This window comes from Hevea brasiliensis, unplaced genomic scaffold (assembly GCF_030052815.1).
Source record: "Hevea brasiliensis isolate MT/VB/25A 57/8 unplaced genomic scaffold, ASM3005281v1 Scaf384, whole genome shotgun sequence".
Taxonomy (NCBI): domain Eukaryota; kingdom Viridiplantae; phylum Streptophyta; class Magnoliopsida; order Malpighiales; family Euphorbiaceae; genus Hevea; species Hevea brasiliensis.
Genome location: NW_026614900.1, coordinates 29,498 through 90,514, shown reverse-complemented (window position 1 = coordinate 90,514; position 61,017 = coordinate 29,498). Strand labels below are relative to the sequence as shown.

General features: G+C 36.3%; 6 protein-coding genes and 1 pseudogene across 7 annotated transcripts; all 7 read left to right on the top strand.

The window, feature by feature from the left end:
- The first annotated feature begins 3,671 nt into the window (after nucleotides 1-3,671).
- Nucleotides 3,672-4,577, top strand: LOC110659042 (uncharacterized). Its single transcript, XM_021816863.2, has one exon. The coding sequence runs from the start codon at nucleotides 3,672-3,674 to the stop codon at nucleotides 4,575-4,577; it is 906 nt and encodes a 301-aa protein (XP_021672555.2).
- Nucleotides 4,578-5,634: 1,057 nt separating this feature from the next.
- LOC110659041 (uncharacterized) lies at nucleotides 5,635-6,453 on the top strand. Its single transcript, XM_058142229.1, has one exon. It carries the CDS (start codon nucleotides 5,635-5,637, stop codon nucleotides 6,451-6,453), a length of 819 nt encoding a protein of 272 aa, XP_057998212.1.
- Nucleotides 6,454-8,466: 2,013 nt separating this feature from the next.
- Nucleotides 8,467-9,575, top strand: LOC110659063 (uncharacterized). Its single transcript, XM_021816895.2, has one exon. The coding sequence runs from the start codon at nucleotides 8,478-8,480 to the stop codon at nucleotides 9,408-9,410; it is 933 nt and encodes a 310-aa protein (XP_021672587.2). The 5' UTR covers nucleotides 8,467-8,477; the 3' UTR covers nucleotides 9,411-9,575.
- A 1,295-nt stretch (nucleotides 9,576-10,870) lies between these two features.
- LOC110659061 (uncharacterized) lies at nucleotides 10,871-14,455 on the top strand. Of its 2 annotated transcripts, XM_058142231.1 has the most exons (7): nucleotides 10,872-11,039; nucleotides 11,211-11,343; nucleotides 12,661-12,764; nucleotides 12,843-13,014; nucleotides 13,146-13,286; nucleotides 13,356-13,444; nucleotides 13,542-14,455. In XM_058142231.1, exons 1-7 carry the CDS (start codon nucleotides 10,948-10,950, stop codon nucleotides 14,149-14,151), a joined length of 1,341 nt encoding a protein of 446 aa, XP_057998214.1. In that variant the 5' UTR covers nucleotides 10,872-10,947; the 3' UTR covers nucleotides 14,152-14,455. The 2 variants fall into 2 exon arrangements, with proteins under 2 accessions (XP_057998213.1, XP_057998214.1); XM_058142230.1 differs by having other exon boundaries at nucleotides 10,871-11,039; nucleotides 13,146-13,444; nucleotides 13,542-14,277.
- A 2,349-nt stretch (nucleotides 14,456-16,804) lies between these two features.
- On the top strand, nucleotides 16,805-20,479 carry LOC110659064 (uncharacterized; annotated as a pseudogene).
- A 2,061-nt stretch (nucleotides 20,480-22,540) lies between these two features.
- Nucleotides 22,541-24,657, top strand: LOC110659043 (GDSL esterase/lipase At5g55050-like). The gene is made up of 5 exons (XM_021816864.2): nucleotides 22,541-22,796; nucleotides 22,946-23,091; nucleotides 23,717-23,947; nucleotides 24,070-24,319; nucleotides 24,446-24,657. The coding sequence occupies exons 1-5, from the start codon at nucleotides 22,541-22,543 to the stop codon at nucleotides 24,655-24,657; spliced, it is 1,095 nt and encodes a 364-aa protein (XP_021672556.2).
- Nucleotides 24,658-26,823: 2,166 nt separating this feature from the next.
- Nucleotides 26,824-28,723, top strand: LOC110659062 (GDSL esterase/lipase At5g55050-like). Its single transcript, XM_021816894.2, has 5 exons — nucleotides 26,824-27,076; nucleotides 27,273-27,421; nucleotides 27,684-27,908; nucleotides 28,029-28,290; nucleotides 28,485-28,723. Exons 1-5 carry the CDS (start codon nucleotides 26,824-26,826, stop codon nucleotides 28,721-28,723), a joined length of 1,128 nt encoding a protein of 375 aa, XP_021672586.2.
- The last annotated feature ends 32,294 nt before the right edge of the window (nucleotides 28,724-61,017 follow it).

The window sequence follows — 61,017 nt, the reverse complement described above, 5'->3', positions numbered from 1 at the left end:
TTTAATTGGTATTTTCTTCATTACATTATTAATTCTCTTTGCTTACAGTTAAAAGTTTCTTATCTTGGGAAATTGGCTAGTTAACCATAAATATTTTGAAGTTGAGGCTGTGCTGCTCAAGCTTTTCAGTCAAAAAATATATACGCTCCATTTGAAACAATTCTTATGTTAGAATTTAAAACAATCCCAATAATTATATGATAGAATTCACATGTTTGAAATAAATTTTAATGTAATAGAGTTCATTTGAATTCCAATTTTTGGAACAATTGTTAGTTTTCCAATAGAATTGAACTGAATTGAGTTCTTGCTTTTTGTTTCTTGAGATTTCCAAATGCGTTGTTAAGCACCTGCTCATCAACCTTGAAAATTAAGAATGACTAAGATAGATAATATGGTTTATTAATTTATCATATGTTGATATCTAGGGGAATATAATTGTTGGAAATGATTTAATTTTATACCACATTAGTTAATTTAAAATTTTACCAGTCAGTAGGGAAATAACAAGTATATCAGTAGTAAATGAATAGATCAAGTGCTAGAGCACTGCTTGAAGGTTGGCACTTTTGTTTCCATAAATCCTTGTCACTTAAAATTTTCTTAATCAATGTTTAGATGATTTTTATTACTTGCAGCTTGACTGCCTATTCATGAATTATGATAGTCAATAGTCTACACTTATAGTCTGATTCATAAAGGAATTTTTGCGCTGATCATCCTAGTTCCTTCAAGTTTTGCTTAGTGCTTGTCTATCAATTTTTTTACTCCTAAAAGGGCAAGGATGCTGTGTCTCTTGTCCAGTGAAACCATTTGGTCTCATATGAACTGTTTCTTTTGTATGTTTAGGTGTATAGGGCACTTCTGTATGTTTTTCATTTTTGGGTGTCTCTGTTCTCTTAGTTTCCTTCTTTCCTATTTATTTTTTTTGTCCTTCCTTTTTCTTTTGTACTTACATCCTTTCATCCTTTCTGTTTTGTCTCTTTGTGTGTGTTTTCTTCTTGGGTTTGTAGGCCTGATGATACTCCTGGGGATGGAGGTGGGTAATTATGATTCTTCCTATTTGTATATTAAATTATTTAGGTGTATTTTTTTGTGTATTTGATCAATTATGCTTGAAGTTAATTAAGTTTTTTCCCTTTCTGGTGTGGTAGTTCTCATTCCTGCAAATCAAGATGCTTTTATCATAATTATGTTGATATATAATAAATATGCATGTATTTATTAAGCTACTGGGCTGTGACTATGGATGAATTATTTTTGTTTCTTCAAAAGCTGAGGAGTACGTAACATTTGATTACGTCTGGGCTTTGCTTGGTTTTCATTGCTGTTATTATTGTAGTTTTGATGTGCTGTAAATGTGTGTGTGTGTGTGTGTGTGTGTGTGTGGGTTGCTGGGCTTTATATTAAGCGTCATCTGCAAAACCAAATGGAACCGAAGTCATTCTGTTTGATTCAGTTCAGTTTTCATAATTTTAATAATTCAGTTTTTGGTTTTATCTGAACTGACCATCTGCACATCCCTATGTTTTGCTAAGAATGCTTCCATTTTAATACCTTAGGATCAGATAGTGGTGGTCTTTGCAGTGATGCTAATGTGCTGTTCCATTAGTTTGTGTTTGAGATCTAATTGAAACAATATGTACCCTGTTATGTCCAGTTTACTATCATCAGCTCTCCTGAGATATAGGTTTGGAAGGTTCTTGGTTTGAGTTGTTGACAACCTTTCATTGTTCAGAAAAAGAGTAATGGATGGCTTTACACTTGGATGTTCTTCCTAAACAATATAAGCATATAATACAAACTCTCCTTGTCGAAACTGCTGTGGCTAAGGATATGAACTTATTTATGATACTCCTTGAAGCTGGCAAGGCATATGAACTTATGCTTGGTGTGTAGAGGGAGATATTCCGCTGCCTCTCATCGAAGACTTTACAAGCTGCCAGTTGCGACTGCAATTTGGGTAATTGCCCCTTAATGAAGGAATTTTAATACCAAGTTACATTGAAGTCATCTGCATAGTGCATCACCAAGTTAGTGCCATCTTTTCTTTGTTGTTGATTGGCTGATGTGAAATCACCCGATGCACCATCAAGTTTTGGTAGAAATAGATTTTTCCTTGGAATACAAACCTTGTTCCCTTCCCATATTCGCTTGTTATCCTTCTGTCCCAAGAAATGATACATCAGACCAGAAATTGTAACAGAGCATGACTATATAATGAAATAAAAATGTAATAAAGCAATTATTCTATTGCATTTCAAAGCAACACATTTACGCCCAATGTAGCATGGGTAATGCGTAAATCTAGTATGATAATGGTAGGAAGAGTTGATGTAAGATCTAATGTTTCAAGGGGTTATTCGTCTACACCAAAGCTTATGCCAGGAACCGTCAAGCTAAATACGCTTTAAGAACATTGATATCTTCTGCGGTTCTACCTCAACTTGTTAACGTTCCTACTTTTTGTTCTGGGGGAGCTGGATAATTTATGTGAAAAATTAAGAACTAGTTATCTGAGGCTAGCTTAATTGGTTTTCTTGCAAGTTGTTGGTGGGGAATTTCAGCATAAGTCCTTACCTAATGTCTCTAAAGAAGAGGCAGCAGCAGCAGCAGCTACTTTTGTGACAGTGACACTTTGTTTTAGGCCAGTGTGCCTCCGACAGAGGTTCCATGGCTTGGATCTTTGTGGTAAAATTTTCTTGTGATTATATGTCTCGGATTACAAATTAACAATTAAGAGTGGTCAATGCTTTAATAGTTTAATTAATTTTATGAGTGGTGATATAGAATAGAATATTAATTCATGTTTGCAGTGTAAAAAAAAATTATTAATCCAATGTGCTGCTTTATTTTTCTGAAATTAATTTATTTATGACAAATATTTTCTGTTGTCTTCTTGTCTGTCAATAGTTGATGTGGAATATCTGTGCTCGAACACCAGTGCCGTGTGGTACGCATTTATGCGGAAATTAGTGGCCGAATAATGAATTCTGATTATTTTAATCATTTTTTATAAAACCATATTATTGGTCATCAGGAATTCATGATAATGCATTTCTATTATCTAATCCAGAAAATTATAATGGAGTCAGCGCCATTACAATGCATCCATTTCGCAATTGAGATACTCCTAATGAAAAATCTTAAACCTTGGTTTTCTTGTCCTTATCCATCTCTTTTATTTATTTATTTTTTTAAATATATATATTTTTTTGGGTCAATAGATTCGATACCTTTCTCTGCTTTTACTAAACATTAGACTGCCAACCTTTCTTGTTCATCACCTAATTACCAAAACATGTTGAACCTTTGATCAGGACAAAAAATGCACTAATGATTAGGGCGGCAAGGGGGCATATAGCCTTCACGGCTTGGTTCGTTTTGTTCGCAATTTCATCATCATAACATAAAAATTAATCCAACCTATACGGTTTCCTATCTCACAGTCTCAAAATTAAAGAAAGATTTCGTGGGTTTCAGATTGCTGGCTAAACTTGTTACAAGATCTTATAGTAGCAGAATGACGGGCACTGCCTTCACACGCCTAGCTACTGTGCTCAGGCAAAGACCCACCCAAAATTTCATATAAATAGAGTGGAAAATTGGAAAACCACTACCATTCAAAGCATTAACTGCAAGTTTGAGTATTCCATTCTGTAACCAAAGCAATGAATTCTGGGCACATTCCGGTCAGGTCCATTAGTCTTCCCTCTTGGTTACATCCCAATTCTCTCAAGATTGAGGCAGAGCTAACCAAGCTAAAGTCTTGGGATTTCTCATCATCTACTTCTGCTACAAATCCTCTAGGAGCTGAGACCATTCAAATGGGCTTGACTAAGCTTGCAGAGTTACTGATTTGCGTTGAGGAACTCACTCAGTCTCCTCAAAAACAAGAAGCTTATCACCACCAGCGTTTAGACCAGGTTGAAAAGTTAATCGACGCGTCTGTAGGATTGGTAGACGTGTGCGGCACTGCTAGAGACCTATTGTTGGCAATGCAGGAACATATCCGGGACCTGCAATCAGCGTTGCGTAGAAGGGGTAAAGATTCATCAAGCATCGAAAGTGATGTTCAAACTTATGTTAGTTTCAGAAAGAGGGCAAAGAAACAAGTCACCAAGTCGCTTGCAACATTGAAGAAAATGGAAGGCAATGCCTTATCCTTTCCTACGTTGGACGAAGAGCATCATTTATCGTATGTAGTTAAAGTGATAGAAGAAGTTCATGCCATTGCTGTTACCATCTTTCGATCTGTCATGTTATTCTTGTCCCCGCTTGCAACCAAGACAAACGTTGTTGGCTGGTCATTGATTTCGAAACTGATACGTTCAGGGTTGCATGATTCTGATAGAGGTGAGAAGATTTTCAATGAGGTGGGGAAAACTGATATTGCTCTCTGCTCTATTCATGGAAAAATCAGGAAAAATAATGATGCCAATTTTGATGTGCAACAAGTGCAAGAGAGATTGGAGACACTTGATGTTAGCATCCAATATCTTGAGGCTAAATTAGATTGCCTGTTTAGATGCCTAATCCAAAATAGAGTGTCCCTTCTCAATCTTGTGACCCCCTGAAAGATATAATTTTGTAATCAAACTGGTCATGGCATCCACATTTTAATGGATAGTTCCATGTTCAACAATCCAATTATTTATAGATCAGAATAATTTTTTTTTTAAATAAAAAATTGAAAGAAATTAAATCATGTAAATAAAATCCGATGATCCCTTTGAAGGGGAAAAGCAAATCCATTCCCAGATTTATTACATTTAAAGGACTCACCGACCTATCCAGGTTTTTTTTAGTATACAAAGATCAAAAGGATGGTCTGGTTTTAACCCTAATTAAACTTACAAGATGCTAGCTTGCTGTTAGAAAACCAAATCCTTGTTTCAATTTCTGTAGAGCCATACCTTGGTTCGATCAATTCTTGCAAAGTTCTTCTCAATCGATTCCACTGAATACATGGATTTTTCATGGGAATCAAATTAATTGGCCTGCAGAGCTTAATTACGGAAGATGACAAGATTTGAAACCCAAACAATAATCTCCATTGCTATTGGCCAAATGGGCATAATTTGTGGGGTATAAATGCCATTCAACTTCATGATTTTGGCCAAATGGGCATAATTTGTGGGGTATAAATGCCATTCAACTTCATGATTTAAACAATAATGATTAAGGAGGGTGATTCAAATTCAAATTCAACTTGCAAGATATGAGACAAGATTGAAAAAGATTGAAATCCGCTCGTGCATTAATTATAAAATAATGCATCGACCCTGCCGTATATTCTAGTCACCATCTACATATAATATCATATGCTTGTACCACAGATGAAGATTTCTATTTGTTTAGTGTGTTTTTCATTTTGGAGATACAAGAGCTACATTTTTATACTTGAAATTGGAGAAGGTAATGTACTAATGTGGCAGTAGGGGAGGCAAAACTGGGATGACTCATCTTGTTGTCTGCATGTCAAACGCACAAATGACAAAATAGCAGGACAACTCAAACCCATACCATAATTTTGGAGGAGTTCAAAGCTAAATGCATCACATTATTGGAGCTATGTTGGCCTAAGATGTGACAAGGTAACCGTATTCCAAGGAAAGACCACATTGGCTTCACATGCTCGCCACATTGACATCAATAGTCTTGTCACGTTTCACGTACTCCTGCAACCCTACTATATATACAAACTTATATTATTGGTTAAACCATCTAAACATCAAGCCTTCTTGTGGAAAGATAAGAAAAACCAATGCTAAAAGGTACCATATTAGATCAATTAGCTTGCCTTCAAGATCTCATCCTGCCAACCTTAGAGTTGAAGAAGAGCTGAACAAGCTCAAAATATGGGAGGCATCATCTACATCTACATCAGGGTCAATTTGCATTGGCCTGTCAGGACTAGAAGATTTGTATAAAGGTATGAATGATCTACTCAACATGTCATCAACACAGGAAATCCTCTCTCAATATGAGAATGAAAAATGCCTCAACAGTTTATTGGATGGATCTGTGAAGCTTTTAGATATCCGTGGAATTACAAGGGATTTAATGTTACAGTTTAAGGAGCAAGTCCAGGCTCTTCAATCTATACTTCGCAGGAGAAAAGGAGATTCTAACATTGAAAGCAGTATATCTAAATATACATGCTTTAGAAAGAAGATAAAAAAGGGGGCAAAAAAGTTCATTGCTGTATTGAAGCAAATGGACGGCAAACTTAAGGCGGCTCCATTTCAAGATGACCACTTGATTCAATTGTTTAAAGAAGTTATTGCAATGAATAGTTCCATCTTCCAATCCCTCTTCTTGTACTTGTCAACATCAATGCTGAAAGGAAGTATGTGGTCTGCAGTTTCGAAGTTGATGCACAAGGCAGCAATAGCGTGTGAAGAAAAGCAAGAAATTGTGAAATCTCGAGAAGATACAAATTGCACATGAAAGGTTGGAGGCTTTGGAGGTCAGCATTGAAGACATCGAGAATTGCTTGGAGAGTGTGTTCGGGCACTTGATGAAAACAAGAGCCTGTATTTTGAACATAATCTCACAGTAGAGCCTTCACAGTACTAATATTTCTACCCCAAATCCTGAAAAGGCATCCAAATTTTAGAGGATCTACCAAACCTATGAACATAAATTAAATTTTGTGACCGTACAATGATATACAGACAAGTTTTATGGTCCATTTTCTGATGATCTCTTTCTTTAGTTTTGTTGTTTTCCCATTATCAATTAAAACAAAAAGAGAATCAAAAAATAAAATTGTAAGAAAAAATAAATTGATTCTCATTTTTCATTCCATACCATACATGCAATCTGGTTGATAAAGTGTATCATGGACTTGGAACTGTTAGATAAATGCAATTTAAGCAAATGCAACAAAAAATTTCTCAGGCAAAGATGGAAGAACAGTCAATATCTCCATTGTGAGTAATGAATCCTTTGAACTAAGGCTTGTAATCCTCTGCTAAATAGTAAAAGGCTTTTTTAATCCAATTAGGACTTCCAATCTTTGATTCTAGAAGAGCAGAAGTTTCATCTACAGTCAATTTGGAGAAAATTTTAAGTTGTTTATGCAACAGCTTGTGACCATATTCCAAACAGGTCATTTTCATGGTTTCGGGGGCAATCCTTGTTTTGCATTCCTGCTTCGTATGCAGCAGCTTCTGCAAGAAAAGAAATGTGAGAAAAAAAAAATCTATTAAAAAGGTTAGGCCACACACTCATACACACATATATATGTTTAAAATCTAAATGATCACAAGGCTTGATGATAGATTTCTTGGTTAACCTTCTTTTTCCCCCCTACCGGTTCATCTTTCACTACGTGTCCAAGATGAAGCCAGCAACGTGGAACTCAAGCCCTAGCACGAATATCATAACAAAATATATATTAATTTTCATTGATTTTATGTTGATTATCCTTTACTTCAACATGTGGTTCATGGTTCAATAAGATACTTCATATCTGATAAATTTTTTTTTAACCTCTTTCTTTGTTTCTTTTCCAAGGAAAGGCACTCTTAAATTATTTCAATAAAATTCTTAAACAGTAGATAAACAATTTCAGAATTACAGAACCATAGGGAATCTATCTGCAATCCGCATTATCCTGCATAATCATTTGCCAAGACAGTAGAAATTATCAAAATTTTGCCAATTCAGTAATCTATGACTCATAGCATAGGAGATCCAGGGCTCCTCCCTTTTAAAAATTTCCCATGTACAAATCTTTAAATTTTTGCCAAAGAGACATATCAGAGACCTAATACAGGACAAATTAGCATCCATTATTACAAATAATACAGAAGTAGGACTCATGGACTTAAGTACAAATCATATGATCTGTACATAATAATAACATAATCAGGTACCAAACTCATGTCAGGAACTTGAAGTGAAGGGGACAATGTGAGAACATGACACTCGTGCAGGAACAAACTAATGAATCTTCATGCTTGATAATGCTAACCACCATATACATCCATCTAAATTTTTGAACTTGAATAATATATAATCAAGGTTCTTAATCTTTCCCAGATCTCAATATCCAGAGTTTCAAGGTTCTCCATATCCAGAGAATTTGGAAAGATATAATTTTTCAATGACATCAATTTCCACGATCTGAACCTAAGATAGAGGCTAGGTTTTGGCGGTGGGAGAAGCCTAAATGAATTTTTTTTGAGCAAAACAAAAAATGCAACAGTGAGATACATTGTATTGAAATAAGAACCTTGAGAATGTATCAAATAAGCAGAATTTGTCTTTTTATCTTTGGTGCAAGACATGACAAGATAACCATTCCATGCATACAACAAACCCGCACATGCCTTCCACGTTGGTGCGAGGACCTACAGGGCTCTTCTCGTCTCCACGTCCCATTCCATCTTCACTAATTGAAGTAGTATAAATATCTGATAATTGATCATATAGCTATTCAAGCTGCTTCAGAAATTAATCATTCCATGCTAATGAGAGTAACTATGCCTGCTTTTTCCCCGAAGCCTACTCGTTCATACAATGTTCGTTCTATTAGCTTTCCTGCTAGATCACATCCTAATATAGGCAGAATTGAAAAAGAGCTGAACAAGCTTAGTTCTTGGGAGGCATCATCAGTGAATGCAGAAAGAATCTGTGCTCGTCTGTCTGCCCTTGGAGAGATATACAGATTCATAGAGGATCTCCTTAACTTGCCATTGACCCAACAGGCTCTATCACAAAATCAAGAGGAGAAATGGGTAGGTGAAATGTTAGATAATTTGATTAGGTATTTAGATGTATGTGGCAACACAAGAGATGGTATTTTGTTGATGAAAGAAAGTGTTCGAGAACTTCAATCAGCTATTCGAAGAAGCAAAGGTGGAGGAGAGTTAAGCATTGAAAGCAATGTCAATGATTACATTTTCTGCAGAAAGAAGATGAAAAAGGAAGCAGAAAAGTCTCTTGCATCACTAAAGCAGAAGGATAGTGTATTTTCAGAGTCTTCTCTGTTAAATGATCATTATCTATCTGCAATAGTGAAAGCCCTTAGTGAGGCAAGTTGGATGACCATTTCCATCTTTAGTTCGCTCTTGTTGTTCCTCTCAGTACCAATCCTGAAACCCAAGCCCAGTAAATGGTCTTTGCTTTCAAAATTGGTGCACAAAGGCGCAGTAGCATGCGAAGGCCAACAAGAGAACAAGAATGAGTTAGAGAATGTGGATCTTGCACTTACCAGCCTGTTGGTGACTAACACAAGAAAAGATTTAGAGCCACAGAAGATACAAGCTGCACAGAAAATGCTGGAAATTTTGGATATCAGCATTGAAGAATTAGAAAATAAGTTGGAATGCTTGTTTAGGAACTTAATCCATACCAGAGTCTCCCTCCTGAACATACTTTCTCACCCATTAGAGTGATTTTAACAGCCATTTGTATTGTATCACTGTAGAATCCTCAATTTTTGAGAGGATCCTCATCATGTTGTTAACCATTCTCGATCAAATGTACAATTATGCTGATAAATCTCATTGTATAGTGTAAGATTATAATGACAAATCAAATTTTGTAAAAGTTAAACTAAATTTTCATGCAATTATGTAATTTATAATTTATAAATCAATGATTATATTTATTGTTCTATTTATGTATATAATACATGTTAAATTTTAAGTCAATTATGATTATACAATGACAAATTATTTAAATTTGTTTTAATAATTTGCAAATAAATATGAATTATGATAATAATAATAATATAAAGTCCCCTTAAGTGAAATATTTGAGTTGGTTAAATAAAATTTTAAATTAAAATAATTTCATGAAAGTCATTTGTAAACTTAACTTTTAACTTAACAGAAGTCAATGTGTTTTCATGGCAATAACGTGAAATAATTATTTTTTAATCAAACAAATTTTAGCTTGTTTAAGAAATTATTAATAGATGATTTAATAAAATTTTTTTATTTTATTTATTATTTCAAAGATTTAAAAAAAATATTCATAATTTTTTTAATTTTTATTCTTGTTTATTATTATTTTCAAGATATTTATTTTTTCTTAATTTTTTGGATAAATATCTCAATTTTATGAATTTTTTATAAAATTTACTAAACTTTAATTTTTTTCAAATTTTAATTTATTTTATAAAAATCACTAAATTTTTATATTAATTTACTTACTTATCAATTATTTTATAAATAAAATTATATTATTTTATTAATTTCTTAAAAAAAATAAGATGGATAAAACACTCCTACCATCTTATTTACCATCAAATCTCTTCCTTTTATTTATTTTTCTTCGCCGGTAGTTAAGTAATTTTATTTATAAAATAATTAATAAATTAATCTAAAAATTTTTAATTTTTAATTACATCAATATTTATGTAATTAAATTAAAATTTAATAATTTTTGTATAAAAAATTAAAATTTAATAATTTTTATAAAAAATTAATAGAGTTAAGTAATTTCGTATGATAATTAATTTAATTTTTTATATTTATTTAATCACTTATTAATATTTTTTATAAAAATAATTTTATCTAATATTTTTTTTATATAAAATTTTTAAAAACTATTGAAATGTGACGGGGGAGTATGATCGACCCGTCCGTCCGTCTCTTGCTGTCCGTTGGATTGGAATTGGATTCTTCTGAAAGCGAGTCTGACAACACTGATGCATTAGGATTTGATCCTGATTCACGAAATGAGACCCACCAGAAAGTTTACACTACGTACTAACATAACGGCTATTTTTCTCTGTGACACATCACTCCTATCAATCCGCAAGGTCGGCGCCCCTCTGAGCCCCTCTAAACCGTCCGATCAAGAAAATAATAAAATAAAATAAATAAAAACTGTTATACACTATTTTCTTCTAGCAGGAGTCAATTGGACCGTTACTCCACCACCTCAAAACACCCCATTTTCTCCCTCTCTCTTCACAAGACAGCCATGACCGTCGCGAGTGTGGCCACTTATCACGCGAAGAAGATCATGAAGCTCACTCTTTCCATTTTTAGCCCACGCTTTAGCTCCTCTAAATGGTACATTTCTTTCTTACCTACGCTTTTCTTTCTGTTTGGTTGCCCAGAAATTCTGTTTTCTTTTTTTCTTGCGTCTTGCAGGTAGGTGGTGTTTTATGCGCTGATTTTTTTTTTATCTGTGTTTTCTTTTTTTTCTTAGTGGGGGGGGGGGGGGGGGGGGGGGGAGGATAGCAAAACGGCGGCGACGATGGCGGTGGCGAGGAAAAAGTTGCTGAGGAAAAAGAGAGAGGTGGTGGTGAGGCAAATGAGGAGAGACATTGCAATGCTTCTCCAGTCTGGTCAAGACGCCACTGCTCGTATCCGGGTACAGCTTTTTCTTATCCAGTGATATGCGAATTGAGTTTTATATTTTATTTAGTTCAGGAAATTGAAATTATTTTCTTTTGGCTTATTGAACTCTGTTTAAGCTTTATTTTGGGTCATTGCCATTGTTTTTTCAACAAGACTTGTTATATTGAATATGTGTTCGTCTTGAGAACTGATATGCTTCTGCGAAAAACCCACTTGGATTATGTAGTAAAAGTTCTTACTTTTCTCCTAGATGCATTTGTTTGTCCCCAATAAAGGCCTAAAAGCTGTGATTTTTTTTTGGGCGTAAAAGCTTTGATTATTCCATTTGTCTATTGAGTTGTTGAGTTAACCCTTGAAGCCTAGTCAAGTCTTGCACTAGCGGATTGTTTTACCGGCAGAAATGCAGAACTGCGATTTAGTGGGATTACTAGTTGTCTCTAGGAATTGGAAATGGGAGTTCATCCTCCCCTCAATTAACCAACATTTTGTGATGAATTCCATATTCGCTCAGAAAATATTGTGATGATTGGCCATTATTTTCAGGTGTTTATTCAATAGTATTTGAAATGGAATACAAAATTGAGCATATTCTGTTTTATGGCCACTTAAGCTCTTGTTAGAAATTGCTCAGAATAGGACCATTTTGGAGTTGAAATGGAGAAGCTCGCAATGCATTGAATTGTTGTCGATATTGTTATATTCTACATATCAGTAACTTAAGTTTCTAGAATAAGGAGTAAGGACAATAATTAAGCTCATTTTCACTGGGGCATCCAAAAATACCATTCCTTGGCAAATTTGAAGCTTAATGCTACAACGTACGAGTATTTTACAAATTTTAACTGTTCTTGAAACGCATATCTTTCTGAAGGCCTCATCTTCTGTCAAAACATATTACAGTGTAGCCTTACAGGCTGCTCTTTCCTTTCAAAACTTTGGTTTCTGTCAAAAAAGATAATTTCATGATCTTATTTTTAAAAGCAATATGTGCATAGGCTGTTTGCATGCCCTAATTTTCATTCATATACCTGATGTATATTTTCCCATTTGTGATTAAGAATATAGAGGCAATGAAATGTCGACAAAGGCACAATGCACTACTTTCTCAAGGATTGATTTTTATTTTACTAGGTCAACTTATTAGGCATACCTTATTTCAGGCTTTTTGAGGTCTTGAACATCATTTCTGTGATTAAATATGGGGATCTGGAATTAGGAATGGATCAACATGGAATGTGATGATGCAAACTGATATGATCAAGCTGCTATGTTACCCAGCAACATGATTGTAGGTTGACTTAACTTGCAAATAAGTTTTATGGTGTTGTAGGTTGAGCATGTGATAAGAGAACAGAATGTCTTGGCTGCAAATGAGTTTATTGAGCTCTTCTGTGAGTTAGTTGTGGCCAGACTTACTATAATTGCAAAACAAAGGTGAGAATAATAAAATATTTTAACTGCATTACGTAGCTCATGTAAATGGAGTTCTAATGTTGATTTGACTTGTTCCAGGGAATGCCCAGCGGACCTGAAAGAAGGGATTGCTAGTTTAGTATTTGCATCCCCAAGGTGCTCTGAAATTCCAGAATTAATGGCAATGAGGAAGATATTTGAGAAGAAGTATGGGAAAGATTTTGTATCTGCAGCCATTGATCTGCGACCCAATTGTGGTGTAAATAGAATGGTATCGTATAATTTTTACTTTTTAACTCACTGAATACATCATAGTGGCATAAAGCTCATTCTTATGTGGGATTAATAAAAAATTCTTCTATTAAGTCACTTGAGGAAAATGTTAACTTTCTTTTCTTATAGTTAATTGACAAGCTTTCTGTTAGAACTCCTACTGGTGAAGTGAAGTTGAAAGTTATGAAGGAAATTGCAAAAGAACACCAGATCGAGTGGGATACAGCAGAATCTGAAAAGGAGCTTCTCAAGGCTCCTGAGGAGCTTATTGTGAGTTCCTCTCTTGTGCAAATTCACTTTACTTTCCTCATAAATGACTCTGCTCTCTTTTTTTATCAGGAAGGACCTAACACTTTTGTTAGTGCTACAAGGTTACCTATTAAGCCATCTCCAGTTAAAACTGCCGAAACAAGCAATCCAACTATCATGTAAGTTGGTTATTTTAGTTATATCTATACACTGTCGAGAGATTTAGATATCAAAATCCACTCATTGTTTCTGCATGTTTTCTTGTTCCTTGTCCAGATCAACTACAGAAGGAGCAATGGGCAGTACGCAATTTGAAGACACTACATCTGCTGCTGAAGCAGCAGCGGAATCTGCGAAGCAAGCAATTGCAGCTGCACATGCTGCTGCTTATCTAGCCAACAAGAATTTCAATCCTGGATTTGCGGTGCTTTCTGGCAATTCCATGGCCATTGCAAATGATCTCCAGATCAATCAATTTAAGGGACCTGGGAGGTTACGTGAACCCCAGAGTTCTTCTGATAGGTCTCATTATGTAAGCAATGAGGAGGCAAGATCAGTGCAGATGGATGGTGAACAAATTTATAGGAGACATAGTTACAAGGAGACAAGGCCAATCCAGATGGATGGCCAAAATGTCCACAGGAGACACAGCTACAATGCCTCTTCTCCAAATTCAGAAATAAAGTTTGATGAATCAGACTGTGATGAAGGGATTGAAATGGAAGATTCTCCAGCTGGCATTTATCCACCACCACCTGAGCGGCCTGCACCTCCAGTACCTTCATCTCATGTTGACTCAGCTCCTCGAGTTCATCCTAAATTACCAGATTATGATGCACTCGCTGCTCGCTTTGAAGCTCTGAAGTATCACAAGTCACAAACCTAGAATTCAAAGTGCCTGGTGCATCATTTTTGAAGCTCTGAATCATCCTGAATCACAAACCTAGTTATGGATGAACCTACATATGATATATACATAACAAATTTTAATATTCATAAAAATTTATCACTACCGTTGATTTTTATCTTTTCAAATTATGTTTTCATCTCTGACGCATACCATATGTGATTCTTTTTCCTTTTCATTTTTTAATATTGTAATACCAGAAGGAAATAGAGCTTTGAATTAATTTAATAATGGCTGAATAGCCAAATACAATATTCAATAACAATAACAATTTCAGTAGCTCTATGTACTGTCCCAGTCATCTCAAGAAATAGAAAAATTAACACAAGATAATAATATAAGTGGAAAGAAACCAATAATCCAGGAGATTACTTTCTGTTAAGCATATCCAGGTAGCTCTCCCTCCTTGATTCCCTCTAACAGAATTCTCATACCTTCAGTAGATGATTCCTTAACTTCCGAATCTTCTATTCTGCCATTTCCTCCCTTTGCGGCTCTGTTTCTTCTAAAATAGACCCTCAACTGCCTTGGGCCTGCATTCTCTTTTTCTTGGCTTGCAGCTGAATGCATAACAGGGAAGCAGCGCAGCTTCGGCAGGAGGAGTAACAGAGCCTATCATGTGGCTCAAGATCAGGATTGGTAATTCGTGGGCTGTTGTGGCAGCAGCTCTTTAGGATTGGTAATTATTAAACTATAAGTAGTGATTTCTTTTTTTTTTTTTTTTAGAGATAATTTTTATTTATAAATACCTATAAAAAAAAAAATACATTGTTGACATTGTATTTTTTGTTAATTAAACATTTCTACTGTAATCGATTTTGAAAGTTTTAATTCATAAAATATAAGAAATTCATTTTAAGATATCATATGCAACTACACATTTGCATAAACACTGCTATTGATATATTGAGATCAAATATCTTACCATGAAAAGAAGAAAAAAAAATCCAAAAAAAAAAATTATAGAAAGAGGATAAAAAATAACAAAAAAAAACTTAATAAAAAATATAAAGGAATTTAAAAATTGAATAAAATATTATAATTTATTAAAAATTAAAAGAATAGAGTTATCGATATCACTTTAATTTTTTTTATATATATTTAATATAAGTTTAAATTTATATAATAATAAATTTAAAATATTAAGTTAAATATTTATATTTAGATGTAAATATAATTAATTAAAGTACAAATAAAATATATAAAAATTTAAATATAAATATTTAATTTAACATCTAAAAAATAATTTAATTTAATAATTATTAAATTTATTTTTATCTAAGTTTAAGATTAAGTAAATGCACTTATTTTTTTTTATAAAGTTAAAAAAAGAAATACTAGGGTTTGGAGTAATATTTTATTGTCATAAATAGTTATTTCTCGTACAAAATAATGATTATGTTACTTTCAAAAAATTACTATTAGTTAGGAGCAGCACTTAACGTCTACATTTTAATAACGCTTTTAAGAATGGCCAAGGCATTTTTAACTTCACATAAACGACACCGTTAAATAAACTATATGGAATCTCCCCGGGCTCTCAAGCCTAAACCCCGCAGCGTCCCCCTCCACCATGTTGCAGCCCAAAACCCTTATTGCGCTGTTGTTCTCTCTAATGCTCTGTTGGGCAAAGGTAAATAAGGATAAGAATGGATAAGTAATTATTATATTATAACTTGAAAAGAAATAAATTAGTAAAGAGTAAGAATAAGTTTTATATTTTTTTATTATTTAAATTTTGATTTTTTTATAATTTAAATTAGAGTGTAAATAAGGAGAGTTAAGAGATGAAAATTATTTTATTTTTAATTTTTTTATTATATTTTTAATTTTTTTATTAAAAATTTAATTATATACATTAAAAATAAACTTAGTGTATCAATGTAAATAAATATATTTTCTCTCAAGTAGTTATACATATTTTTTTCTACTCTCAATTATTTATTTTTTAAATAATTTATTGTAATTATTATACTTTAATTATTATTTTTTTATTTATTCTTTTAATAATTTACTATAATTATTATTTTTTTTATTTACCTTTCAAATCTCATTTTTTCTTGCAACTCAAATTGGGATATAAACAAGAAAAGGTGAGAAATGAAAATTATATATATATTTTTAATTTTCTTATTGTACCCTTAATTTTTTATTAAAAATTTAATTATACCCCTAATGTATCAATGTAAATAAATGTCTTCTCTCTCAAGTAGTCATATATGTTTTCTCTATTCTCAATCATTTGTTCTTTCAATAGTTTATTATAATTATTATGTTTTAATTATTAATTTTTTTATTTATTTTTTTAATAATTTATTATAATTATTATGCTTCAATTATTTTTTTTCTAAATAATCTATTCTTTACTCTATCTTTATTAAATTTATGTATTATTATTTTCATTTATTAATTTTATAATTTATTTATAATAGACTATTATTATTTATAAATTCAAATATATTATAATAAATTTACTAATTAATAAATTATATAATAAAAAAATATTTTTATATTTTTAATTATTATTTACTTCTTTTTTTACATTCTTACAAATATAAAAAATATAAATTAACTCTTTTTAATTTTTCATTAATACATCTCTTTTTAAATATAAAACTTTTTTATTATAATTTTTCTCACTCTTCTCCATTCTTACCCTCTCTTACCTTTTCGTTAATTACATTTCCCTCGCTCAATCCAAACAGAGCCTAAACAACGCGTCCTTCTCTGCTGAACCACTGCCATAGACTCAATCTCTCTCTCTCTCTCTCTCTCTCTCTCTCTCTTCCTGAAAGGATCAATGGCCACGCTTCCTCCTTCCTCTAGCATAAGCCCTGAAACAGTAGACAGAGCTGTAAACGCTCTCCTAAAATGGCGAGCTGTCAAATCCAAGACCCAAAAACCTCAATTGCTAGAACATGACGAGTTCGTATACCTAATTTTTAACTCTTTAAAAAATCCCACAAAAGGGTGTTAGCCGCATCAGCGCCCACAATATTTCCCTCCCTAATCCCTTAATTAAACCTCAGAATGACAACTTCGAGCTCTGCCTAATCATTCATGACAAACCCAAATCCGGCCTTACCAAAGATGCATTTAAGAAGAAGATCCAAAACGACAATATACCCATCTCCAAAATCATCAAGTTATCCAAGCTCAAGACTGATTACCGTCCCTTTGAGGTGAAAAGGAAACTGTGCGATTGGTATGATATGTTTTTCGCAGATAAAAGGGTCATTCCTCTCTTGCCTAAGATGTTGGGGAAGCAGTTTTTCAAGAAGAAGAAGATTCCGGTGGCAGTGGATCAAGCACAAGAACTGGAAGGAGCAGATTGAGAAGGCATGTGGGTCAGGTCTGTTGTTTTTGAGGACTGGGACTTGTAGTGTGGTTAAGGTGGGAAAGGTTTCAATGGCCAGAGAGGAGATCGTGAAGAATGTTGTGGCTGCTATTAATGGGATTGCGGAAATTGTGCCTAGGAAGTGGGGCGGTATTAGGTCATTCCATTCAAAGTTGCTTGAAAGCTTGGCTTTGCCCGTTTATCAGGCGCTTCCTGATTTGAAGTTGAAGATTGAACTCGTTAGGGAGGAGGAAAAGGAGGGAGAGGTTGAGAAGGAGAGAGAGTTAAGAAGGATAAAGTAAGGAAGAAGGGGAGGATATATGGGATTAGGTATATGGATAGCCATGTATGTCAATGAGGATGATATTGAGTTGAATAGTGATGGTGACGCAGACATTGATAATGCTTGTCGCGATTATAACGATAATAATGGTAAAAAGGGCTCCAGTGCATTACAGGTTAAGAAGAGAAAGAAGGGGGAAGAAGGGAAAAATGAGAACAAAATTAAAGTAAAGAAAGAGGATGGGGTCAAGCAAAAGAAAAATGTAGAGAAAACAAAAAATGAGGACGCTATTAAGCAGAAGAAGCATAAGAAGGATCAGTTGGCTTCAGCAAAATTGAAGTGAAAGCTGCGAAGCTTGGAGGAGAATCACTGTAGAGGGTTTTTTTTTTTTTTTTTTTAATCCTTAGAAGTTTTGGTATGAGGCTTAATTTTTGTGGGCTTTCCATACTTCAGTACTGCCAGTAAGTAGTTTTTAGAACCTAATTTCACAAAATTTTAGCAACTCCCTCGCTCAGTTCATTTTCTTGAAATAACTAGCTACAATTTTATTTTTATAATGTTGGGTAATTTTCCTGTGATATCCTTTTATCAGTTTTACATACACCCATTCTGGCTAGCAGTTTGCTCTTGTAGGATTTTTTTTTTTCTATTTATTGTTGATTGACTGAGCTGTTAGAATTTCATGGTTTAGGTTTTTTTTTTTTTTTTTTTTTTTTTTTTTTTTTTTTTTTTCCTGAAGTGGTTGTCTATTGGTGAAGAAGTTGAATTCATGTTTCCTTGCGCTTTAGGGGTTTGCTTTTGAAGATTTTTTTGGGCACTTAGCTTTATTTTAATATGATGTGTGCAACACCGCAGTTTGAATGAAGTCTGTGCTCAAGAAGGTTTTGGTCCAACTGCTATTAAAAATGAAAAAGTTTGTCTAGATGTCCTTAATTTGCTCTCTATAGATATGCGTTTATTATACCATTAGAAATCCTTTTCTCGTTGTGATGGTTCTCCTTCATTCTGAAACTTCCTCTAGGATGTTAACTAACCTTTTTTTTCAATTCCAATGATGTTTTTATCTGAAGCTTAGCATTCTTATGTTATTCTCAGCTACTTGATGCTCATCTTATCTCAAGGCAATAAACTAATCATTTGATAACTATTGAAAAAGTAAAGGACATAAAGGTGCCCCTTACTATAAATTTCTCTTGATAATTAGTTTGCTCAATCTTCCCTGTAAAAACCTGAATTTATTAGTTGTTTGTATAGGTTTCTCAGTTATTATTAGAAATTACAAGTGGATGTAGTCAGGGACAATTTTTATTTTAGTAGTGATCTAGACCTTTTTGGCTTTTGATGTCCAACGGTAGGATGGAGGTAGAATTTGTGATTACTAGTCTATTACATATCACCTTCAACACTAATAAGTAAAATAATGGTTACTTGTGTGTTGAATAATACTTCTATGTAGCATCAAGTTTTTGGATGTTCTATGGTTACTTGGGCTTTGACTGTTGGATTATGAAGACTTTGGGTTGTCAAAGACATATTGAGAACATCATTATGTTTGAGATTGTCTTCCATATACGGTAGTAGTTTCCATTGACAGTGCTGCATGATAAATTCCTAATTTCCAGAAATTATCTCCTGTTTGCATCTTATGAAGTAGCAAATGTAAAAATATTTGTTGTTAACTCTGTTATTTTAGGAGCAAGGGTATCTTTTGTTCTTGAACTTGCTGCTCTTCGTTCCACTATTTGAGTTTGTCTATGAACATAAAAGTTTTGCAATAAATTTCTTTTATTTGACATTTTTGTTCAAATAAGATTATTCTTTAGCTATTCCATATACTTTAAATGGTAGAGTGATGGTTATCTGAGTGTGAGATGATGCTATGCGGACTGCAGGTCTTTTGACAAGCTAAAGAGAAGTTGTAAAGGCCTAAAATCTAAACTTGCTGTTTGTGAGGATGTACTGGAGCATGTAAAGAGGGATGGCAGGAAAAAGCAACGAATGTTGGAGATAGAAGGGGGGAGGGGTTAGAAAGTAGGTTCCTATAAAGTATGCTCCATTTAAACTAAATTGAAGGACCGAAGAATCCTTGGAAATATTATGAGTGGAAGGTTAGAGAATATATCTCTTGGATAATTACATAAGCTTAAATAAGCATCTAATAGAAAAGTTTCTATTCCCAACATTGATCAATGTTGTTTGAAATCGCTCAAATCAACAAAAGGCATGAGTGACTGTTTCTGGCCAATGGAAGCTTAAACGAGCAAAAGGCAAAAGATGGGAGTTCTAACTGGTGTTTATATGTCAGTGGAAGCAGTTAGGATCCAGTCCATGCATGCAAACTCCTTAGAAGCCCAATTCAAAACAATAATTTGGACTCCCAACTCTGCTTTGGCCTAATTCTATTATTCTGGCAAGGCTGCAGAAATGAAAATTTTGCAAAATGTCATCATTTAGTAGCTTTTGAGCCTCAAAAGTTGAAATATCTCACTATTTTTAAATTAGTAAATTGTCAATATTTATGTTTTATGTAATTTATTTAGTTTTGATTGTAATTCCAACTCGATAGCCAGCATTTTAGTTGTATGCATAAGTTTGGAGTGTCAGAGTTGTCTTAGTCTCAATGGAAGTTAGATTAAAAACAAATGTTGTATCAGTCTAATGATATAACCTTGCCGTGGGTGAATCCAGACTGGAACTTGGGAAAATGGTCCATTACATATTTAATAATGTATCAATCTGGAGAAAACTAAGCAAAGAAATTACAAAGCAACTATAAGAAGTTGAAGCTCATATTTTCATAGAGATAGTTTATATATATTGAGTATAGCTAATAATTTATTATTTATTTTTTATGATTTAAAAATATCATTATTTTTAATATACATCAAATAATTGAATATTTCTATGAGAATTATAATTAAAAAGATATAACTACAATTTTCTTTAAAATATAAAAATGATAAGACTGAATGGTGATAAAACTACAAAATTGAAGATGAAAGGAATAAAATCTGCATCGATTTTCTTCCCACAAATCCTAGAATTTCTCAGAACCCCAGAAGGGAATAAAATATAGTGAAAGTTACATTCGGATGGAACAAATAAATGTTACCTGTGTAATCAAGCTGGGTCATTTTTAAATTATATTATGAAAAGCATATTCCTGAAACAAAATTCTTGAATGGTAGCCCAAAAAGCTGAGCGGCCAGACATAGACAGCCATCGTTCCAAACAAGGTGGGGAAGGCATTAATCCACAAACAAATTAATCATTGCCTACTCCGAACAATAGCACAATTTGCCGCATAAATTTTTCCAGCAATAATTTTTTGCCATGATGGTTCAGTTTCTTATTTTATGGTGCTCTCTCCTAGATTTATTTTAGGCCAAATTATATACAAATAAATAAATAAAAAATCTTTTGCGCCCTTTTACGCTTTCATTCTATCATTTTAGTTTTGACGAAAAAAATCAAAATTGAAATGTTTGTAAAAATTTTATTTAAATTTGAAATTCAATTTAAGAGAAGTGTGGGTCGGATGACATGGCATCCGGTCTGATATTTTTTATTTTATGAGAGTCACTTGACACATCATTTTAGTAAATTATATAAAAAATTAAACTTTTGCATGCTTTGACATTTTAATCCTATTATTTATTGGACTCATTATCATTTTTACTCTATCTTTCAACTATTCCAATTTTATTCTCAGTTTAGTTACCCTATTGAAATATAATATAAGATAATTAAACTCGCAACACAATTTATATCTTATCGTGTCAAAAATATGAATAGAATAATAATGAACAAACCTTTCTTCGGCCACTTTCTTATCTTTGGTAAAAAAATATCAACTTTCATCCTTGTCCAATTAGGAACAAAAGTTTGTTATCTTCACCCAATACTCCAATGTAAATCAAAACATGCTCCTCTAGTCGTTCAACAAAATCTGAGTACTTCTTTTTCATTCTCTCATAAATGATATAACTAGAAATTATATGAGTTTCTTCCCAGCATTTTGAAAACTCTGAAACCTAAAATTAAAAAAATATATATATTATTAATTATAAAATAAACTTACAATCGACTAACTACTTAAAATGAGCACACACATACAGACTACTGAGAGAGAGAGAGGGAGAGAGAAATGGGTTAGTTTTTTATCGATTTGATTTGTTTATATGATTTATCAAAATGATATGTCAAGTAAGTCTCATGATTTTAGAATAAAAAATATCAAATAGAATGCCACATCATCATAATCACACTCTCTCAAATTAGATTTTAAATTTGATAAAATTTCTACAAATCTTTCAATTTTAACTTTTTTTTATCAAAATTAAAATGATAATATTAAAACACAAAAGTGTCCAAAAAATTAATTTTTTTTCCATGATTTGGCCTTTATTTTAATATTGTTTACATTGTCCATCTTTCAAAATGTCACTCACTGCCTTACCTTTTCCATATTTTTGCTATAATTTTTTTATTTTATTTAAAATGTCTACCAATAAAATAATATAATTCTTCTATTCCATATAGAAAAAAATGAATGTGTCAAAAAACTAAAAATATTTATTTAATAAAACATAATTATGAAAAATACAATTATTAGTCCATTCGTCCATTCTTTGGGTCCTTCTGTATATATATATATACATATATATGCAAGTTAAAAGTTCATAACAGAGATTCATATATACGCAGCTAAAAGTTACTGTTGATACTTCTCCCAACTCTTTTTTCCCATGGCACAGACAAGTACTGTTTCATCACTTTGTTTCCGCATGTTGATGTTAGCCATTTTGTCTCTTCACTGCGCCAAGGCTACCCCGTCGGTGCCGGCCATATTCATATTTGGGGACTCAACCTTCGATGTTGGGACTAATAATTTCTTAAATGATAGCCAAGCAAAGGCGAATTTCCCTTACAATGGGATTGATTTTCCTTATTCTGAGCCTACTGGTAGGTTCAGCAATGGCTACAACAGCGCAGACCAGATTGGTACGACTGATCATACTTGCAATTTCTTGTTAGTGATACCGTGTTTTTTTCTCCGCGAAAATTATGCAAACTGTTCTTATATAACCTCAATCTAGGAGAATTAACAATAAATATTTCACCAACTTTCTGATCAAAGTTTGCTTTTACAGTGAAGCAGTTTGGCTACAAAAGGAGTCCGCCTTCGTTTTTCTCCCTTCTCAACCGTAGTTTCAGTTTCAAGAAGAGAATACTCAAAGGTGTTAACTTTGCATCAGGAGGATCTGGGATTCTTGACTCAACAGGGCTCCAAGCGTTTGTAAGCTATTTTTACAGCACTCAGTTTGCTCTCTATCTGTACACTAAAATGTCATTCTTTTTATCTGGTCCAACAGTTGCAGTAAGTTGTCGGGCAATCAGATAATAATTAAAAATTTCAGCTTTCAATATTAGACTTGTACGCATAGCCATGCGATGCTTGGAAGTTCATTTTACAGAGCTGTGTCTGATACCCACAAAGGTTATTTGCTTTGCCAGCTGCTTCAAACAATCAACTAAGATCCAAAGAAGAAGATGATATGATTTAAATTTTTCTGTTTTACTTAAGAAAGTAAAGAATCAAAGGATGAGTGATGCTTCAAATTGTCAACTTGCAGGGCAATGTTTGATACGCGTAAGTAGTTCACACAAATCAAAACCTAAAGGCTAAAGAAGATGATATCAATACAGAAGAAGATTCTGATGAGAGGAATTTCTTCTTCCATAGTTGTTTTTTTGTATGGAATATGAGATGAACAATATAGGTTTTTCATGTTGAATAGCTCTTCTTAATTTTGGTTCAAATTTTATATGTTTGTTAAAATTTAAAACGTATTCTATTTCTAAGCCTAAGAAGAAGAACTAACTTCAAGTGAATTCTATGCTATGTTCAAATTAATCTGTAGGTGATTCCATTGAGAGAACAGATAGAACAATTTTCCACAGTTCGTGACAACATCACAGCGTTACTTGGTCAAGAGAACACTGCTATGATGCTTTCTAAATCACTGTTTCTCATTAGTGTTGGAAGCAATGACATCTTCGATTACCAACGTAGGAGTGCTAACACAAGTACTAATCTGACTGCCCAAGAGTTCCTGGACGCTCTTCGGGAAGCATATCAGAATCATCTACAGGTCAGAAAAAAGAAAATATTCTTCTTCCTTGATAGTAGTTGGATTGGACTGGAGGACCTAATCCTCGAATTAAATATAATTTTTCTTTCACAAGGCTTAACTTTTCTATGTTGAAATGGCAGAAACTGTATGATTTGGATGCTCGAAAATTCGGTATTGTGAGTATCCCACCAATTGGCTGCTGTCCGTTTCAACGTTTCATTGGAAAAACTGGGGATTGCGTAAAGGAATTGAATGATTTGGCTAAGTCATTCTACAATGCCACTGAAACCACGTTAACCAAAATGAGCTCTCAAGTTGTAGGGATGAAGTACTCACTTGGAAATGCTTATGCAAAGACGTCGGACATCATAGATAACCCATTTGTTTTTGGTAAGCAATGTATCTATTTATGAGTTTGGATTTGTACGCACTAGGTATATACTGAATTTTTCTTCTTTTGTCAGCCCACAAATAGTCTGGTATTATACCTAAACAACCGTCTTCCCTCTCATTCAGGTTTGAAGGAGGTGAAACAAGCATGCTGTGGGAATGGAAACTTCCCATGTAATGCAAGTGCAAGCCTTTGTCCTGATCGCCAAGAGTACTTGTTCTGGGATCAGTTCCACCCAACTGAGGCTGCTTCTCGATTGGCAGCTCTAACCCTCTTAGGTGGAGAACTAAGATATGTAACACCCATGAATTTTAGTCAATTGGTGCAGACTAATTAATACCTCAATTTCCGAAACTAATAATTAAAAGCCAGATGAGCTTCTCAGAAGGATGATATATCCTTCAAAAATTATATATTATATAGGCAGCTAGTAGACATACCACTCTCTATTAGTTCTTTTCTTATTTCTAATATCACCAAGTTATCTATTTGTGAATTTGAATAGTCAAGGAAAAACATGTAGATCAATAAATCTCTTTTCTGAGCAGCAATAAGATATATTAGTATATTTATCTTCTCAGCTAAATCCACTGTTTATTGGATTTTGTTGATATATATATATGTACTTAACTCTTATACTACGTACGCATATGGATATAAAGAGCTGCAATGCAGGCTAATCTTAAATTTTCTAAAATAATTATGTCTAACTTGGAACCCTATATATATATATCCATCTAAGTTAAAATATGCATAGATTAAGCGAGCAGATGCATCCTTTTACATTATCTATCTTCTCGCATTACTTTTCTCAACCTCCATATTCTTCCACCTTTTGTTCCCACAAACTTATCAGATCATGTTCTTCTATCATCCATCCAATTTATATATAACTAAAATAATTTTGGTTAGAAAGGATTTTACTTTCCAATTTTTTTTTAAGAAAAAAAAAATTGAAAATGAAAACAATTAAAAATTGATTATTAGAAAATTAGAAATTCAAAAATTAAAAAATGATGAACTCACTATATTGTTTGACACGAGCATAGGAAATCCTGGACGCTGCATCAATTTAAGTTAATTTGTACTACTTGTATGGAGATGGCTTTTGATGAAGTGGGAGGATACATTCGACCTGTACGCTTTAAACACGAAATGAATCTCATAATTATTCATAATTAAAAAGTATTTTCATTATAATCAACGCCTCTGGCTTAACTAATTCTTGAAATTTGGATAAAATTATAAGGATTAGATATAATTAAAATTTAGAAAAAATTTAATTTTTTTTACCACATTAAGCCCCATATATGTGTACGTGAAAGCTGTTTTTTTTTTTTTTTTTTCAAATGTGTTTGTTAAGAGATTAAGAAATCAAGAGTTGAATATTATTTTTATAAGTTTTAATCTTTAAATAGAGTAATTATTAACCTAACTCCTAAGGTTAACACCCTTTAAAAAGACTTAAATATTGATGATATGAAAATTTAATCTAATCTCTTCAAGTATTTAAATAATATAAATAAAAAATTAAAAATAATAATAATTACCTTTTATTAAACTCATACCAAACACCCCCTATTCCCTAAGGAATGAATTCAGCATAAGTTGCCACTTAATAAAAATTCAACATGTGTCTTACATGAGGATTAACCATGAATTACTATCTGGTTTAACAAAAAATCGAACACTTGGCATAATAATACTAATTAGCTTAAAATGTTTTTGTTTTTGTAACTTAAAATATAAAATTTTTAAAATAATTAGATAATTATGTTTCTATGAAAAAAAAAAAAAGATTTCACTAAACCATCTTCATTTAAAGAGCTCTAAATAATTATGGTTCTTTATTTAAAATATAATTATAATCCTTTATCACAATTTTTTTAGTAAAGAAATATGAGAGGATAAAGATTTGAATTTGGGATTATCGAATGAATAATATATGTTTTAAATGAGTCTAGACTTCTTTATCACAAAATTAAGATACCCCTTATCAAATTCATTGTAAAATTAAGATACCCCTTATCAAATTCATTGTAATTAACAATGAAAAAGGGAAAAGGAAAAGTTCCAAAAGGATAAAAGAACAGCATGGTTGCGTCTTCCCCATTTTTTATTATTATCATCATATTTTTATAAAAATGGTTGCAGACATCATGACAAGGATAAAAGGAAAAAAACAATGAAATAATTAGCAATTGCATATACTTGTGAGGTTATATGAGCATAAATTAGCAGTAGGGTAATCCGCCCAACTAATGAAGTTGTTAGTCTTATAATAAGCCCCCAGTTAATATATTTCCAATCATATAAAGATATAAAGATAAATAAATAAATATGTAACCTATAACAATGCTTCTTCCTTGTTGATGGTGTTTCTTGGTGTAATAAAACAAAAGAATAAATATATAATTGATCTTTCTCACTCATATATATATGAGAGATTCTCAGAAATAAGAAAGGCAAGCAAACTAGAGAACAACTAATTATTCTATTTCTCATGGCAAAGAAACAAAACTTTTCTTCTTATTTTCTCCACTTAGCTATATGTGTTGTTGCCATCAATCCCGCAGATGCATATGAGAGGAAATTACCAGCTATTTTCATTTTTGGGGACTCTGCCATTGATATTGGGACTAACAATTTCTTAAACTCCTATGCAAGGGCTAATTTCCGTTATAATGGGATTGATTTTCCTCACTCAAAACCAACAGGAAGGTTCAGCAATGGCTTCAATATTGGAGATCAATTAGGTAAGATTTCAATTAATTTTCAATATATGTATAATGAGATATTTTCTGCCTTTGTGAAACTCATAGTTTCAGTGTAAATGGTTTAGGAAGTTAAGCTTGATATAACGTGTAAAAGTTAATACGTGACATCAACTTATAATAATATACATCAAATGTGTTACGTTAAATGTGTGGTTTTTCTTTGGTTTATTATTAGCAATGAGGTTTGGGTTTAAGAAGAGTCCACCAGCTTTTCTCTACCTTCTCAACCACACGTCAATTGATTTTAAGAAGAAGGTTCAGCGTGGTGTGAACTTTGCTTCTGCTGGGGCTGGCATTCTTGATGAAACCGGATTCAAAGCTTGGGTAAGATTCAGCTTTACAAAACCTCTATGAGTCTCTCACATTTTTTTTTTAACAATCGGGTTTTGACCAAAACTCAAATTCGAAACATCACGCGCTTAAAGCTTGAAGCTGATCGAGTCTCTAGCATTTATCTGAAAGTCGAAAAACACAAAAAAAAATTCAATGTGTATTTTGCTAAATGTTAGATTGTTGCATCCTTTTTGATATGGGTGATGAATTAATTAAACGAACTAATGATTCTTGATTTGGTCCAAAACTGTAGAATGCAGTAATACCTCTGTCACAGCAAATTCAACAATTTAAAACAGTCATGCGAAATATCACAGAGGTGAAAGGTCCGAATGCAACTGCTAAGATTATCGCTAAATCCTTGTACATCTTTTGTGTCGGAGCTAACGAATTCTTCGATTATATGCGAAACAAAAGTACTGCACCCAAGGAACAGTTCGTCGCTTCCGTACTGTCTACATACCAAGACCATTTAAAGGTGCTCCCATCTTTCTCCTCCAATGCAAAATCTAAAAAAGTTTAAGATTGTTGCTAATGATTTTCGCATTTCATTTTTTCAAAAACTTGTGGGGTTTGTCTTTTTTCTTTTACATGGCAGAATGTGTACAACATGGGTGCAAGAAAATTTGGTATTATGGGAGTTCCACCGATTGGTTGCTGTCCATATGCACGAGCTATTAACGAAAAAGAAGGTGGTGGTGACGCATGTATGCAGCTGTTGAATGATTTTGCTCAGGCTTTCTATAACTCAACTCTCATTCTGTTACAAAGGATGAGTTCAGAATTGCCAGAACTCAAGTATTCACTTGCAAACGTATATGAAATGACTGCGGATTTCATTGACAACTATGCTTTCTTTGGTAAGCATGTCCTTGTTTTTGCGTTTATAGAATTATTCTTAGTGAAAATTAACTATATATAGATCTAGCTTAATTATTTTGTAATTTGTAAAGCAATCAGATTCCCCCTGTGTCTTGATATTGGCGGTTCATTAAGGTAGCCAAAATGGTGCAATTGTCACTCATTTGTTACTCCTTTAAAATCTTATATGTAGGCTTCAAGGATGTGAAGAATGCATGCTGTGGACTGGGGAATTACAATGGAGAGCTAGCATGCTATGAACCTATCAGTCCCAATCTTTGCCAGAATCGGAGTGAGTACCTGTTTTGGGACTTGTATCATCCGTCTCAAGCTGCTGCTGCATTGTTAGCTGAAAACCTATTTCGTGGAGACTCTAGGTACTTAACTCCAATGAATTTTAGTCAGTTGGCAGAGGCTCAAGTCCACATCTAGCTTGTGGAATTTCAGCAAATGCGTGGCTTTGGCTTTATATATTCTCTATTGCAACCCTTTTTTTTTTCTCCCTGAATAAATAATTACCATATGTAATGATTTCTTGTAATTTTTCTTATCTAAATTCGATTTATTATGTACTAAAAATAAAAAATATGTAATAAAATCCACCCATAAATTTCATATGTTTGTATTTTAAATTTATAATGGACCGAATATAAGTAAATTTTTTTTTTTCAATGTTACATTCTAGCTTCTGTGTGGTAATAATGATATAAACCTTAATAATGCATATTCTTGTTCTTTTTTTCCTTTGGTAAAGTTAACCTTTTTTTTTTTTTTTTTAATGTCTATTGACTTTCTATCGTGTGTGATATTCAAGAACAATGAGTTTTCCCTAACTTTCAAGTGTTATTGCATAAAAATGAGTACTTATTTAATATCATAATTTAAAAATTAAAAAATAAAGGGACAATTTTGTTAATAGTTTGTAGTCCAAAAAATATTTTAAAAATTGCATTGATCTGTCACGATCCAATCTATGGGCCGGACCGGCACTAGGACCTGGGCCAACCTAAAGCCCCCGAGGCCAGCCTAAAGCCCCCGAGGCCCGTAGTAAGCCTAACTATTCCTTAACTCAACTCTAAGGCTCATTTGGGCTCAATTTCAAGAATTCATCTGGACAGAGTCCGACCATAAAATGGACCTTTCAACGGGGAGTTTTTTACTCACCCGACCTGTAAACACAATATATAATCATTTGGGGAGCTCAGCTTACCCTCCACATACTCATAACAACATAAAATAAATGGTAGCTCTGCTCCCTCATCCAGTCCATCAACATGCATAAAATAATAAGTTTACAGGTCTAAAATAACAATTTATATTACAGACCCAAATCAAATAAATATTTCTAACACATGCGGAAAGTCTAGAGTTAACAGGTTTATACAAACATTAATAAACGACCTGCGAGGGAGAAAAACAGGTTAACCTCAAAAATATCCTCCTGTGGCCTGGAAAAATATTGAACAAGAGTGAGCGTTCGACTCAGAGAGTAAAATATCAATTTTAACCATAATCTCTATAACTATCTAAAGCTAATGCACCTTGTAGAGTGAAATGCAACATCAGCAATAGTTTCACATCATAACAGCAAAAAGGCAATTTGGAGCACTCACGCACCCAATAATGTCAATCATAATATATGGGAGCTGATCCCCTATACAACTCTCTTAAATTCAACCTGTGCCAGCGAAGAACTCAAGCTTCACTTAATAAACCAAATCGGGGTCCCAGCGAAGAACTCAAGCCGTGACTACCCTGAAGGACCGGGTCCCAGTGAAGATCTCAAGCCGTGACTACCCGTCCTATCCATAGCTAACACCACATCACACGCACGCCAACGCATGCACATTGCTCCAAATTACCACAACAACATCCATGGCACTTTAACAGTTGTGAATGCAACATAAAACGTGCCTAGAGTTTAACTACATAGATATATACATATAAGTAATGCATGGGCATGTTTGAACATATAATAATAGTGAAATTACAATTAAAATTAATATTTTACTCACAGACTTGACAAGTCCTTTGTGGCCGGGCGGAGGAAGAAGGTCATTCCGCTAACCTCACAATTACATTACAATTATTTAATACAATTGACTCAATACAAACCAAGAAAAGACCAAATACGTCCTAAGTCGTGCCGAAAATCCTGCAGAGTCTCCCCTATACCTAGGACCTACCCAATTTACAAAAGGGCTCAAAACGCACTTCTATATTCGCAATTCATATACTCACAACTCAATCACATCACACAGCCCCTTTTGGGCCCATCCAAACTGTCACACCTTACCCCTCTGTAAGGCATAACATGATCCCGTAGAATACTTAATGAACTACCGAACTTTACTTACCGATAACCCATTAAGTACCCTACAAGGGATTTTAAAATGATTTTCTTACATTTTGGAAGTAGTGAGCATTTTGATAAAAATTTAAAACCATTTATTCAAGTTTAAATACTAATAAAAAATTTTGTCCATTTTAGTTTTGTCGCAAATTTTATAAAAATTTTGACAGAGTTCCCTCTGTATTTTGAGAAACCAGTTCTTCAAAGACCTGTAAAAAGCACTTCCAAAAATATTTCACAACTCCCAACCTTCAATAAAACTCAAATCAACCCAATTCAAGTCTCTTCAAAGCAAATTCCACAATTTAATCAAAATTTGTCACCACAAAATATTTAATACTCCATTTACAAGGCATAAAGCAGAAAATTCATATGTACAAATATTAAATTTACAGAAGCAAACCCAAAATAATATTATTACAATTTATTTACAACTGCTCAACTTTCATTGATACATACAACATTCCTATATTTACATCAAAATTATCTACAAGGGTATAAAATAATACCCGCATAAATGATCGTGTAGTTTTCAGTTAGTAGTGACTCACTCTGCCTTCTCCTTGCTCTTATCTGCATGACAAAGAAAATAGCTATCACGAGTATAAACATACTCAGTAGTGCACAATAAAAATTTAAAATGCGATACATAAATCATTTATTGATGAAACATAATTTGAATACTTCACCATCACATTTCAAAAATATCAAAGCTCATAACAACTCATTTTGTCAAATAATATATTAAACACAGTTTAGTCAAACAATTTCATAAACACAGTGTATGTAACAACCCAGTGGGTACTTGATGCTCTGCCTTTACTTGCTGACAAGTTAGGCATTTGGACACAAACTCTGCCACATCTCTCTTCATACCCATCCACCAGTAATGCTCCTTTAGCCCTCTATACATTTTTGTACCACCAGGGTGCATGGCAAAAGGAGACTCATGTGCTTCCTTCAAAATGATCTGCCTCAAATCAACATCATTAGGAACACACATTCTGCCTTGGTGTAGCAGTAAACCATCATCTCTGATTGAGAACTCTGGTTTCTTGCCCTGTCGGACTTCTTCCAACGACCGATACCTTTCATCATTCGAGCGACCATTACGATCTGATCAATCAACATTGGCTGTACATGCCATGCAACTGCTGCCTGCCCATCATCATTAATCTCTAAACTGGCATGTAATAAGCTCAACTCATGTACCAAAGACAAAGGAGTAACTCGTAGACTTGCCATAGTCTTACGACTTAGGGCGTCAGCCACAACATTAGCTTTTCTGGTGATAGTCTATCGACAATCATAGTCTTTATCAACTCTAACCATCTCCTCTGTCTCAAATTCGGCTCTTTCGAGTGTCCAAATACTTCAAACTCTTATGATCCGTAGATGTAACATTTCTCCCCATACAAATAATGTCTCCAGATCTTAAGAGCAAACACAATGGTCAAAGCTCCAAATCATGTGTTGGATAATTCCTCTCATGCGGTTTTATTGGCGTGATGCATAGGCAATGACATTTCGATCTTGCATCAACACACAACCTAACTGTTGTGAGAAGCATCGTCAGAACTATATATTCTTTACCCTGTGTGGTAAAGTCGACTGAGCCTCACAAACATCTTTTCAATTCATCAAAACTCTGTTGGCATTTATCCGTCCACTGGAATTTTACATCTTTTCTAAGCAGCTTGGTCAATGGAGATGCCAACATGGAGAATCCCTTCACAAATCTACGATAGTATCCAGCTAAACCTAAAATCGCAATTTCTGTGACATTTCTGGTGGCCTCCAATTAAGGACAGCTTCAATCTTACTTGGATCTACCTTAATGCCCTCTTCTGATACTACATGCCCCAAGAAAGATATTTCCTTCAGTCAAAATTCACACTTCGACAATTTGGCATATAGCTGTTTCTCTCTCAAAGTCTGCAGTACAATACGCAGATGTCTATCATGCTCTTCTGCATTTCTCGAATAGACCAATATATCATCTATGAATACCACAACAAACTGGTCGAGGTATGGTCTGAAGATAGTGTTCATCAGATCCATAAAAGCAGCCGAAGCATTAGTTAACCCAAATGGCATAACCAAAAACTCATAATGGCCATAGCGAGTTCTGAAGGTAGTTTTAGAAATACTCTGCTCTTGTACTTTCAGCTGATAATAACCTGATCTCAGGTCAATTTTGGAGAACACAACTGCACCCCTCAACTGGTCAAATAAGTAATCAATGCGGGGCAATGGGTATCTGTTCTTTATTGTCACCTTATTCAACTGCCGATAGTCAATGCATAACCGGAGAGTGCCATCCTTCTTCTTTACAAACAACACTGGCACTCCCCAAGGTGGCACACTAGGGCGGATGAAGCCCTTATCAAGCAACTCTTGCAACTGCACTTTCAATTCTTTTAGTTCTGCTGGTGCCATTCTGTATGGTGTTATGGAGACTGGGTCCACACCAGGCATAACATCAATCTCAAACTGCACCTCTCTTTCTGGAGGTAATCCTGGCAATTCATCAGGAAACACATCCGGAAAGTCACATACAGTAGGGATGTCCCTTAGTGCTGGACTCCCCACTTGGGTGTCTATCACATGTGCCAAATACATCTCACACCCTTTCCTAATCATTTTTCTGGCCAGTGCAGCTGAAATGATGTTTGATGGCAGTAAATGCCTCTCCCCGTGTATTACCACATCACCGTATAAAGGGAGACCAAAAGTGACTGTCTTCAGTCTACAGTCAATCATGGCATGATGCCTGGCTAACCAATCCATGCCCAAGATAATGTCATAATCTCTGAAGGGCATTTCAATTAAATCAGATAGAAAAGTATGTCCTTGGATCACCAAAGGACAGTCCCTATATAGCCTATTTACCCTGACCTCCTGGCCTAATGGACTAGTTACTAGCACATCATAGTCCATTGGTACACACTGAATAGCAGTAGAGCACATCACACTAGCACTAACATATGAATGTGTGGAGCCAGGATCAAATAACACATACACATCTTGGTCAAGGATGGAGAAAATACCAGCTACTACGTCTGATGTTTCAGCCTCCTCCCTCTGACGCATGGTATACACTCTGACTGGTGCGCCACTGGGTACTAGGTAGTTAATGATGCTTTGACTTCGGGGTGTTACCGGGACCCTACCTGCTGCCTCTACCTCTAGCGGTTTGACCGTGACCCTGCAGGTGCGAGACTTGGGCTGATCCTTTAGATGTAGTGAAAGATCCAGACCGGCGTGGACTAGTGCAATCCTTAGCGAAATGTCCGCTTCCTCCACAATTAAAGCATGCACCAGTAACTTTGAAACAAACCCCATCATGAGTTCTACCACACGTTTCACACTGCCGGACCGATAGAGCTCCTCAGGGTGCCTGCTGGGTCTGCTGACCAGACCGGGGTGGTCTTTGGCCAGAAAATCTGCCTCTGCCTCTACAAGAGCTAGATCCCCCAAACTGTTTCCTCTTCCCAGAACCACTTCCAGATGCTTGTTCAGTAGTCTTTTTAGTTTTCTCTTTCTCTTGTGAACCCTTCTTCACTGCCCCTTCGGATTCTATCCTTTCTAATTCCAAGGCTTGTGAGATCAATTCAGCAAAATTCTGATTTCTGAAACCCACAACTTGCATCCTCAGACTCTGCCTTAGCCGGAATTCAAACCTCTTGCATCTGTCTCTGGGGTGGAGACTAAGCTTCCAGCATAGTGGCTTAGCCTCGAAAAATCTCTCTCATATTCTGCTACAGTTCGGTTCCCTTGTTTCAGACTCAGGAATTCTTGTAATTTCATATCCACATATGCATCGGGGACCCATTTTTGTCGAAACTCCCTCAAAAAGTCTGACCAGGTTAACACAGGTGGCTCCACCAGGCTGTGGGGGATGGTCTTCCACCATTCATAGGCATCCCCTTATAATAAGGAAACAGAATATTCGAACTTCATCTCTTCCAGTACCGCTGCGGCTTTCTAAAAACTCGTTCCATTCTTTCCAACCACTGTTCTGCTTCCAGTGGATCCACAGTGCCTTTAAACTCAGTGGCCCCAAATTTCATCAATTTTTCATACTGCCGAGCTGAGGGCTATGGTTGGGCTACAGGTATTGGCATCTGAGCTTGGGGTGGCACATTACCTACCATTTCTCGGAAGAAGGCGACCATCTGCATAAATTGAGCAGAAATCGCTGCGGTCGAGCAGAGCCGAGTGGTGACCCACTCACGTTCGAGTCTTTGGGGCTTCCTCTTGAACCTCAGCCTCAACAGATTGTTCTTCGGAATGATCTCCTCCTTCCATTCCATTTTCTCAAATTTCTACTTCCTGAGATTAAACACAAGGAGGTTGACCTCCGTTAGTGCATATTCATGATGTAAATACGTCATATGTATCAATTTAAGACACTTGAGTAGTTGTACTTATCAATAAAATGTTCATACACATAGTCAAAATTTATTGAAAAACCTGGCTCTAATACCACTAAAACATGTCACACCTTACCTCTCTGTAAGGCATAACATGATCCCGTAGAATACTTAATGAACTACCGAACTTCACCTACCGATAACCCATTAAGTACCCTACAAGGGATTTTAAAACGATTTTCTTACATTTTGGAAGTGGTGAGCATTTTGATAAAAATTTAAAACCATTTATTCAAGTTTAAATACTAATAAAAATTTTTGTCCATTTTAGTTTTGCCGCAAATTTTATAAAAATTTTGACAGAGTTCCCTCTGTATTTTGAGAAACCAGTTCTTCAAAGACCTGTAAAAAGCACTTCCAAAAATATTTCACAACTCTCAACCTTCAATAAAACTCAAATCAACCCAATTCAAGTCTCTTCAAAGCAAATTCCACAATTTAATCAAAATTTGTCACCACAAAATATTTAATACTCCATTTACAAGGCATAAAGAAGAAAATTCATATGTACAAATATTAAATTTACAAAAGCAAACCCAAAATAATATTATTACAATTTATTTATAACTGCTCAACTTTCATTGACATATACAACATTCCTATATTTACATCAAAATTATCTACAAGGGTATAAAATAATACCCGCATAAATGCATCGTGTAGTTTTCCGGTTAATAGCAGCTCACTCTCGCTTCTCCTTGTTCTTATCTCATGACAAAAAATAAGCTATTGCTGAGTATAAACATACTCAGTGGTGCACAATAAAAATTTAAAATGCGATACATAAATCATTTATTGATGAAACATAATTTGAATACTTCACCATCACATTTCACAAATATCAAAGCTCATAACAACTCATTTTGTCAAATAATATATTAAACACAGTTTAGTCAAACAATTTCATAAACACAGTGTTGCCAAAATCATACACAACTTAAGCCATGACACAAAATTTCCGATCAATGCCGCGTTGTACACCACGACAAAGCAATCTACAACCCCATTAATCGAAATCAATGAGGGAGGTGGCTAGCTAGCTAATGAGTACTCATCCGATCTACAACCTCAACTGGCAAGCCAGAGAGGGAGGAAAATAAACGATCTCACCCCATAAATGGAGGAGGATTAATAAGTAACTGTCATGCTAAGTGTGAATCAAAAATCCATTTCAAACACTTTATTCAAATATTGCATACAAAGATCAAATCAATTTCCAAAGTTACAATTTAATCACAAGATGGCAACACAAAGTTCTTAAATTCATATTGCGTATTAAATCAAATTTTCAATGATAAAATGCTTAAATAGAGTTTATTGTGCACAAACCTCAAACGAGTCGTCCCTTAGCCTCGACTCGTTTCCTCGGGTTCCTTCCCGATATTCTTTTCAACTGAAACACAAAATTTTATAATGTTTTAATACTAGAACTTAACATAAATCCCAAAATAAATTTTTGCTTCGCATTTACCTAGTTCTAACGTTTTAAATTCGACGTTCTCGAAATTTTGTGTTTCGGGTTACTATTCACTGTACTATTTAAGTCAAATAGCTGACTTTCTGAGGCTTAATAGGTATGGGAACTCCAACTTCACCCACATACCACATTTTGGTCACTAAACTTGTTGGTTTTGGTCGTTTTTTCAAAGCGTAGGTCATTTTGGCAAAATTGCCAATTTTCGGTTTTGGTGCTCCGAAGTTGCACTGTTCCATTGGTCGATCTACTGTTGGATTTTGATAAAACTTCCTTCATAGAAAATGTTCCTTATTGTCTTAAGTGTATTCTCATTTTTGGATCACCTCAATCGGAGTTTTGTAGCTCAAGTTATGGCCAAAATAAGTTTACTGTTCACGTGCACTGTTCATACTGGTATTTTGGGTTCTGGCAGATTTTGATCCAACTTTGGTCAGTAATTTGATCAAGTTAAGTTCATAATTTGGTCTAACTTTCTTCAGATGAAATGTTCTACTATGTCTTAGGTTTCCATCGGTTCAAGAATCGCCTAAATCTGAGTTTCCTAGAGAGAGTTATAGGCATCCAAACATTACTGCTCAAATGAAAATCTGCAGAGTTGCAGGTTTGGTAACTTAACTTTGCTCAATAATTTGAATGGGTTAATGGCATAATTTGGGGTGATGTTCTTCATGAAAGTTTTAGATCTATATCTCCTCTAACCCCTGGAAAAATTTCAGGTCAATTTGACCTGTCTAACTCGAGTTATGACCAAATGAACAGTTACTGTTCATTTGGTCAGTTTGGTGCAGTGGCAGCCTGCTCTCATTTCACTTTGGTCAATTGTTTCACCAAGTTTTGGTCAGTTTTTGGCCATGGTTCCTTAATGAAAATTGTGCTATTTTATGTCTATTTTCATCCCCAATTGGTGTCATATCAATTAGACTTGTAAAATTTGAGTTTTGGTCCTTCAAAGTGGGTTTGGTCATGCTGCCTCCGAATTTAACTTAGTTTCCTATCATTCCCACACAAGTTATTTGGTCATAATTGACCATTATTTCACTTCACAATAGGTCCAACATGCCATTTATGCATTTCTCCAAATTTTGGTTCACAAACCCTAACATTCAAACCCTAACTCATCAATTTCATGCATTTAACCATTTCAATGCCTTTAACTATCATCAATTAACTCATTAAGGTTCATATTCCTATCCAAGTCAATCAAGCCATGCAATTGATGTCCCCTCTTCAACAGACCGAAATTTCACTTTGGTCCTCTACACATGTTTTTATTTCATTTCCTTAATTTCCAAGTTCATTTAAGTAACAAACATGCACTAAAAAAATAGGAATTGAAGGTTAGAATACCCACCTTAGGTGAAGCCTTTGATCTTCACTTTTTGTTCCACTTCACACTTTTTTTCTTTCCTCTATTCTTCCTTTCTATGGAATTTTAGAAGTTTTCTAGGGTTTAGGGTTAATTTTAGTGAAAGGACATTAAGTTATTCAAGGTTGAATAACTCTTTAATGGTGGAATTCATGGAGGAGGAAGAGTGAGGGGTTCGGCTAGCTTGAAGAAGGAAGAAGAAAAATGAATTTTGTTTCTTTATTTTAGATATTTATCTCTTAATTGACTTAGTCAAATTATCAAATAAATAAATTTTATTTGTGACCTCATAAGTGATATCATCTTGATGATGTCACTAACTTTTTCTACTTTTCTTTTTTCTTCTTTTTTTTATTTATTTTTCTATTAGTTCTTTAATTTAATTCCCGATTTTGAAATTTTCTTTTCTTCGATTTTATTTGACAGTTAGGTCAAGAGTCAGCTCTCGGGGTCAATTGACCAAATCGCCCCTCGCCGGTTCATCTCGGTTTGCAAATAATCCAATATTTCTTCCGGCTCCCTGACCTAATTATTTGACTGACTTAACAGTTCTTTTTCGTGATTTTCTCTTTTCCACTGTGTTCATAAGGGTCCTAAGGACCGCAGCGTCACTTTTTACGGTTCGAAATTTGAGTTTAAAACGGTTTCACAGTCGTTCCTGAGGAGGTTACTCATCGCTGTGACTCTCGGCTCGTTTAACCTCTTGTGTTCTGTTTTTCTTATTTATAGTTAACTAATTAAACATTACTAATTATTTGTGTTTATGGCTTCTCAAATTGTCTTAAGTGTGGCTCTAATCTCCTTAATTGTCCGGACCGACACCGGTCACCGGAACAATGAAATATACCAGGCTATACCAATAGGGGTGTTACACAAACAGTCCTCAATCACAATATGTAAATTTATAGTTTAGTCCTTATAATTGAACATTTTTGCAAAAATTGCCCAAATAAGCTCTAAAAATTCTAAAACTTTGCCCCGCGGTCCTTAGCAATATTACTAGGCTATTGCAAAAAGTATCATAATTTTCTGAGCTATCACGAATATTTTATGGATTTTAATCCCATTTAAGCACTAGAAAATTACGAAAAAGTAAAGTTCAGGTTTACCTATATTGATTCCGACTCAGGGGACGCGCTCGGGACATCTAACAATGGTGGGGTAGCCAAAATCTCCATCCAATTTGGAGACTTTTTCGGTAGCTGGTCTGTCTGGCCAGAAATTCATAGACCTGGACAACTGTCAAATTTTCGCAAATTGAAGATACCTACACGAAGCCCACAACATGGGGGTTAGTACATAAATTTTACGAAATTTTCTAAGCTCATTTAATGCTCGGAAAAATACTACGAAGTTTCATGGGACCCAGCAAAAAACGGTGTCAAAAAAATTTGACATTTATATTGTCGTGAAGCTCTCGACAAGGGGAGCGCTCTGGTACTCTTGATTTTCTCGTGGGTTTACGGTTTGCGAGAAATCTAGCCCGAAAGTCAAAATGATCTAAAACTTTCCAGACAAAAATTGGACAAATCGCTCGATGGATTTCGGTGTTCTTGGTGTCTATGGAAAGCTTTCGATGAGTAGATGTTGTTTGACACAAGACCGGACCCAATCGGTGGTCGGATCGGTCGGATTTTGGCCGGGAAGACGAATCGTCGCGCGCTCGCAGGGGAGGCATTCGCGCACGTTTTCCGGCCTCCTGGGGTGTCGGCCGGCCTTGGGGAGGTGGTGGGGCGGTGCACCGGCGAGCTGGGGTGGCTGGGGAGGCAGCGGCGCGGCAAGGAGAGGAGAGAAAAGAGAGAAAACTGGAGAGAGAGAGAGAGAGAGAGAAAGAGAGAGAGAGAGAGAGAGAGAGAGAGAGAGAGAGACAGAGGGAGGTCGGGACGCGCACAGGAAGAAGAAAAAGGAGGAAGGAGCCGGTCCAATTCGATCTGTCTGATCCGATCCGGTTCGATTCAGGATACAAAATTTTAAATTTTTACTCTGCCTTGGGACTGAAAACAAGGCCTAAAAATTTCGAAAAAATTCTAAAAAACTCAGAAAAATTCGTAAACTCCAAATATATTTTTAGTTTCGCCACGTGGTATTTAAATTAATTTTTAAAAATCATTAAAATTTTATATTTTAGAAAAATCGAACCCAATTTCCAAAATCTTAAAAATTTCAAATAATTTACTAAAATTCAAATAAGATAAAATATCAATATTTACCCAAAAATAATAAATTTAAAAATTAGGGGTGTTACATTCTTCCCCCCTTACAGAAAATTCGTCCTCGAATTTTACACAAGGCAGAATAAAGTACAGGATTACACATTAAACAGATAAGGGTACTTGCTACGCATGTCCCGTTCTGACTCCCAGGTGCACTCCTCCACTGACTGGCTCCTCCACAAAACCTTAACCATAGGGATCTGTTTTGATCTTAGCTGCCTCACTTGGTAGTCCACTATGGCTACAGGTTGCTCCTCAAATGTCAGGTTTTCTTTTAGCTCTATTACATCCGGCTATAGTACATGAGAAGGATCAAGAATGTATTTCCTGAGCATGGAGATGTGAAACTGTCACACCCTACCCCTCTGTAAGGCATAACATGATCCCGTAGTATACCTAATGAATTACCAACTCCGTCTACTGATAATCCGTTAAATACACTACAAGGGATTTTAAAAACTTTTCTTACTTCTTTTATAGTGGTGAGCACTATTTACAGGTGTTAAAAACCTTTTTGAACTAAAGTGATAGAACTAACACATTTGACTTATTTGGAATTTCTGTAAAACTTTTGGCAGAGTGCCTTTTGTATTTTGGATAAAACAGTTCTTCAGAAAACCTGTAAAAAAACACTTCAATAGATTTCCAAATCTCAACTCCAACATTTTTCTCAACACAATACATTTCTCAACTCAAATCCACAGTGATTTTTCAAAGACTGAGATAAAAGAAATATAATACAATTTTTACAAGTCAAAATAACTCATAATTTTCTTTACAACTTCAATGTATAATTTTAATTTACAACTGCTCAAAACCAACAACAATATGTACATACGGTGAACATACATTACATTACAAAATACAAAATATTGGTATACTCATTATACCCTAGTCTCTCATTGGAGGTACTAGCGGCCTAGTCTGCAGACTGTCATGTCTGTCTACTGCGACAAAGAATAAAAGCTATCATTTGAGACAATGTCTCAGTGGTGCACAACATTAACCAAATACAATTTAAATCATAATTCATAAATCATATAAATAGTGGATACTTAAAACCATAGTTAATTTCAAGACAATAATTGTCAACCAGAATTTAAACTCCATTTCTCAATATCACAATAAATTTGATAAGTCGATCATGGTTGAATTCAAAAGATTATATGTCCATAAGAGTTTAAATTCATTTCACAATCTCACAATAAATCTTAATAATCGAACACGATTAAATTCGAAAGACAGTAAATGTCAATAAGAATTTAACTTCATTTCACAAATTATCAAATCGCATAACAACACAATTTAGTCGAATAAGTTAAGAATACAGTGTTGCCAATTCATTCACAAATTAAGCCATGACACAAATTTCCGATCAATGCCGCGTTGTACACCACGACAAAGCAATCACAACCCCACTAATCGAAATCCAGCAGGCAGGGAGCAAGCTATATAATGAGTACTCATCCGATCACCTCAACCGGTAAACCGAGAGGGAGAAAAATAAACGATCACGACTCCATAAATGGAGAAGGAAAATAAATGATCACAACCCCATAAATGGAGAAGGAATGATATCATACTGTCATGCTAAGTGTGAACACAAAATCAATTCCAAACATTTTATTCAAATGATTCGTTTGTATCCAATAAATTTCAAATGTTATAATTTAATTCACAAAATGGCAACACAATTCATAATAATCTTTAATTTCCACAAAACCATTTACGATTGCTTTTCAATCAATAGTATCCATCAAATCATTTACACTGCTTTTCAAGCAATAAATATCCATTCAAACACATTTCCACAATTTAAAACAATAACGTACAAATAGTCATAATTCATTTCAATTGAAAAATTCAAAAGAAATACAGTTGTGCACAAACACAATTTAAATCAATAACATACAATTAATCATATGAAATCTTATTCAGAGTAAAATCAGTTGAAAACTAGTTGTGCACAAACACAATTTAAAATAATAATGTATAATAGTCATAATTCATTTCAATTGAAAAATTCAAAAGAAATAGCCGTTGTGCACAAACCTCTGATAATTGTCTCTTGGTCTGGACTCAGTGTTTCCTTCCCTTTTCCTGAGTCTTTGGTAACTGAGAAACACAACTTGAAGTGTTTCAGTACTAAATTAAACTGTCTCTAACGATAATGTTCGATAAGTAATTCACTGAAGGCTATTATTTGCTCAATTACCCAATATACCGACCCTCGATGCGTTTAAGGTAAATTAGGTTTTGGTGTCCTTAATATGTCACATTCGATAGGGTTTTAGGGTTGGTACGTTTTACCAAACTCATTTCCTTGTTTAGTGCATTTTCTTGCAATTTGCTGGATTCCGGGATACTAGTTTGACCTAACCGGACGACCTAGTTCCCTCGGTTTTCGGGTTTCGGTCAAAACTACAAACTTGTAGATCTATGTCTTATTGCACGCGGGGCAAAATTTTAGGTCAATCCGAGTTAAGTAGACCAAGTTATGGTCATTACACTATTGCTGGTCAAATGGCATCAAATTAGGTCAATTTTAGGTCAATTTGGTCAACTTTGGTTCGGCCAGTTTTTGGACCCGAACTTGTGCAAGCTTTTTGACTTACTTCTGGTCATTTCTGGGCTTTGGTGTCTTCATAAGACTTGTAGGTATGGGTCTTAACTATTCATGGTTAAAATTTCAGGTCAATTGGACCTGTTTTGAGTGAGTTATGGCCTAAACACTCACTGCTGCCCAATTGGTCATTTTTCAGGTCCTAATTGCACCTAATCCGAATTGGTCATTTTCTTAGGTCACCTTGCAAGCAGAATTTTGGTATGCTTTCTCAATGAAAGTTGGCACATTTTGTGCCTAGTTTCATCTCCAATTGGTCTCATACCAATTGAGGTTACACATTTAAACTTATTTGCTAAAATGTACACTGCCCTTGGTTACTTTGCTTAACACACATCAATTACACACATTTACCTTGCAATATGTTTACTTCCCTACCAAATCTGTTTTGGTACATTACCAAAAACACATACAACTTTACATTAACATCATTTTGGGCAGATTACAATTATCCTCAATACACCAATTAACACTCAATTTACAAGTTCTAAGTACAATCACATACACACCTAACCATTACAAATTTTTGCATATACTTTACACAACAAGTTCATATACATATCCATCAATCCTTCTATGTCAATATTCTGCCAACACTTCCATGAATACATACATTTATTCAAGTGTCCCCAAGCTGCCGAAAATCTTCTTCAACACCAAATTGTCCTACAATTCATCAATTCCCATCCAAGTGCCAAAAATCACCATATAAATATAAAGTAATTCACTAGGTTTATTAAATCATCATAACTAACATAATTCTCATCAAATATATGTACAATTACTTCATCAATACATGATTACATGGCTGCCCAAAAATGGATATCTCAATACTCTTCAAACTTAAAAATTTCCTTCACAAAACCAACACCCATAACATGTATACAAAGTTTATCAAAGAAATCTTCAAAAATGCTAACTTACCTTATGGTTGGGGCTTGTTAAACCTTGCTTAAACTTCTTAAATTTGGTATCAAACTCTTCCTTGTGATGTGTAGACAAACTTTAATGAAGAACCCTAGGTGATTGGAGTTGAAATGGAGGAGTGCATGGAGCTTGATTGAAAAATGGCCATGGAGGATTTTGGGGAGTTTTTCATTCACGGCAAATGGAGGTTTCAATGTTGAAGATGATCTTTTAGTGGAGCAATCTGCCCACTTATGCTTATTTTTAATTCATTTTATGATTCTTAGTGGTCCACTTACTTACTTTAAATCATATAATATGTTGAATTTCCACTTATTCCACATTAAACCCTTCATTTTTGCTATTTACTTTAGGTATCACTAAACTAATTTTTCATTTTATTTTCTAAGTGTAATATTATTTATTTTTAATGGACATTTAGGTCAAAAGACAATTCGGGATGTCAAATGACCATAATGCCCCTGTTCGTGTTGCATTCCCGATTTTTCAGACACCGGTTTTGTCCGCTTTTCGATTTCTCACTTTTCTTTGTACTAATTATTTAATTTTTCTTTGATCTTTCTAATGATATTTATTCTTCAACAAGGGTCTATTTAAGTCCTAAAATGTTTTCCGTGGTTTCGCATGATCGAGCTAGTCAACGGTCCACGCCGTGGTTTCCCTGCAAGGCCACCCATCGCTAGGGTTTTCGGCTCGCTTAACTTGGTTACATTTCTTTGCTATGATTTTTCCTTTGTTTTTCTTGTATTTTCTTTTCTTGTATTTCATTATTTATGTCTCCTCATTCATATTGAAGTATAGTTCTAGGCATCCTAGCTGTCTGGACAGCACTGGTCACCGGAGCAGTAGAAGGCACTACCGAACTTAGGGGTGTTACAGAAACGCAGGATGAACGTGAGAAAGGTTGGGTGGCAGCTCTAACCGGTAGGCAACTGCTCCAACTCTATTAGTAACCTTAAAAGGTCCAATATACCGAGGTGCCAACTTGCCATTCTTTCCAAATCTCATGACTCCCTTCATTAGAGAAACCTTTAGGAATACATAGTCGCCTATTGCAAACTCCACATCCATCCGTCTGGGGTCTGCATAACTCTTCTGCCTACTAAAAGCTGTTTTCAATCATTCCCTGATTAAAGGAACTATCTCTGAAGTGTACTGAACTAGGTCTACATCATGCACCTTCGCTTCTCCCATTTCTGTCCAACACAGAGGAGACCTACACTTTCTTCCATATAGTGCCTCATAGGGTGCCATCCCTGTGCTGGAATGGTAACTGTTGTTGTAGGCAAACTCCACCAAAGCTAGTTGATCATCCCATTGACCTCAAAAATCCAAAACACTCATGCGAAGCATGTCTTCCAGTGTTTGGATTGTCCTTTCGGATTGTCCATCTGTCTGAGGGTGGAAAGCAGTACTAAAGTTCAACTGTGTGCCAAGTGCCTCCTGCAACTTCCTCCAAAATCGAGAAGTGAACTAGGGCCTTCTGTTAGATATTATGGAAGCAGGAACTCCATGCAATCTGACTATTTCTCGAATGTAGAGTCGGGCGTACTGTGCAACAGAATACGTAATCTTTACAGGCAAGAAATGAGTTGATTTAGTTAGGCGGTCTACAATTACCCCTATCGAATCATATCCTTGCGTGGTACGAGGCAACCCAGTCACAAAATCCATAGTAATCATTTCCCACTTCCATTCTGGGATAGGGAGCTCTTGCAGCTTCCCTGACGGTCTTTGGTGTTCAAACTTCACCTTCTGACAAGTTAAGCACTTGGACACAAAGTCTGCTATGTCTCTCTTCATGCCATTCCACCAATAGCTATCTTTCACATCATGGTACATCTTGGTGGAACCTGGGTGGACATTGTACAGTGTATAGTGTGCTTCTCACATGATTTCATTTCTAAGATTGTCCACATCGGACACACATATCATAGAACCTTGCACTAGGGCGCCATCATTGGCAAATCCAAGCTCACCACGTTCACCTTGCTGTACTCTTTCTATGATCTTCATCGATTGTTGGTCTCTATGCTGGGAAACTCTAACTCTGTCTCGCAAGTCTGGCCTCACTGAAAAATAAGCCAACAATACCCCCTCATCTGAAAGATCTAGGATTAAACCTTGATCCATCAACTCATTTACTTTCTGAATCAACGGTCTCTTCTCTGCTGAAATGTGCGCTAAGCTGCTGGAAGATTTTTTGCTCAAAGCATCTGCTACTACATTGGCTTTCCCAGGGTGGTACTGGATGGTGCAATCATAGTCCTTCAGAAGCTCCATCCATCTCCTCTGTCTCAAGTTTAAATCCCTCTATTGAAAGATGTACTTCAAGCTCTTGTGGTCGGTGTATATCTCACACATTTCACCATACAAGTAGTGTCTCCAGATCTTTAGTGCAAAGACTACAGCCGCCATTTCCAAATCATGGGTGGGGTAGTTCTACTTATGCCTCTTAAGCTGTCTTAAAGCATAAGCCACTACTTTTCCATTCTGCATCAAAACACACCCTAAGCCAACTCTGGAGGCGTCACAGTACACGATATATCCTTCACCACTCATCCAGAGTGTCAACACCGGGTGGTGGTTAGACACTCCTTAAGCTCGGAAACTCTCCTCACGGTCATCTGTCCAAATGAATGGAACATTCTTCCGAGTTAACTTAGTTAGGGAGCCGCTATCTGGAAAAATCTTGCACAAAACGCCTATAGTGGCCAGACCTAAAACTTCACACCTCAATGACTGTTGTAGGCCTAAGCCAATCAGTTACAGCTTCAATTTTCTTGGGATCCACTTGAATGCCTTCACTAGAAATCACGTGTCCCAAGAATGAGATGCTTTCTAATCAAAATTCACATTTTGGAAATTTAGCATACAGCTGGTGCTCCCTCAAAGTCTGCAACACCATCCTCAAGTGCCACATGTGTTCTTCCTCGGTCTGAGAGTATACCAAAATGTCATCTATGAATACGATGACAAAGCGGTCCAAGAATGGCTCAACACCTGCTCATCAAGTCCATGAAGGCCGCTAGTGCATTAGTGAGTCTAAAAGATATCACCAAGAACTCATAATGACCATATCTTGTCTGAATGCCGTTTTGGACACATCCTCATTCCTGATTCTCAACTGATGGTAGCCTAATCGCAGGTCTATCTTGGAAAAGAATCTAGCCCCTTGGAGCTTGTAACACCCCAAATTTTATTATTTATGAGTATTTTTGATATTTTAATTTTATTTAAATTTTAGGAATTTTTTTGAGATTTTTCGGATTTTAAAAATCGGGTTCGATTTTCCGAAAATATAAACTTTGATAATTTTTAAAAATTAATTTAAAGACCACGTGGCAAAACTAAAAATATATTTGGAGTCTACGTATTTTTCTGAGTTTTACGGAATTTTTTCGGAATTTTTGGACCTCGTTTTCGGTCCCGAGGCAGAGTAAAAATTCAAAATTTTGTATTTCGAATCGAACCGGCCGAATCGAACCGGACCGGATCGGACCGGTCGAATCGAACCGGCTCCCTTTCCTTTTTCTTCTCCCGCGCGCGTCGTCCCTCTCTTTTCTCTTTCTTTTCTCTCTCCTCCCCTCCCCTACGCGCTGCCGCCCGCTCGCCAAATCCGCCGATCCGGCCACCGATTGGACCGGGTCTTGTGTCTAAAATCATCTACTCGAGAGCTTTCCATAGACACCAAGAACGCCGAAATCCATCGAGCGGTTTGTCCGATTTTTGCTCGGGAAGATTTTAGCCCATTTCGACTTTTGGGCTAGATTTCTCGAAAACCGTGAATCCACGAGGAAACCGAGGCCACCAAAGACGCTCCATTCGCCGAGAGCTTCGCAACGACATAAATTTCGAATTTTTCCGACACCGCTTTTGGTGGGTCCCACGGAACCCGCAGTTGTAATTTCGAGCATTAAATGAGCTTAGAAAATTCTGAAAAATTTATGAGCTAACCACCGTGTTATGGGCTTCGTGTAGGTATACTAGATTTGCGGAAATTCGACAGTTGACCGGGTCTACAAATTTCGGGCCAGACAGACCCGTGACCGGAAAAGTCTCCAAATTGGGCCGAGGTTTTGGCTAGCCCCATTGTCGACGCCCAGCGCGTCCTCAAGTCGAATCGCAAAGGTAAACCCAACCTAGTTTTTACGTAATTTTCTAGTGCTTAAATAGGATTAAAAATCCATAAAATATTCGTGGTAGCTTAGAAAATTATGATTCTTTTTGCAATAGCTTAGTAATATTGCTAAGGACATGGGCAAAGTTTTATAATTTTTAGAGCTTGTTTGGGCGCTTTTGCAAAAATGATCAATAATAAGGACTAAATTGAAATTTTGTATTGTGATGGATGATTGATTTGATGGGCGGGAGGGGCTGTGTGATATGATTGAACCGTTGATGTATGGATTGTGAGTATAGAAGTGCGTTTTTAGCCCTTTTGCGGGTTGGGTAGGTCCTAGGTATAGGGAGACTCTGGATTTTCTACGACTTAGGGCGTAATTGGTCTTTTCTTTATTTGTATTGAGTCGATTGTATTAAATAAATGTAATATGATTGTCAGGTGAGCCGGGACAGCCTTCTTCCTCCGCCCAGCCGCCACAGTAATTTGTCGTCAAGTTTGTGAGTAAAATATTAATTTTAATTATAATTTCGATATTATTATATGTTCAGCATGCCCATGCATCACTTATATGCATATATTTATGTAGTTAAACTCTAGGCACGATTTATGTTGCATTCATAACTGTTGATGTACCATGGATGTTGTTGTGGTAATTTGGAGCAGTGTGCGTGCGTTGGCGTGCGTGTGATGTGGTGTGGACTATGGATAGGACGGGGTAGTCACGGCTTGAGTAATTCGCTGGGACCCGTTCCTTCGAGGGGTAGTCACGGCTTGAGTAATTCGCTGGGACCCTCGATTTGGTTATTAAGTGGAAGTCCGAGCTTGAGTAATTGGGCACTGGTTGGATTTAAGAGAGTCAGATAGGGATCAGCTCCCATATGTTATGATTGATACTACAGGGTGTGTGAGTGCTCCAAATTACCATTTTGAAGTTATGATGAGAAAATGTAGTGTATGATGCATAACACTCTACAAGTTGCAATACTATAATAAACTTATAGAGATTATAGTTAATAATTATAATTTACTCTCTGAGTCGAACTCTCACTCATGTTCAAAAATTTTTACAGCCACGGGAGGATATTTTGTTGCAGGTTAACTCGCTTTTCTACCTCGCAGGTTGTTTATCAATATTGTGTAATTTTAATTACTCCTAGAATTTCCGCATGTGTTAGCAGTAATTATTTGAAATTGGTCTGTAATATTATATTCATGTTGGACCTGTAAACTTAATATTTTAGGTCTGTTTGATGGATTGGATGAGGGAGCTGAGCTCCCATTTATTATTATGTTGATGAGTATGTGGAGGGTGAGCTGAGCTCCCCAATGGATTGTTTATTGTGTTTACAGGTCGGGTGAGTCGAAAACTCCCCGTTGGAAAGTCCATTTTATGGCCGGACTCTGTCCGTTTGTTTTCTTGATATTGGGCCCAAATGGGCCTTAGAGTTGGGTTAATGAACAGTTAGGCTTACTACGGGCCTCGGGGGCTTTAGGTGGCCTGAGTCCTAGTCTTGGTCCGCCCATAGGTTGGGTCATGACAAATGTGGTATCAGAGCTTAGGCTCCAGATTCATAGGGAAAAATTATCTAAAGTGTTGGGAAAAGTCTAATAGGAGTCACATGCGGAAAAATAGGGTTCACATTCGTCTTGCATTGTCATCTTTGCTTCTAGTTTCTGCTCCATATATTGTGTGTAAATATGAGTCTATAGAGTGTGTAATGCACGCTTTTGAATTTTGCGCTAATCTCGCTGAATTTCAGAAAATGCGTAGAAGCGGGAGAGCCGCCATCGCACTGGAACCGGATGTGCCCGACGAGGTGTCGGACAGATGAGGCGCCTTTGCCCCAAGGAGGCGGGGTAGAGGCCTAGAGTCGCCAAGTAAGAGCAGCTACCCACGGTCAGAACATCTTTCATGGCACGTGGTCCCATGGACCCCATGGCGCCTACTCTAGCCGATGCGCAAAAACCATCGACATGATGGCGCGATATGGTCCACCTCCACTCCAGCCAGCAGCCCACCGCACCAAGGAGGAATCTTACAAGCAGATCATAAATTTTAAGAAGTTGGTGCACGGTACCTATGATGTGTCGACGATGCATATCGGTTTTTGGATTCTCGCACGGCAGAATGCAATTACGATTGACCGATAGAAGATTGATAGAATGTATGCAAGACGTCATGGGGCCCATGCCTAGGCAATGGATGAATGACTACGTGTTACCGGATGGAGGGTTTGACATGGGCTCGGGCCAGGAACTTTTTATCAATCGGTTTGTGCGTAAAGCTTGAGAGATCAAGTGGGCCTTTGAGGCCTTAAGACAATGGCGATCCAGATGAATATGCTCTGCACTTCGAATTGAGCAGATATGCCCCTACAGCGTAGCTCTGAAACTATGAAGGTGAAGAGGTTCCTAAAGGGGCTTGACAGAGGTATGCGAACCGGCCATGATGTCGGATCGATCTTTTGATCCGGTGGTTGATCGAGCTGCATGATTGAGATTAGCTATCTTTGTGGATGACAAATGAAGAGCAAAGAAAACAGAGCGGAGGGTTCTCGGTGTCCCTTCCATGGGTACTCCTGATGGTGGCGGGGTAATTACAGAGGAAAGGGTAGGAGCAAGAGAAGTGGTTTTGCATAATCGACCACGAGGATTCGCACTGTGGTACGGATCCAGAAAGCGGTACAGCCGGTACTGAGTTCTGGTGCAGTTCAGATCCTCCTTGGCACCTTGTGCACAAGTGTGGAAGAGGACATTCAGACCTTGTTTGATGGGATCAGAGTATGCTTCGTGTGTGGCCAACCGGGTCACTTTGCTAGAGAAGGCCCCATGTTCAGCGAGCCACAGTTGGGGTCACAGGGTTCTGTAGCGAATGTTCCTCGACAGTTGTCTCCGGGTGCTTCCAACATGGCGGCGATCGATTCGGGCAACAGGGCCGAGGACAAGGGGGACGTGGATTTGGAGGCGGTCGAGGTAGAAGTCGATCGTGGTTACGCCACTCGTAGGGGTCAAGCTCGAGTTTCCACCACGACCCACCGGATGCTCAAGCTTCAAATGCAGTTGTGGCAAGTATTCTTCTGGTCTGTTCTTATAAGGCTCGTGTTTTGATAGATCCGGGTGCTACGCACTCATTTGTCTCCCCTGTGTTTTCCATGAGGTTGGGTAGAAACCCTACAACCTTAGAATGCCCTTTGTCGGTAGCTACCCCACTGAGTGACAACATAGATGTAGATATGGTTTTTCCGGGTAGCCCAAAGAGTAGTGGATGGAAAGATCCTCCCACAGACTTGGTTCCTCTACCAAGAATGGATTTCGATATAATCACGGGATGGATGGTTGGCAACTCATTATGCCACCTTAGACTGCAGAACAAAGGTATACTTCCACATACGGTGTGGAAGAGTTTAGCTTTGATGGTGACAGAGCGTGGCTCCATATAATTTGGTGTCGCAATTAGTGCCGTAAAAATGTTGAGGCGTGGATGCCAAGGGTATTTGGCATTGGTGAGAGATACATCCGTAGAAGGTGTCGCATGGAAAATGTTCTGTTGTCGAGAATTCATGGATGTCTTCCCGAAGAGCTTCGTGGTTGCCACGAGAAGGGGAATAGAGTTACGCATTGATGTTATTCCGGTACAAACCCCATATCGATGCCACCTTACGAGATGGCACCAGCAGAATTGAAAGAGCTAAAGGAGCAACTACAGGAGCTTTTGGACAAGGGTTTCATACGTCCGAGCACTTCACCCCGGGTGCTCTGCTCTATTTGTGAGAAAGAAGGATGGGTCATTGAGGTTGTGTATCGACTACGCATACGGTGAACAAGGTATTTGTGAAGAACAAGTATCCACTTCCTCGGATCGATGATTTGTTTGATCACCCAAGGAGCTAGATTCTTTTCAAGATAGACTGCGGTTAGGCTACCATCAATTGAGAATCGTGAATGAGGACGTGTCCAAAATGGCTTTCGTGACAAGATATGGTCATTATGAGTTCTTGGTGATGTCTTTTGGACTCACTAATGCACCAAAGACCTTCATGGACTTGATGAACAGGGTGTTCAAGCCATTTTGGACCGCTTTGTCATCGTATTCATAGATGTCATTCTGGGATACTCTCGGACCGAGGTAGTACCCGTGTGGCACTTGAGGATGGTGTTGCAGACTTTGATGGATCACCAGCTATACGCCAAATTTTCGAAATTTGAATTTTGGCTAGAAAGCATCTCATTCTTGGGACACGTGGTTTCAAGTGACGGATTCAAGTGGATCCCAAGAAAATTGAAGTCAGAATCGATTGGCTTAGGCCTACAATCCAGCGAGGTGCGAAGTTTTGGTTTAGCCACTACAGGGCATTTTGTGCAAGATTTCTCCAGGATAGCGGCTCCCCTAACTAAGTTGACCAGAAGAATGTTCCATTCATTTGGACAGATGACTGTGAGGTGAGTTTCCAGAAGCTCAAGGAGTGTCTAACCACTGCCCCTGTGTTGACACTACTGTGAGTGGTGAAGGATACGCCGTGGTACCGTGACGCCTCGAGTTGGCCTAGGTGTGTTTTGATGCAGAATGGAAAGGTAGTGGCTTATGCTTCAAGGCACCAAGAGGCATGAGCAGAACTACCCCACCCATGATTTGGAAATGGCGGTGTAATCTTTGCACTAAAGATCCGAGACACTATCTGTATGGTGAAGTGTGCGAGATATACACCGACCACAAAAGTTTGAAGTACATCTTCCACAGAGGGATTTAAACTTAAGGCAGAGGAGATGGATGGAGCTTACGAAAGACTATGATTGCACCATCGGTACCACCACAGGAAGGCCAATGTTGTAGCAGATGCTCGAGCAGTAAAATCTTACGCGCTTTGGCACATTTCAGCAGAGAAAAGACCATTGATTCAGAAGTACATGAGTTGATGGATCAAGGTCTAATCCTAGATCTTTCGGATGAGGGTATTGTTGGCTCACTTTTCGGTGAGGCGGACTTGAGGGACGAGTTAGAGTTTCCCAACACAGAGACCAACAATTGATGAAGATCATAGAAAGAGTACAAAGAAGGTGAAGGTGGTGAGTTTGGATTTGCCAATGATGGCGCCTAGTGCAAGGTTCTAGGATATGTGTGCCCGATGTGGACAACCTCAGAATGAAATCATGCAAGAGGCACACTATACATCTGACAAGATCCACCCAATGCCCACCAAGATCTACCATGATGTGAAAGATAGCTACTTGTATAATGGCATGAAGAGAGACATAGCAGACTTTGTGTCCAAGTGATTGACTTGTCGAAGGTGAAGTTTGAACACGAGAGACCGTCGGTGAAGCTGCAAGAGCTCCTATCCCGGAATGGGAGTGGGAAATGATTACTATGGATTTTGTGATTGGGTTGCCTCGTACCACGCGAGGATATGACTCGATATGGGTAATTGTAGACCGCTTGACCAAATCAGCTCACTTCTTACCAGAAGACTACATACTGTGGCACAAGATGCCCGGCTCTACATTCGAGAAATAGTCGATTGCATGGAGTTCCGCCCATAATATCCGAGAGGGCTGATTCACTTCGGTTTTGGAGAAAGTTGCAGAGGCACTTGGCACACGCTTGAACTTGATGCCTTCCACCCTCGCAGACGGACGATCGAAAGGACGATCCAAACATCGGAAGACATGCTTCGCATGAGTGTCTTGGATTTTGGAGGTCGTGGGATGAGCGGCTAGCTCGTGGAGTTTGCCTACAACAACGATTATCACTCCAAAGATAGGGTTGGCACCCTATGAGGCATTATATGGAAGAAAGTGTAGGTCTCTCCGTGTTGGATGTAAATGGGGAAGCGAAAGTGCATGATGTAGACCTAGTGCAAGACACTTGGAGATGGTTCCCTTAATCGTGAACGAGCAAAACAGCAACTTTCGATGGCGTAAGAGTTATGCACCCAGACGAAGGGATGTGGAGTTTGCGGTGGCGACTATGTATTTATGAAGGTTTCTCCAATGAAGGAGTCATGAGATTTGGAAAGAAGGGCAAGTTGGCACCTCGATATATTGGACCTTTTGAGGTTCTTGATAAAGTTGGGGCGATTGCCTACGGTTGGAGCTACCACCTAACCTTTCTCACGTTCATCCGTGTTTCACATCTCCATGCTCAGAAATACATTCTGATCCTTCTCATGTCTTTAATGGATGTGATAGAGCTAAAAGAGAACTTGACATTTGAGGAGCGACTGTAGCCATAGTGGACTACCAAGTGAGACAGTGAGATCCAAAGCAGATCCCTATGGTTAAGGTTTTGTGGAGAGTCGATCGGTGGAAGAGTGCACTGGAGTCGAGGCGGGACATGCGTAGCAAGTACCCTTACTTGTTCAATGCATAATCATGTGTTTTATTACGCCTTGTGTAAAAATTCGAGGCGAATTTTACGTAAGGGGAAGAATGTAACACCCCAAAGTTTAGTATTTATGAGGATTTTTGATATTTTAATTTTATTTAAATTTTAGGAATTTTTTTGAGATTGTTTGGATTTTAAAAATCGGGTTCGATTTTCAAAATATAAACTTTGATGATTTTAAAAATTAATTTAAAGACCACGTGGCAAAACTAAAAATATATTTGGAGTCTACGTATTTTTCGAGTTTTACGAAATTTTTGAATTTTTGGACCTCGTTTTGGTCCGAGGCGAGTAAAAATTCAAAATTTTGTATTCGAATCGAGCCGAATCGAACCAGACGGATCGGACGGTCGAATCGAACCGGCTCCCTTTCCTTTTTCTTCTCCCGTGGCGTCGTCCCTCTCTTTTCTCTTTCTTTTCTCTCTCCTCCTCCCCTGCTTGGCGTCGCTCGATTTCTCCGGCGTCCAAATCCGGCCACCACTTGGACCGGGTCTTGTGTCTAAAATCATCTACTCGGCAAGAGCTTTCCATAGACACCAAGAACGCCGAAATCCATCGAGCGGTTTGTCCAATTTTTGCTCGGGAAGATTTTAGCCCATTTCGACTTTTGGGCTAGATTTCTCGGCAGTGAATCCCACGAGGAAACCGAGGCCACCAGCACGCTCCATTCGTCGAGAGCTTATAGCGACATAAATTTGAATTTTTCCGACACCGTTTTTGGTGGGTCCCACGGAACTTCGCAGTGTAATTTCGAGCATTAAATGAGCTTAGAAAATTCTGAAAAATTTATGTGCTAACCCCCGTGCTATGGGCTTCGTGTAGGTATCCTCGATTTGCGGAAATTCGACGATTGGCCAAGATGCAAATTTGGGCGAACGGACCGTGGCCAGGAAAAGTCTCGAATTGGGCGAGGTTTTGGCTAGCCCCATTGTCGGGCGTCGGCGCGTCCCCAAAGTCGGAATCGGCAAAGGTAAACCCGAACCTAGTTTTTACGTAATTTTCTAGTGCTTAAATAGGATTAAAAATCCATAAAATATTCGTGGTAGCTTAGAAAATTACGATTCTTTTTGCAATAGCTTAGTAATATTGCTAAGGACCGCGGGGCAAAGTTTTATAATTTTTAGAGCTTATTTGGGCGGTTTTTGCAAAAATGATCAATAATAAGGATTAAATTGAAATTTTGCGTATTGTGATGGATGACTGATTTGATGGGCGGGAGGGGCTGTGTGATATGATTGAGCTGATGTATGGATTGTGAGTATAGAAGTGCGTTTTTAGCCCTTTTGCAGGTTGGGTAGGTCCTAGGTATAGGGGAGACTCTGCCGGATTTTCGGCACGACTTAGGACGTAATTGGTCTTTTTCTTTATTTGTATTGAGTCAGATTGTATTAAATAAATGTAATATGATTGTCAGGTGAGCCGGGACGGCCTTCTTCCTCTGTCCAGCCGCCACAGTAATTTGTCGTCAAGTTTGTGAGTAAAATATTAATTTTAATTATAATTTCGATATTATTATATGTTCAGCATGCCCATGCATCACTTATATGCATATATTTATGTAGTTAAACTCTAGGCACGATTTATGTTGCATTCATAGCTTGATGTACCATGGATGTTGTTGTGGTAATTTGGAGGCGGTGTGCGTGCGTTGGCGTGCGTGTGATGTGGTGTGGACTATGGATAGGGGCCGGGGTAGTCACGGCTTGAGTTCTTCACGGGACCCGTTCCTTGAGGGTAGTCACGGTTTGAGTTCTTATTTGGGACCTCGATTTGGTTTATTAAGCGAAAGTCAGGCTTGAGTTCTTATTGGCACGAGTTGGATTTAAGAGAGTGTATAGGATCGGCTCCCATATGTTATGATTGATACTACAGGTGTGTGAGTGCTCCAAATTACCTTTTGATGTTATGATGTGAAAATGTTGTGTATGTTGCATTTCACTCTACGAGTTGCATTAGTTTAGATAGTTATAGAGATTATAGTTAAGATTGATATTTTACTCTCTCGAGTCGACGCTCACTCTGTTCAAAAATTTTCTGAGCCACAAGAGGATATTTTGTTAGGTTAACTTTGCTTTTCTACCTCGCAGTTGTTTATCAATATTGTGTAATTTTAATTACTCCTAGAATTTCCGCATGTGTTAGCGTTAATTATTTGAAATTGGTGCGTAATATTATATTCATGTTGGACTGTAAACTTAATATTTTAGGTCTGTTTGATGGATTGGATGAGGGAGCTGAGCTCCCATTTATTATTATGTTGATGAGTATGTGGAGGGTGAGCTGAGCTCCCCAATGGATTGTTTATTGTGTTTACAGGTCAGGTGAGTCGAAAACTCCCCGTTGGAAAGTCCATTTTATGGCCGGACTCTGTCCATTTGTTTTCTTGATATTGGGCCCAAATGGGCCTTAGAGTTGGGTTAATGAACAGTTAGGCTTATTATGGGCCTCGGAGGCTTTAGGGTGGCGAGTCCTAGTCTGGTCCGGCCCATAGGTTGGGTCGTGGCAGAGTGATCAAGCGGATCATCGATCCGACGAAGTGGATACTTGTTCTTCTGATCACCTTGTTCGGTATGCCTGTAGTCAATACACAACCTCAATGACCCATCTTTCTTTCTCACAAATAGAACAGGAGCACCCCAGGGTGAAGTGCTCGGACGTATAAAATCCTTGTCTAAAAGCTCCTGTAGTTGCTCCTTTAGCTCTTTCAATTCTGCTGGCGCCATCCTGTAAGGTGGCATTGATATGGGGTTTGTACTCGGAACAATATCAATGCAGAACTCTATTTCCCTTCTTGGTGCAACCCTGGAAGCTCCTCAGGGAAGACATCTATGAATTCTCTGACAACAGGAACATTTTCCATGTTGACACCTTTTATAGATGTATCTCTCACCAATGCCAAACACCCTTGACATCCACGCCTCAACATTTTTCTAGCACTAATTGCTGACACCAAATTATATGGAGCCACGCTCCTGTCACCATCAAAGCTAAACTCTTCCACTCCAGGTATGTGGAAATACACCTTTTTGTTCCTACAGTCTAAAGTGGCATAATGAGTTGCCAACCAATCCATCCCTAAGATTACATCGAAATCTATTACTGGTAGAGGAACCAAGTCTGCTGGGAGGATCTTTCCATCCACTACTATTGGGCTACCCGGAAAAATCATGTCTACATCTATGTTGTTACTAAGCGGGGTAGCTAGAGAAAAAAGGCATTCTAAAGTTGTAAGGTTTCTACCCAATCTCATGGCAAACACAAGGAAGACAAATGAGTGCGTAGTATCCGGATCTATCAAAACACGAGCCTCATAGGAACAGACTAGAAGACTACCTGCCACAATTGCATTGGAAGCCTGAGCATCCTGGTGGGTCAGGGTGAAAACCCGAGCTTGACCCCTATCCTGGGTGGCAGAACCCTGATACTGAATTATTTTGCAATGTTATTCAAATATTTTAATTTTGAATTAATTATTCAAATCTTTAATATTTAATATAATTATTGATACAGAAAAATTTAAATTTTATCTATTAAATTTATTAATATAGTAATTAAATGTCCTAAAATTATAATTATATATGATAACTAATTGCTTTAAAAAAATTTATACTTTGATAATTAAGTGCTAAAAATTATAACAATATCAATAAAATAAAATAAAATTAACTTATTTAAAAAATATATAAAAAGATTTCTATGAATTTAGATATAAAATTTAAAATTTAAAATGTTTAATTATAATTATAATTATAATTGTAAGTTGAATAGATAAAATTAAAATTTTCTAAATTAATTTTGAATTTTCACTATAATTGCATTCAATATAACACATTGGATACTTAATTCAAAATTAAAACATTTAGATAAAATTATAAAATCATTCAAATATTTGATATTTTCTTATAAATATAATTTTTTAATTTATTGAAAATTCTTTTTTGATTATAGGAGTATTTTTAGAACTTTAAATTTTTTTTATCAAAACCATTAGAAATTCATTCATTAAAAAATAGACGCACAACATTTCAATACTCCAGGCCCACAACCCTCTTAGCATCCTAACCACTTCACTAGGCTAAGACTTAGATAAATAGATGTCAAAGGCCATTAACCAGAAATAGTACGAAACCCAACCCAGACAAAGATGTCAAAGCCTAGCAATAAGAAACAAGGTGGCAATTTGGGTTGATGGGTCGTATCAACACGCGATACGAATACGATTAAGGTCGACACGAACGCCACACGATTAACAAATCGTGTCAAAAATTTAAATACGAACACGACCCTTTTATTATATGGGTTACACGACACGACACAATTAATATTAAATTGTATTAGATGTATTCAACATAACACGACTCATTTAATACAAAATAACTCATTTAACACAGTTTGATACGATTTAACCCATTTAACACGCTATATAAGTGGGCCATGGATTATAGTTGGTCAAATGAGTTAGTAAATCACGGATTAACACGTGACAAGAATATTAAATCGTATCATAAACGTGTCAAGTCGAGTTAGCAGATTAACCCATGACATGGCATGTCACACTTTACCCCTTTGTAAGGCATAACATGATCCCGTAGAATACCTAATGAACTACCGCACTTCACCTACCGATAACTCATTAAGTACCCTACAAGGGATTTTAAAACAATTTTCTTACTTTTGTTAAGTGGTGAGCATTTTCTAATAGGTATTTAAAACATTTAATTGAAATTAAAAACTAGTTAAAACTGTTGGCCCATTTTATTTTTTCGCAAATTTTATAAAATTTTTGACAGAGTTCCGTTTGTATTTTGAGAAAACAGTTCTTCAAATACCTGCAAAAAGCACTTCTAAAAATTTTTCTCAACCACCACTTCAAACTCTCAATCAATCTCAAATCTCAAGATTTCACATTCAACATTTCTCAATTTCAAAAATTCAATAATCCTCAAAATACTAGCAATTCATTTCATTCAAATTAAATAAAATAGTTCCACTCATATTTCATTAGAGACAAAATAATTTATATATACATCATTACAAAATTTACATCAAAGGAAATTCAAACTAAATTTTTATTACAAACTTCATACAAACTTTGTACAAGCTACTCAAGACCGATTTACATGTCCTTACATTTATGTGCAATACATACATCAAAATAAATATTTACGATCAGGGTATAAATTATACCCAATAGCTACAAAGCAGGAAGATCCTCAATCCTCAGCAGCTCAGTCTGCTGCTCCTCTAGTCTTTATATCTGCGACAGCAATAAAAACTATCGCTGAGTACTAGGACTCAGTAGTGCACAACATACTAAAATAATCTTTATGCAGAACTTAAATTACATTTATTCAAAAATTTGACTGAACATGAGAATTAAATACAAATCATGCATTATGAGATTTTAATCCCAAACAATTTTATTTTGAAGTATCAAATCTCATTTCATAAAACCCACAGTTAGATCATGCCATTCGAAACAAATAGAATCTCAATAGCCAGAGGCTAAAGAGAAATCACATCACAAGGCTAGCTAGCTCAAATATATGGATATCCATTCACATCCTCTTCTACTGGCACACCTCAACACTTCTCCAGAGAAGGAATCAAAATTCGAAACTAATTACCCCTACTAGTCGTGCTAGTGAGGTGTTCAAATATATGGTCATGACACTGTGGTTTCAAAACTTATCTTAACAATTTACTAAACATTATCATTTCAAATATACATAATAACTTTTACAATTTGAATCAAGACATCATAAATAAGGTCACAATAAACTTTCAACAATTCAAAGCAAAAGTAAAATGCATATTTCATTCACTTTATCAATGAATTTTGAAGCATAGTGATGTTGTGCACAAACCTCAAGCGAGTCGCCTCTTGGCCTTGACTCGGTTTCTCGGGTTCTTTCCCGGTATTCTTTTCAACTGACACACATAATTTTACAGTGTTTCAGTACAATTTAACTTTACTTTTACCTAGCTCTAACGTGCTAAACTCGACGTTCTTGAAATTTTGTGTTTCGGGGTTCTATTTACTACACTATTCAAGTCAAATTGTTGACTTTCTAAGGCTTAATAGGTATGGGAATTCCAACTTCACCCACATACCACATTTTGGTCACTAAACTTGTTGGTTTTTGTCATTTTCTCAAAACTTAGGTCTTTTAGGTAAAATTGCTAAATTTTCAGTTTTGGTGTTCCTAGTTGCACTGTTCCATTGGTCATCTTTCCGTTGGAATTTGACAAAACTTTCTTTATAGAAAATGTTTCCTATTATCTTAAGTTTATTTTCCTTTTTGAATCACTCCAATTGGAGTTTTTTAGCTTATGTTATGTCCAAAATATAGTTACTGTTCATGCTGCAGATTTTAGTTCTGGCAGATTTATTGATCCAACTTCGTTCAGTAATTTGATCAAGTTAAGTCCATAATTTGGTCTAATTTTCTTCATATGAAATGTTCTACTATGTCTTAGATTTCCATCGGTTCAAGAATCACTTAAATCAGAGTTTTCTAGAGAGAGTTATAGCCATTGAAACTTTACTGTTCATATGGTAAATCTGCAGTCCTGCAGATTCAGTGATTCAATTTTGTTCAGTGATTTGATTGGTTAATGGCATAATTTGGGTTGGTGTTCTTCATGAAAGTTTTAGGTCTATATCCCATCTAACCACTGGTAAAATTTCAGGTCATTTTAACCTGCCTAGCTCAAGTTATGACCAAATGAACAAACATTGTTCATTTAGTCAGTTGTACAGAGGCAGACTATGATTTTTCAAATTTGGTCAATTTGTTCACTAGGTTTTGGTCACTTTTTG

What these genes read in the sequence shown, in the direction of transcription:
- LOC110659042 (XM_021816863.2), top strand. Translation starts at nt 3,672, where the DNA reads ATGAATTCTGGGCACATTCCGGTCAGGTCCATTAGTCTTCCCTCTTGG.
- LOC110659061 (XM_058142230.1), top strand. Translation starts at nt 10,948, where the DNA reads ATGACCGTCGCGAGTGTGGCCACTTATCACGCGAAGAAGATCATGAAG. An exon ending in ATTGTGGTGTAAATAGAATG is followed by an intron (nt 13,015 to 13,145) that starts GTATCGTATAAT and finishes CTTTTCTTATAG; the next exon opens with TTAATTGACAAGCTTTCTGT. An exon ending in ACAAGCAATCCAACTATCAT is followed by an intron (nt 13,445 to 13,541) that starts GTAAGTTGGTTA and finishes TTCCTTGTCCAG; the next exon opens with ATCAACTACAGAAGGAGCAA.
- LOC110659063 (XM_021816895.2), top strand. Translation starts at nt 8,478, where the DNA reads ATGCTAATGAGAGTAACTATGCCTGCTTTTTCCCCGAAGCCTACTCGT.
- LOC110659041 (XM_058142229.1), top strand. Translation starts at nt 5,635, where the DNA reads ATGCTCGCCACATTGACATCAATAGTCTTGTCACGTTTCACGTACTCC.
- LOC110659043 (XM_021816864.2), top strand. Translation starts at nt 22,541, where the DNA reads ATGGCACAGACAAGTACTGTTTCATCACTTTGTTTCCGCATGTTGATG. An exon ending in CAACAGCGCAGACCAGATTG is followed by an intron (nt 22,797 to 22,945) that starts GTACGACTGATC and finishes TTGCTTTTACAG; the next exon opens with TGAAGCAGTTTGGCTACAAA. An exon ending in CATATCAGAATCATCTACAG is followed by an intron (nt 23,948 to 24,069) that starts GTCAGAAAAAAG and finishes TTGAAATGGCAG; the next exon opens with AAACTGTATGATTTGGATGC.
- LOC110659062 (XM_021816894.2), top strand. Translation starts at nt 26,824, where the DNA reads ATGGCAAAGAAACAAAACTTTTCTTCTTATTTTCTCCACTTAGCTATA. An exon ending in CAATATTGGAGATCAATTAG is followed by an intron (nt 27,077 to 27,272) that starts GTAAGATTTCAA and finishes GTTTATTATTAG; the next exon opens with CAATGAGGTTTGGGTTTAAG. An exon ending in AAACCGGATTCAAAGCTTGG is followed by an intron (nt 27,422 to 27,683) that starts GTAAGATTCAGC and finishes CCAAAACTGTAG; the next exon opens with AATGCAGTAATACCTCTGTC.